The 72,089-nt window shown below is 38.4% G+C and overlaps 1 long non-coding RNA gene and 1 pseudogene across 2 annotated transcripts; both read left to right on the plus strand.

Annotated features, from left to right (window-relative positions):
* Nucleotides 1–2,438: 2,438 nt before the first annotated feature.
* Nucleotides 2,439–20,312, plus strand: LOC309662752 (pyridoxal phosphate phosphatase PHOSPHO2 pseudogene; annotated as a pseudogene). Its single transcript has one exon. The product of its transcript is annotated as a pyridoxal phosphate phosphatase PHOSPHO2 pseudogene (transcript).
* A 27,317-nt stretch (nucleotides 20,313–47,629) lies between these two features.
* On the plus strand, nucleotides 47,630–58,529 carry LOC309662782. Its single transcript, XR_014264957.1, has 2 exons — nucleotides 47,630–47,892; nucleotides 48,206–58,529. It is a non-coding gene; the product is annotated as an uncharacterized lncRNA (long non-coding RNA).
* Nucleotides 58,530–72,089: the final 13,560 nt, after the last annotated feature.

Consider the following 72,089-nt stretch of genomic DNA (forward strand, 5'->3'; position numbering starts at 1 on the left):
CTCTGTCTCTGCACGGGCACACAGCAAGATGGATGTGGCCTGCAAGACAAGAGACGAGGCCTCAGAGTGAAACCTTGCCAGTATCCTGATCCTAGACTTTCCAGCCTCCAGGACTATGAGAAAATTAATTTCTGTTGTTTAAACCATGCAGTCTATGATATTTTGTTATGGTAGCCCAAGTAGATTAATACGAGGGAATATGAACGTTCATTCAGATGAACAGATAAACTTGAGCAGAACTATCTTTGGGTAAAGAAACTGAAAGCTGCTGTTCTGGGCATAAAGCTTTGTTTCACCTGATAACCAGTTATGAGAATAATAGTGTAAACTTCGACATAAGTAACATGGCAGGTTTCACTCATTTGCACATTACTTAGTCAGAATATACAATTTATGATAATATCCCAAAGACTAGTTAAATTTCTTAATCTTAAAGTAACGTGTTTCATTGACTGTGTACTTGGCCTTCCTTTCTATAATATAAGAGCTTTTACAGAAAAGGAAGAACAGACACTTAGCCCATGGGCAAACATTTTCCCTCATGGCAAATATCAAGGCCTACTTTCCTGCCAGGGCTCAGGGCAACCTCAGAATCCATTTTTACATGGCAGTCTTGGCAGCCCGTCCAACTGACTGGAGTTGGCATGCACAATAGAATTTAATTGCTATAGGAAAAACTGGGCTGAATCTAAGATAAATTAGGCTAAAAGCAAGTAAGATCTAAAACCACCAGCTCTCATATTACTATATTTGGGAGATGAGAAATATTAATAATTTAGAACATATTGTGTTATCTAATAATTGCTTATGTAATAGTTATCCTTAGAATGGCTATGAGTCAACATTAAAGATTGGCTAATGCAACTTGCACTTTCAATACCCTTCTCCTTTGCCTGACAATTATAAAGGCCTGTTCTTCTGTCTGGACCGCAGTCATGAAGCCTGGAGACGTGGCAGCTTCCAATGCCCATGAAGCAACATGCATAGGCATAAATGCCAACAAACTAAGTGTGGTGGAGTAGAGACATGAGAGAAGCCTAGGTCCCCAAGGTCATTATTAAACCCTCCTACCCTGCACTCTTAATGCCAAACTACTCATTATGCTTGGCAAATATGCCTTTAGGTTTTTCATCTAGAGCTAACTAGCTCTACTGTATTTTGCAGTTGAATACATTCCAGATCAATACAATGGCTTTAAGTGTAAGAAAATCACAAAACCTTAAACAAAACAGAGATTCCATGCCATAAATGTTTCTTCATGAAAAACTTAAAAATTTTTTAAGTCTACAAAAACTGAGCTATTGTCCCCAGTTGAGGAACTTCTCACTTCCCTCCTTTATCCTGGAAAAAGGCACCAATCCTCTCATACTGATAAAGTGAACAATGATGTCAAGCTAGAGTCTTACAATTCTATTTGCTTTTATAATTCTATCTTCTTTGTCACTTGCTTGCTCACTAATTCTATATGCTTGCTGCTTGCTACAGTTCTTTTTTATGTTTAATATTTCCTCTCTTTTCTCAATCCTTGTTGTCTGCCAGCACGGAGGAATTTCATCACATAAGCCACCTGGGTCCAGACTCTGTCCCAATCCCAAGCTATATTTGGCAATATATAACAAGGCCTGGACCAATCAGTGTGCAGAGTGTAGAGCTGGTCTGGTTTTGTAAAGTTTCTCTTGGTACCTACCAACAAGGAGTACCCTTATTGGCCAATCTTATTTCCACCAACCTATTAACCACCCAGATTTCTCCCTTAATGTCCTGAAAATAGGTATACTTTAAGGGACTCTTGCATAGGATCATGACAGGCTCTGATGAATGCCTGCAGCTCCTGTTCCCCACTTTCAAATTTAACATAAGAATGCAAAGTACTCTATTGCATTTGAAACTATCCATATTTATTCACGTAGCTGTGGTTTCCATAAACTATACAATATACAGGTGTACATATTTAGTCTGTTCTAGAGGAAGTGATTTTTTAGGGCAGAATCAGTTGAAGTGGCTATTATCAGATTTTTTAAAATAAAAATGTTTATGTGTTATTAAAATATAAAGCAAAATTATTTTATGCACAGTGGTCACCTCAGCTTACAGACCTAGGATTTTCATCACTGATAGGATATACAAAACAATTGAATCACACTCTACTTCTAGCCAATCAGAACCCAGCAATGTTTGTCTATTTGCAGGCTGTACCCACAGAGATGCTGACATATTCCAGCAATCATATTTTTTATCACTAAACTGACATATTCCAGCAATCACATTTTTTATCACTAAAAATAGCTGAGATAGCTCTTGATAAGCAACATAAATCTACTATAAAGGAACAACTAGCAAAATCATTGCTAGCCCAATCCCCCTGAAAAATCTACAATTAGAAAAGAATATTCTGAGAGCAGAACATTGGAATCAGGCTGGGGAAAAAGTCTTGAAGACCAGAGCCTCATATTCACTCTTCTATTCCTGTGAAACCCAGCCTCCTTCCCTGAGGTTCACAGGATCCAAGACCTATCTCTTCTCAGTCTCTCCCTGTGTGGGCTGGCCTCTCTCCGTCAGCTGCTGGATTAAGAGTCTGCATCAAACTACAGGGCACCCGAAACTATATTACAGGTCTCCCTTTTGATTCCTGCCAAGAAGATGACCACAGAGTTGTATAGTTATTTGGGATGGGGGGGGGGATGGAAAATTCAGTCAATAAAGAGACTATCTGAAAAATATCAAGTGGTGACGTGAATCACTTTCAACCTCAGCACAAGGGCAGGATTCATGCAGTGCTCCACAGGCACTTTTCATGCAGATAATCTTTCAGTTTGGCTTCAGCCATATCTGCTTCCTAAACACTCATTCTGCATGGGCAATCATATGCATCCTTGCCTTGCTAGAGTGTGGGAGTATGGGCCTTTCCCGATGTCTGCGCTCTCCTTGCTCTGTCATCATACAGCTCACCTCTATCCTGCAGAGTTCCTCCAGGCTGCTAGCCACACATGTCAGGCTCTCCGGAGAGCTCTTTTACCACCAACCACACGGTGGATTCTCTGCGTTCAGCAAACTTCCAACCAGGGATTAAGATGCCCGTGTCCCCTCCTTGCAGACACTCTTGACCTCTACAAGTAGACTCTTTGAGCCCCCCTCACTTGGACCAGTTAAATAAGAGACAGAAGGAAATTCTAAACCCTCTTTACCCATAGGAATTTCCTCCATTCTATCTTTCCATAATTTATTTTCCTACCTTAACTGATGGAAAGGGACACTGAGGACAAGAGTCCCAGACCAGTTTTTGCTCTCTTTTTAGTAAGTCCCACATAGATGACTATAGCACATCTCTATTGCTTTCCACTTCAAGATTTCCACTGGAATTCTCAAAGAAAAAGAAATGTTCCACTCAAAAGTTGCTATATATTTAAAGAAGTTAAGAAATATATGCACACTTAAAGGATTTTTATCTAGGTTTTGAATTTTATAACATTAATAATCTGAATATTAAATTAAAATTTGCTTAATAAATAGTTCTTTCTATCTGCAAAATCACCTTCCTGTGATGTTAGAAATAACTCAGCTGGGGAATTCCCTGGTGGCGCAGTGGATAAGAATCCGCCTGCCAATGTAGGGGACACGGGTTCGATCCCTGGTCCGGGAAGATCCCACACGCCACAGAGCAACTAAGCCCGTGCGCCACAACTACTGAGCCTGCTCTCTAGAGCCCTCGAGCCACAACTACTGAAGCCCGCGCTCCACACCAAGAGAAGCCACCGCAATGAGAAGCCCGGTGCACCGCAACAAAGAGTAGCCCCCGCTCACCGCAACTAGAGAAAGGCCACGTGCAACCCACCGCAGCCATAAATAAATAAATACATTTAAAACAACAAAAAAAGAAATAACTCAGCTGATCCTTGTCACTACTAAAAATTCCTGCTGCAATGCCCCACCCACCAGATCAACCTGCCTAGATGCTATGAGTCCAGAACCACGATGAGGTTTCTCAGACTCTTAAGCGCTGATTTGGATTGCTAATTACCCTCCACCATGCCTGGGCAAGGGGCAAACACAAAGCACTGAAAATTCCTCCAGCCCATATGCTACTGCTGCTTCCTCCCCACCAGCCCATCACAAGGTCTCAGCTTGCCCTGCGGTAGAGCCACAACAGTTTACAACAATCAATTCCTCCAGTATGTGGGAAGCTGTAATACAGCAGATATAAAATATTTCTAAGAGGTCTTTCTCAAGGGAAAGAATCAACTACCCAGATATTTTGATCTTTGTTTTAGGTTCTCAAACACTTCTTCTTCCCAGAACCTACTCGGTTAAAAATATCGATGTTCAAAGGTTTGTTTTACTATCCATTCTCTCTATAGAAGTGGAATAAAGTAGTTTGGCCAGAAATAGGACATTGATCCCCAAATTGTAGGTGATGGAAAGACATAGAAATCATAAAACAATATGTCCTACTTTGTTTCTAAGTCAGAAATAATAATGAATGATTCTAGAAATAATACTTCTTACAGTGTGAGCAGTGAAGACAAGTTATGGAATGCAGAAATCTCAGGGTCTGTGACGTGTGTCAATTGTTAAAAACCGTTAAGATGGAAGGTACTTCTTATCATCTAAGATGTAGGGCTGACTAAGTGTGCAAAGCTCATCCCCACCTCAAGAGTTTCTTCCTTTTCCCTTCGTCTAGAGGCTGTCAGTTAGCTGCTACTTCAGGTCACAGAGGGCTCAGCCCTGCTTTCAACTTCTCTGACTGCCCATGTCGAAGTCATCCCTCCAACCTCACCCAGTCAATCCTCACCATAATTCCTTGTATTAGATACCTCATAGTGAATACCACAATCTTAAATAATCGTATTTATTTACTCTTCTGTTCATTGTCTGAACTCTGCCCACTGAATGGGGGTCTCTGTAGACTGGGGCTGTAGCTAATGTGCAGTGCTATACCACCAGAGTCTGGGACAAACTCTGCATGGTCGACATTCAAAGTATTTGTGGAGTAAAAGATTGAAAAGGTTTGTTTTTCTTTAATGCCTTAATTAGGTATTCACCAGGTACCAAAACTCCTGAATATTTAGAAAGCCCTTATTCCATAGAGCCAGTGGATTAACTGATAATTCCCTCTATTTATGTAACAGAATACCTCTCACTCTCCTAACACAGGATGCAAACACAGCTAAATTCATTTTCTTCCCTAATTAATCCAGCTGCCTCACAGAAGGAAAGTTCAATATCCTACTCCTTGGCTATTGAAAAGAAACAATGAAAAACCACTGCACTTTCAAAAGGATTTGCTACTCAAGTTGTTTTCTTACCTACCTCATTTTACCAAGACGTACTATTTATACTTTTTATTCTTTCATTTATAGGCACCTGTATAACCTAATATTTTTAGAAAATTTTTGGAAAATTAAATGTTAATTTCATTAAATCTTTCAAATAATATTTTTGGTACTATGTTTTACGTTTTCAAATATTATAAGTATATTTTCATGTAATTAATTTTCAATTTATTTATTATATAATTAATATTTTCAATTTATTAATTGGTGGATCTTGTTGAATATAACATGAAATTTTTGTAATTCTGGAACACATTCCAAATCGTTTAAAACTATCTCTAATTCTTTGGCTGATTGAAGGTGCTTTGCTCTCCAGCACATTACAGATCACAAGTGTTGATAAGAACTGAAAAGAAATGCCTACTTCTAAAACATGGAAAAAAGACAGTTTTCATGTTCAGTGCTTCTTAACGACATTCTCTTTTCTTTGCTCCTGCAGGACTCTGCCTTAAGAGGAATGCATTCTTTGACAATAGTTGAAGGGTAGAAAAGGGAAAATCACTAAATGAACATCGTAATTAGTCCCACCATCCCACTCTACCGTGTATCTGAAATCAGAAATCCCAAAACAGCCCCAAATTCTTTCTTTCTAACAAGTCTATCAACCTTATCACAAACGTAAACCCTGAGGGTTTATGGTGCCTCACTTATTAAAGGAGACTTCCCCTTAGATGCGAGATTTTTTTTAACACCTTGAGGCTGTGGACTTTTGTAAGATTTGAGATGGTGATGGGTGAGGAATACGCGTTTCTTTTATAAAGTGGAAGAAGCACTATTTTGAGCGTAGGTAAATTCTCAGGCAGATACAGTTTAGGGAATAAAGTCCATACACATCTGGAAACTAAGGATCTAGAAATTGATATTCTTAAAACTCTTTTTGTCCATGAGTAGCTCTAATCCGGTTTAAAGGCTGGTATATTAAAGCACCCATCACCTGACAGACCCAGAGTGACACTCCTCCATCTCTCCTTGGGGTACAACTTCCTTTTAAATTCCAAAAACTCAGGAGTCTTATGACATCCCCTTTCCCTGGGCAATGGATCTACTGAGTAGCCCTCTCAACTGGGGTTGTTATCAGGGACTGCAGGAGGCCTTATCTCTACCCTTGTGAGGGAAGTTACCCTCTTTACTCAAAGGTGATTTACCTTTCTAAAGGAGGCAGCCCAATTATTATAAGTTGTCTACACTTAATCTCTGGGGCTGAGGGCTGGTGGAGTAAGGTGAGCTATACTTAGTGATTTCAAGTTGAGTTTTCTGGCATATACCTCACAGAAAAAGAGATTAAGAACATAAATTTTCTCTGGTGCGGTATCCTACTCTACCTAACTTTGCTAACATTAGGAAGGATATACTTGAATAAAGCAGTCTTGATAGATAGGAGTAAGCAGTATTGCTTAAACTTATTGGTTTGATATGGAAATGATTCCCTTGTGAGAGCATCCTAAGTACCCAGACTTTACTGTGGGGTAGAGAGAAGAGCTCCACTTGGCTGTTTCCATTAGTTAGCTCATTAAATTATGCAAAAGTGAGTCAGCACAGTAAGAATGGTAAGGGCTTTAGAGTTGGAAAGATAAGATTTCCATTTCTGGTCTGGCCCTTGCCAGATATATAATCTAGGGCAAACAATCAAGTTTTAGTGTTGCCAACTATAAAATGAATATTAAATTACTAACGTCAAAGGATTTGGGAAGATTAACCGAATTAACATATGTAAAGCAGATAGCACAGCCACAAGCCTGGCATAATAGCCAATTAATAGAATGTTAGCTCCTTTTCTTTATTCATCATTTGCTGCATCCAAAATTATTCAAAAAAGAATCATATATCCCTACTTCTCTCAAAACAGAACCCTCCTACACTGTTGGTGGGAATGTAAATTGGAGCAGTCACTATGGAAAACAGTATGGAGGTTCCTTAAGAAACTAAAAGTAGAGCTACTGTATGATCCAGCAATCCCACTCCTGGGCATATATCCAGAAAAGATGAAAACTCTAATTCTAAAAGATACATATACCACAATGTTCATAGCAGCACTTTGCAATACCCAAGACATGGAAACAACCCAAGTGCCCACCAACAGGTGATTGGTTTAAGAAGATATGGTATATATATACCTATATATGTATATATATACACAATGGAGTATTACTCAGCCGTAAAAAAGAATGAAATGCTGACATTTGCAGCAATATGGATGGACCTTATTGTACTAAGTAAAGTAAATCAAAGACAAATATTATATGATATCACTTATATGTGAAATCTAAAAAATAATACAAATGAATCTATATACAAAACAGAAACAGGAGAGCCCACGGGAGCGGCGCTGAGGCCAGAATGCCTGTGGATCTCTGGCCTGGGTCAGTGATGAGCCCTGGGGACCCGGCCAGACCCGGCCGGGCCAGGCCTGGCGCTCCCATCAGCATCCAACATGCGCCTCCCGGGGAAGGACACCCGATTAGGTCCCTGCCCCTGGTTTCGGGCTGGACCTGGCAGGTATGTGGGAGAGCAAGGCCTGGGCTTGGCGTGTGTGACCCACAGACCTCCTCACGGGGGGAAGGTTTTCTATCAGATGATCCATCATAATAATGCTGGAGTTAAGAAGTCTCCATTCTTTTGCTTGGAACCAGAAGACTTTTCCCCCTGCACATAGAGTAAGAGTAATGTTGGTTAGAAACTGGCTAGTGTTTAAAACTGAAGATTGTTATGACTGTTTAACCTAAGCTCCATGTTGAAGTAAGATTAATTGTCTTGTAAATACTAAATTGGGGTAACCCAAATCTGTTTCTGGAACCATGAAAATTTCGTTGGTTTTTGACTCTGACAACACAATCATAGATGATAATAGTGACACCTGGATTGTACAATGTGCTCCAGAGAAAAAGCTTCCTATTGAACTACAAGATTCTTATGAAAAAGGATTTTGGACAGAATTTATGGGCAGAGTCTTTAAGTATTTGGGAGATGAAGGTGTAAGAGAAGATGAAATGAAAAGGGCACTGATATCAATGCCTTTCACTCCAGGGACGGTGGAACTTTTAAACTTTATAAGAAAGAACAAGGATAAATTTGACTGCATCATTATTTCAGATGCAAATTCAGACTTCATAGGTTGGGCTTTAGAAGCTACCAATTTTCAGGACGTGTTTGATAAAGTCTTTACAAATCCAGCAGCTTTTGATACCAATGGTCATCTCACTGTGGAAAATTATCATGCTCATTCTTGCACTAGGTGCCTCCAAAATCTTTGCAAAAGTGTAGTTTTGGTGGAATTTGTAGGTCAAGTCACAACAAGGAGTGAATTATACACGAACTGTTTATATAGGTGATGGCAGAAATGATGTCTGCCCAGTAAACTTTTTCAAGAAGAATGATATTGCCATGCCACGGAAAAGATATACTTTACAGAAAACTCTTTCTAGGATGTCTCAATATCTTGAGCCTATGGAGTCTTCTGTTGTATCTTGGTCTTCAGGTGTTGAAATAATTTCTCATTTACAATTTCTGATAAAGGAGTAATATGCCAACAATTGAAATGTGTATCAGTTAAGATTAAATACAGCAGCATAAAACTAAAACCCCAAATAACAGTGGCTTTAAAAAAAGAAAAAAAGTTTTCCCTCTCACTTAAAAGAATTTCAGAGTTAAGTATCTCGAAGTTTCTGTGTTGCTCTACCAACCTCAGCACTTGGCTTCCAACTTATGATCCAAGATTGCTGTTCAAGCTCCGTCCCTCACATCAACATTCTGGTCAGCAAGGAGGACAGTGAGAGAGAAGGTTGAACTCTCATTTAAATTTCATTAGCCAATACTTAGTCACAATGCTCCTACCTAACTGCAAGGAAGGATGAAAAATATAGCTTTTATTTCAGATGGTCATATGCCTGGGAAAAATGGAAAAAAGTAGAGTACAAAATTGAGGTAAGTGCAACTAGTGGTCTACCAAAGGTGGTTAATAGGTAGATTATATTTTTAAATTTATTCCCAGAGAAAATAGTCTTATATTTTACTTTCTTTGGCATTTATTTCCGAAGTATGTCTAGCAGTTACAGATCTTCAAAATGAGCCTAATGCTTAGTTCACATAAGAATACACTACTTTATAAAGCAGAAACTAACACACCATTGTAAAGCAATTATACTCCAATAAAGATGTTAAAAAAAAAAAAAAAAAGAATACACTACTTCCGAATCAGTTAATTTTAGAGATAGGGATGCAGTATCTATTGCCCAAGTGTTCATTAATTTCACACTTTCCTTTTGAAATGAAATACAAATTAATGTTCTTCAAGTATTTTAAAATTATATCATTATTACAGACTATAACTCCAGAATGCTGATTTAATCAGTATGTTATTTCTGTTTGTCAATGAAATATTGAGTGATACAATACATAATTTGTAGGAATACGCAACATTTAAGAAACTTTCATATAGGGATATCAGCAAACTATCAACTGACCTAGAAAGTTTTACAGTACTATGTTAATTTGTAGGCTCACATGTTTTAGGCATAAACATGCCTTATGTAATAATGTTAGGATTTTCTTTTCCATATGGAAAGCTCCAGAAATAAAAATGTTCAATGTAATTTTATGGGGAAAACAAAAACAGAAACAGATTCACAGACATAGAAAACAAATTTATGGTTACCAAAGGGGAAAGGGAGTGGGGGAGGAATAAATTAGGAGTATGGGATTGAAAGATACATACTACTATATGTAAAATAGATAAGCAACAAGGATTTACTATATAGCACAGGGAACTACATTCAATAATTTATAATAACCTGTAATGGAAAATAATCTGAAAATATGTACATATATATGTTTATAACCAAATCATTTTACTATACATCCAAGCTAACACAATACTGTAAATCAACTACACTTGAATTTTTAAAAAGACAAATAAATACTTCCCTCAGAAGATACAAAATGTTGAGAGACAGCTGGATACAGGAACAAAAAGTTAAAATGGAGTTGATTAGAGGCTATAAAAAAAGCAGGTACAAAATCCTATGGAAGCACAGAGCCAGGAGGCAGGAAGGCAGCCTTTTATATTCCATATGATTTAATTCAACTCAATATAACAAATTATCACTGAGATCCTGCTTTCTGCTCAGCATTATTGGGTCCAATGGACCATTCAGAGTATAAACTTTGAACTCTGTCCTCTGATAGTTTATATTTTAGTTCAGAAGACGAGACTTACAGGAAATACAATACTTAACAAATATTTATTGAATGCCTATTATGTGCCAAGAAGTATACAAGGGGAACTATGGTCCCTTCCAGAGCTAACATATAGTAGTAGATGTTAATAAGTAAGAAATTAATCTATTAAAGAATTAATGTCACCCATTGATAAGGTGCTAAGGGGTAATAGAGAGGGTAAGTGCCCTAGTAGATCACAGAGGGCAGAGAAAAGCATTCATCACTGTCAGGCCGCCCTCAAGTTCATCCTGAAGACCCAGGCAGCCTTTTCTAAATATATTGAGTGAGAAAGAGATCCTTTTGGTTTTTGCACATCATGTAATTTAATATCTCTACTTTTCCCTGAGGCCATCAGTGATGGAACTGGCCCCACTCTACCAGGGCTGTGTATTTCATTTGTGATATACAAACCATTCTTTCTTATCAGATTTTATACATGTAAATATGGTCACTGTTCTAGCTTTTCTGAACTCTGCTCATATATGATCACCACTTCACCATGTGACTGAAGGTGACTGAGTTTGGTCGAGTGTAGAATCATATGAATTGATTAGGTTTAAGGAATATTTTAAATTCCAATCCCAAAGGAGAGTTCGTAACGATGGATATCAAATATTACAGCTTTTACATATGACTCAAGATAATGGAGCTGACATGAGAGTATGGATCCTGATGTAATGCCTGTAATTTTCCTAAACAGAAGACATTTTTTATGGTAACTTTACAGAGCAAAGTACATTATGCCAGCCATGAGAATTCCAAGAAACTGTCAACCTTAAAAGAAATCTTCCATAGGGCATAGGGCTAAGAAATATCCTCCAATTTCACTAGTATTATTTACTTGTGATTTGAGAATTCTTGGAAATACTATTTTATTTACATGTCTGGTAACACAATTTAGAAGACAAATCATCTTTCCTTTCCATCCACCATGCTGACCATGCCTCACGTTGCCTCGTGCCTGGCTCATCTCCAGACCATCCACATCCAGGAGAAGGTGGCGGTACGGCAGGGAGTAAAGAGGGGAGACACTGGAAACAAACTGTATACACCGCTGGGCTCCACTACTTGTCTGTGACCCTGGGAATTATTAACCTCTCTTAACATCAACTTCTTGATTAACGAAGTGAGGATGACAGCATGGTCTATGCAGGATTATTACGAGAATGTCATTAAGGAGGTGATGACCACAAAGCATCTGGGCATCAATAAACAAAGTTATATAATTATTGCAACAGGAAGATTGAAGCAACTCTTCAAGTGAGGATAAAGGCACTGAATTTGGGGGGAACAATAGTCACTGATGTTCCTTAACTTTAAAGCCAATAGTTTAACATTCTCAGGTACCAAAGAGATCAGGTAAAGGTGTCCAAGAGCTCTTCTTAAAAAGAAAAGACATTTCACAAACAAATCCAGTCAATCTAAAGATGATTTAAGAAGCCTTAGTTAGCTTAATAGTCAATACAGAAGACCATGGAGCAGAGTCTACAGAGATCTGAGGGAAAAAAAGGGATTTAAGAATATCCTATCCAACTTGCTTTGTCCATAAGCATAAAGACAGCAGATGTTTCTAAGCATGCCAGAACTCAGAAAATGTAACTCCTAGAAGCAAATATAGAGGTAAGATTACATAAGCATGAGAATCATGGTTACTGAACAGACTATGATTGTTATAAACCTTGAAGTTGTAAAAATAATAATATAACAATGAAAACTGGGAAGAAAGACAGAAAAAGGTGAAAAAATGTGAGTGTTAATTTTGTCATCTTTCACAGTAGAGAGTTAATTGGTAGAGTATAAAATTTAAGCATAAAGTTTTAAAAAATATAATCACTGCAAATTCTCACTGGGTTTCACATCCTCTTATTTTTATATACAGAGAGAGATCTTATAATATTTAAAATAAATATATTTCTTATGGTTAAAAAATACTTATCTGAGTATTTATAAAATCCTATTTATTTGTGCTATCCTTTCAGTTGGATTTCTATTTCTTTTTCTTCTGTAAAAATTGAGAGAAACTAAATGTAATAATTTAATTAAAAATAATAAGCCTTATCCTGTTTAATAAACTTTATCACTTATTCAACTGTATATTTACCTATCTCCACCTCTATATTATATATATTACATCATAGCATATTATATTATATTGTATATTAGAGTGTTATCTAGAAAGCTATTCACCTAATGTTAATTATGGTAATTTCTCTGTGGCAGGATTCAAAGTAATATTTTAACTTTCTTTGTTATCATTTTCATTGCTGTTTGAATTTTAAACAATGACAATGTGCTATTTGTTTTTTAATTTGGTAAATTCTTTTTTCTTTAAAAATATTTTAAAAGAGGTTCTTTTGGGAGTAGAACTTGGCTAGAGAATGCTTTTCATATAATGCATTTGGTACCATTTGGGTTGTTTGTGTGTGTGTGTGTGAGTGTGTAAAAATACTGACATGTATTCTTTTACACAAAGGAAAAAAAAAGAAGGAAGGAGGGTTGGGAGGAAGGGGAGAGAGCAAGGAAAAATATGTTATGCATGGTATAGTAATAAATTAATTCCTAATTCGTCTCAAGTGCAAGGAGACCAATCTTTAGAAGCAGGGGAAATTCAGAGACTGTATCAGATACCTCTTGTGGACCACTTTAGATTTTCCTCACTTCACTGACATCCGTGCTCCACTACTTCACATAAGCACCACCATCAGTGCCCTGCCTCTTGCCCCTCTTGCCTCCCGTCCCAAGTTTGCCTATTAAAGTCATCATAGGGACTTCCCTGGTGGTCCAGCAGTAAAGAATCCACCTTTCAATGCAGGGGACGCGGGTTCAATCCCTGGTCGGGGAACTAAGATCTCACATGCCACGGGGCAACTAAGCCCTCGTGCCACAACTATTGAGCTCGTGGGCCTCAACTAGAGAGCCCACATGCCGCAACTACAGAGCCCACGCACTCTGGAATCTGCACCACAACTAGAGAAGAGAAAACCCACACGCCACAACTGAAGAGAAGTCCACGCACCGCAACAAAGACCTGATGCAGCCAAATAAATAAATAAATAAATATCAAAGTCATCACAGAACCCCATCTAGTCTCCGCACATGCACAATCCAAAAGTACGTGGAAATTAACTCCCTGTGAGGTAAATTTTGACAAGTGGGATACAGGAACAGCAGATACATTTTTTCTTTTTTCTCTCCAGTGGATGAGCCTAAGATCCAGTTTCTTCTATGGAATTAAGCAATTGGTTGCATTTAACCATTGTTATCTCCCTAAGGTATTCTAGAGAATGTTGACCATCCTGCCCTGTCTCACTCCTTTATCTCTCTTGCCCATCCCATGGGATTAAACTCTCTAATAAAATGATAGGTCTACTCCCTCTATAATCGTTTTCCTGAGGCTCTACTTTCTAGAAACCAGGTAGGACAGGAATTCTATTTCTCTACATAGTAATGTGAAAATCTAACTCCACTAAAAAGAGGTGGCATTGCAAACTACAGGCACTTTAAAAAGATTTATTTTCCTCTTTAGGGGTTTAGACAAAGAACTAATGTGTCTCCTTGGGAAACAAGTATTTATGTGCATTGAGAGTGTGCACACACGTCTGATAGAAAAGTTCCATTTATAAATTGGAATCATAAGAGAAATTCTAGATCTTACTCTCGTAAGAATACTTTAAGCAACCTGTATTTGTGCGACTTGTCACACCCTTCCCGTTTGACTTGGGGTGCCTCAGTTTCACCTCTACTTCTCTCCCTTCTACTCCACAGGACTTGGAGTTCCAAAAGTGATCACCAACTGTTCTAGAAGAGTCTCCTTTTACCAACTGGCACCTTTATTCAAGCTGTGTTCCAAAGGATTATGATGGGGGATCACTTAAACTTGGAAGTGTGTACTGAGGAGAGCTCCTGGGAAGAATGACCCCAAGGGTAAGGAACGGAAACTTCCAAATTTGGATGTAGGATCAGAAGACAAAGCTTATGACAGAAAATTGCTTTTGAAAAAAAAAAAATCACAACCTGAGGATAGGAGAATTAAAGTCCTTTTTGGAGAAGATCACTTTGTCCAAATCATGTATATTATCTGGGGTATTTATAAAGCACACTAACATCTTCAGTACTCTAATATGAACTAGTTTTACAATTTTCAAGCAGGGAAAAATGTGACAAGGGAATGTCATATAAAACAGAAAAGTTTTTTGGCGAAGGAAAAAAAAATGCTCAGGGTCATGAGCATTGACCCTGAGAGGAAAGCCCAGAAGTAGTTTTCCCAGTTGGGTTACCTGGAGAGATGGAGAGGTTGACTATAACTAAAAGTAAGGACCAGGGCATTTCATAAAAATTGATAGTAGAGAAATTTTGTCACATCATATTTGGAAAAATTGCCTAAAATCTGGTTTGGCTGCAAACAAATCCCAAATTGTGGATAGTTTCATTAAGAGGTATAAACCATCTTTTCAAAGAAAGTCTGTCTGTATTTTTTTTGCATAAGGATTCACAAAGAGCTACCACATACATTTGTACAGGTTGTACATTGCAGGACACATAACAATCGATATGAATGGGGCCCCCAGGAGCTGTATATGGACAATTCCCACACTGTATGCAGCTGCCCTGCAGTTACAATTGATGTGCATCTAAAATTTGGGACTTTATTTTCTTATTTATTTTAAAGGATTTTAGTTAGAAATGTCTTTTAAACAGACAATGGAGCTATTCTAACAGTAACACACGCTGTTCAGTGGAAGCACCTCTGTCCTAAGTTTCACCTTTAGAGCCTTCTGCCCTGACCCTATACCACTTGAGATTCTTGACCTCTGCATTGATTTTATGTGATTTCATCCTGACCTCTGCGTTGACTGTACGTGCTGTAGGATGTGGTTCTAGGGAGGACTTGCCACCAGACTAGCGTTATTATTACTATTATTATATTCCATGCTCCTTAGAGACAGATTCAGGAGAGGATCCATAGTTCCATATTCTACATTGTCTCGTACCTTGTAGGTACTCAGAGTTATTAACTGAAGGAGTGATGAGAGGAACTAAATCTCTAACTTCCTTTGCGTCTTCCTTCCATAGCAACTGAGACGGGATAACACCCAAAAGCAATATTATGAGCATCAACTAAACATTTTTCTAAATGATCGAGTTTCTTCTTTCACAAGTACTGCTTAAAGCAGCTGAAGAACTAAATGAGGGTTTTGAAATAAAGCTGAAGAAGTCTGGCCAATAATTCCTACTTTCCTAATCAGGAAGCCATGGTCCCATGGGCTGGGGCTGCCCTGCAGGCCAAAGTTCTGATTGCATACATTGCATACGTTGGAGAAGCTCGTTACTGCGTTTGTGAGCACAGGGAAAGCAGTGAGACAGACCCCTTGTGGGGTGTCTCAGCCTGATGGCTGGGAGATGCCTCCAGAGGCGGGACCTCATTCCAGAAAGCTGCTCTTCCTCATATACGTCTTCTCAGAGTTGTGATGGATGCCTGTTATTTAAACTCTTGAAATGTGAGGGGACAGTATCTAAAACGAGTGTAATGAAATGCAGCCTTATTCAATTAGAAAGATGAAGCGTGATTTTGAGAGGCAGAGTATAATTACATGGTTGGAGCGTTTCCAGGAGGTTGTGGATGGCACCTCAGCTGACTCTGGAAGAAATACACTCAGACTGAGCCTGGGCAGTTCATCCTCCTCCTCCTCACAAGTGCTGCAGACCCTGGTCTTACGATGACCGTAACACCCCACAGTCTCAGCTGAGGCCCAAATGCCAGTGCTCTCAACTTTGCACATGTATAAAGCCATATCCGCAAAACACTGACGAAGGCTGAACCCACACTCTTTTCTGATCTGCTGTGGCTAGGGGTCGGATTGGGTGAATAAATATGAAGACACATGGGAATCTGTAAAAAGCTATGTAAAACTTATGTATCGTTATTAATATTAAAAGTTGTTCATGTTACAATTTCTCTTACATAGGTCAGATATATTTAGAATTCTCATTGCAAACATAAAAACAGGGCTATATGTAAAACTTATCATTATTTCACAGCACTTGCTCTCCTTCAGAGATAAGTTATGTCATAATTCTATCAATATAAAACATTTTGCATTATTTTAAATGGGGCCTTTATAAACTTAATTCATTGCAAAAGTTTATGTTTAAATTCCAAATACTTCAAATTTCAATCAAAATATTATTTATTTGGAGGAGAAAAAAAAAAGACTCTGGAAGGCTTGCTGGATTGGAGAGCAATTAGATATGAAAGGAAAGTAACTCAGGTGTTGGCTAAGGAGTAAACAAGGGGAACATGGTATTCATGGGTTGACGAGTAATCCCAGGTGGGTCTCAAGAGACTGTCCTACCAAGGACACTCAACTATGTGCTTAGAATCTCACTGCTCCATTTGGGACATGTTTTACCTGTTTTTTTCTTGCTCATTAACTCTTCTCACTCCTTTCAGAGATTAGACTTTGACTTCCGACTTCTTGTGTTTACGTTAACATTTTGAATCCTGGCTCCCTTTTCCTCATTTTCGCAATTATTTTTGGAAGGTTTACACTAGGAATTCTCTAACTTCAGCTGCATCAGAATTACCTGGAGAGCTTGTTAAACCAGACTGCAGGGCCACAGAGTTTTTTTTCCAACAGGTCTGGGGAGATAAGAGGGAGAAGTAAAAATTGCTTGTCTAGCAAAAGCTCCCAGTGATACTCATGCCGCTGGTCCAGGACCCACACTTTGAGAACCACTGTCCTCCACTACACATGGTGTGGGATTCAGGCTATCACTAACTCTAACAACCTTATAAAGTTAGATATTTTTCATCCCCATTCTATTAATGAAAAAACTGAGACTCAGGAAAGTGTAACAGCTTGGTGAAGGGCACACAGCCAATGGGGATAAGCTAGGAGTCTCTTACATCAGTCTATGTTCTTATTTTCATTTTATATATCATTCATGTTATTTTCTTCACAAACTTAAGGCAGACCCTAAGATTCTTATAACTATTTATAAGGAAAGAGAGGAATCATTAGAATTTTATCTCCCAACTTCTTAGCCTAAGAACGGCCTCAGTTTGTGGGTGAGAAAACTGCCAGCTGCTACTGCTTGAAATGCATCTCCCTGGCACCGATGCCCCCCTCATTAGGTTAGCCACGTGACAAGCAATTAAGGAGAGCTATGCCAATCCCTCTCAGCACCTGCAACTCATTATGGAACCACACAGCTCAAGTCCAAGGGTTCCATTCAGAAGAAGGGTATAAACAGACGATGCCTAATTTGTCAGGGATCCCTAAGGCCCATATTCAACCTCCATTAAGAAAAACGAAGATTTATGCAAAAGCTATCTAATATTCTCCATAGGGGAGTCCACAGACAAAAAATTCAGCTGCATTCAGCAATCAAATAGCCTTTGCCTTAGCAGACTATAGCATTTTGGAGAGAACATCAACCATTCTTTGCCCGTGGAAGAAGACTTATAAAAGTTGTAATGCAATGGCTTGGGCTAAAAATCTACCTCAAAATTTTAGGAAGTGTTTTAAATTATCCATAACCAAAAACAATCTTCATAATCATAGCTATATATATACTATATCAATCTATCTGACCATTTGAGTGATGGCGTAGTTAACAGTATTGTTACTGTCTGCTATCACTAGCTGACTTCTAGCAACTGCAAGCTTCATTCTGCCCCAGCTGGAGCAAGTCAATCCCAGTGCATGTACTTAAGAAAATCTAGATCCCTGCGCTGAGGTTCAGTAAAGCAGTGTGATTGGTGGAACGTACCCAGTGAGAGAAACATCCAGTCAAGCATCTGTCAATGACAGAAGGTAGTGTTCAATGTCATGACATGTTCTTGGACGGCACAGAGAATGTTTGCACTGGATGTTGAATTTAGTATGCCTAATCTGCTTTATCTAAATTGTGTGGCAGGTGACTCCTATCAAACTTGTTATTACCCAGAGGAAGGGAGATGTGTACAGATAAAAAATTAGACATCTACTACAGATATCTTCAGTACACGCGGAGGAACTGATCTTATTCCGAGCTGAGGACAGGTGCAATCCTGCCCATGCCAGCCACCCTCGAGGAAACCTGCCCAGAGAAGCTCGAGTGATTCCCTTTATTTCATTTGAGAGAGGACTGCCCACCCTCACTTATACCAAAAAAATCCTCCATGGACAGAACCCCGACTGCACTTAAAGGAAGACTGCCCTCAATGGAAAGAACCCAGCCTGCCAGCTCAGTCAGCACCTGACTAATGGGAAAGAAAGTCCTTCTAAACTTAACATTTTCCTTCACACATGCCAATTACAAGATGATCTAGAAAGATGCTGGGGGAACTCACAACTACTGAGGGATTGCGAAGTCTAGAGACATTGGATTAATGAGTAAACAAAGGAAGATTACAAAAATTGCAGTGAAATCCATCTCAAAAGATGGAAACCAAGATAAACCATCAGAATAATGTAGCTGACCCAATGAAGATGTCCTACCCAGCTCAAACTGATGGAGCTTCTGAACGCCCCTTTGTGTGGGCATGGGATAATAGGTACTTATAGAGCTCAGATAGGTCAAGGTGAGCAGTATGTCTCATGTTTCTCTCTGTTTAAAAAGGGACAGTGTCAGAATATCACATTGAAGTCACAGGGAAATTACTCTTAGGCGAGCAATCATATTCTAATCTGTATTCTAAATAAAGCTCCATTCCAGAGGAGGGTGTAGAGAGATTTCGGATGACCACATGGCCCTTAGCAGTGTGGGAAATTACTCTTATTGTTCAAAAACTAGGATAACATCACACAGTCTGTGTTTTGAGTGTCCAAAAGTTGAAGCTACCAGACCCATAAGAGAAAATTAAAGGAAAAGATGTTTAGGGATCCAAAATCTGAGGTAGGGAAAAAAAAAGCCAGATCCAGAGATCTAATACAGAATTATGTGGCTAACTTGGAACCAGGCTTCAGTGGCTGAAATATGGCCAAAATTATCAAAGCAGAAGTTATGCTGATCCAGACATAATTACACAAGCCATCTGCTTTTCTGATGTTATTTCTCCCCTTCATGGTTGGTCCTAGAGATAATGCTCTGAAAATGCCCAGTTCACTGATAAAGTATGTTCTGGCTAAGTCAGGCCCTAGCCAAGGCTCTGGCCAAAGTGGTCTTCATCAGAGCAACGGCAGGACATAAGTATTCTATAGTACTGGGGAGCATAAGAAGAGGCACATAGCAGATGCTGAATAGATATTTGTTGGGTGAGTTTATTTAACTCGAGGAGCCCAGGCAAAGGCACAAAGCAGATGATCGATGGATATTTGTTGAATGAATGGTGGTATTCAACAGCTGGTGGAATATGCAAGTAGATGGTGGATGGTGGGAATAATAAGAGTTGAGGCTAAGGAGGTGGTTATTCATGGAAGGAACTACTAAAGAATTTATACTTTATCCTAAGGATAGAGGGGAGCCCTTGAATGGTATTAAGATGAGGTGTGAAATAATCCTATTTAAAATATTGAAAGAAGGACTTCCTTGGTGGCCCAGTGGTTAAGAATCCGCCTGCCAATGTGGGGGACACTGGTTCTATCCCTGGTCCTGGAAGATCCCACTTGCCGCGGAGCAACTAAGCCCGTGCGCCACAACTACTGAGCCTGCACTCTAGAGCCCGCAAGCCACAACTACTGAAGCCTGCGCACCTAGAGCTCGTGCTCCACAACAAGAGAAGCCACCGCAATAAGAAGCCCGCGTGCTGGAACAAAGACCCAACACAGCCATAAATAAATAAATTTATTTTAAAGAAAAAAATACTTAATTTTTTTCAGTAGTTGTGGCTCTCAGGCTCAGTAGTTGCGGCACACGGGCTTAGTTGCTCCGTGGTATCTTCCCAGACCATGGCTCGAACCCATGTCCCCTGCATTGGCAAGCAGATTCTCAACCACTGGGCCACCAGGGAAGCCCAAAAATAAAGTATTGAAAGATTGCTCTGGCTACTACGAAATGAATGAGCACAAAGGCAGGGGAAGATGCCATAAAACTATGGCAATAATCTAGTTGAGACGTGAGAAAAAGGAAGCAGAAGCAGGAATGGGCCTTCTGTGATTAGATGTCAACTGATTCCCTGGGTTCTTACTCAAAAGACTATTATCTGAAAGGCTCTGTCTCTTCCTTCAGCAAATGCAGGGGTATCTGATCAGCAGTCTCCACCTCGGTGCCACAGGCCTGCATCAGGCTTCGTGTCACGTGTGCCCCACTGATCACAGATTTGTTGGCTATGGAAATGAATGTTAATCTGGTGACTGTTCTGGAAACTTGGGGAAAGGAGAGAACTTTAACTAAAAAATGCCAATGTTTAGACTTCTTGTTGAGTCCTTGGCTAAGGATAAACCTTCCCTGAATTTGCTTTTCCCCACCCACCATACCCCAGTAAAATAAGGGACTTATAAGGCTCAGTTGTTGAGTCAGAGCTTGCGTCAGTCCCTAGCATCTTCTATAACCCCAACAGTATTGCAGCTCCATCAGCCATGAAGAAGAAATAGCAATGTAATTACAAATGTCATTTGCATCCTACAACATTGCTGCTTTACTGGGAGCCCTGGAACCTAGGAAAACAAATTTCTGTCATTAATCTGCTCATAGTTCTATAAACAGGCTGTTCACATTCCTTCTTCTGCACCTCTTCTCCCTCTGTATTCCGTCCTTAGATAGTCCACACCCCTGTTCTGTTTCTATAAAAATAATGTTCATCCTCAGGACCCAAATGAAACTTCGTTCCCTCAAAGATGCCTTCCTCCGGACAATACACATTCTGAGAGATGGCTTTCTCTGAATTCCTGCTGATGACCTCTTGGTATCTACTGAAAGAGAAAGCAAGCGAGAGATACTGAACAGGGAAGCCATAGCTCTCAGAGTCACTTTCTATTGGAGAGACAGTTAAGTAATCAGGTGCAGTAAACAGAAAAATGCCCCCCACTAAAGATGTCCGTATCTCAGTCCCCAGAACCTATGACTGTGTATGTTACATGGCAAGAGGGAAATGAGGTTGCAGATGGAGTTAGGATTGCTAATAAGCTGACCTTAAAGACATTATCTTCGATGATGCAAATGGGCCCAATGCAATCACAAATGCCCTTTAAAGTGGAAGACAGAGGCAGAAGAGGAGGTGAGAGCCAGAGAGAGATTGGAAGATGTGGCAATACTGGCTTTGAAGAAGGGGCCATGAGCTAATGAATGAAAGCAGCATCTAGAAACTGAAAAAGTCAAGGAAATGGTTTCCCTGAGAGCCTCCAAAGAATGCAGCCCTGATTTTAGTTTTAGTTGTGTGAGACCTATCTTGGGCTTCTGTCCTCTAGAACTTTAAGATAATGAATCTGTGTTATTTTAAGCCACTCTGTAAAAATTTGTTACAACAGCCACGGGAAACTAATATATGAGATAGCCAGCTTAATGCCTAACAGAATTTAGCTCAGTTATTTTTCTAAAATAAAGAGAGAGAGTGGATATTGAGTAAACTATCACAAACCATTTTTTATACGTAGTGTTATCATACACAAGTATAACTGAATATTCTCAGCCAATGAGAACTAGGGAAACAGAACAAACTGCACTATTAGAGACCAATGAGCATTAGCAAACCACACTGTCTCTGCTCTCGGCCAACGAGAACTCTACTTTGTTCTCCCCAGTGAGTTTATTTTGCAGTGTGTTGTTCACTCCACGGAGACTTCTCTTTTTACCATTTGCTTTATGCAATATAGCACAATTTTGACCCATAATGGTTGACAATGTTGTACAAGTGATAGCACCAAGTCAACCACACATGTACACACACACACACACATAAACACACACACAGAAAAATGTCCCAGTGGAGGCGCTTCAAGGAAGTACTTTCTAGGAAATAGTCCAGAGAACTGAGGCTAAAGAGTAGCAGGGAGAGGGGGTTTGGTGATACATTGACATTGTGAAATCTATCAGAAATGCAACCATGACCTAGAAGAACTGACCATACGTTTAATAGGTGGAAGAAAACATGTCTAGAACACATTATTTTTTTAGGGAATTTGAAAATAACAAAAACCAAAAAACAACTGCCCTCATACAATACTGACAATGTGGTCCTTAGGGATTATGTTATAAGAACCCATATAGCAGAGGTACTTAAGTGACCCTTCCAGGAAGACATCTCAGGCCTGAACAGGGCATGCATGAGAATATTACTGGCATCAGAGCATAAGGAGTGCTATGGTAAGTAGAGAGGAACAGGGCAGTATTGGAGTAAATAAATGGATTATTTAGCCTATCTAAATAGACCAGGCAGGGAAATACCAGCAGTCAAACAGAGAGAACAGAGTATGCAAAGTGTGAAGATAAGACCCTTTGATACTTTGAATATGCTAATTTGCACTGTTATTTATATTTTTTAGCTTCATCTCCGGTCTCCCCAACTAAACTGTTGAGGCAAATCCATGCCTTTTACCTCATTACAACCGTGTACTTGCTGAACACTTTTTGAGAAGAAACTGGGAAATTATTAGCTGATGTTGTGACTTGCTTTTTCCTGATCTGACCCTGCTTTTGCTTTGGTGGCATTTGTTGCCATTTTCCATTTTCCACTTCCCAATTTATGTTCAGCAATACCACAAAGCAATGGTAATTCTGTAGAAACATCTTGTTCTTTTTTGTTTCTTTGCCCTTGCTTGTTTCCTTTCGTGGGAATTTCCTTTCCCCTTTCCTCCCCCTTGCCTGCTGAGTGAGCCCCTAGCCCTCCTTTAAAATGAAGTTCACACCTGATCTGAGCTGCCCTCCCTCCACTGTACTTTCTTTGTTCCTTTAACATGCAACTCTGTTTTTCTTGTTTACTGCATTGCAGTATATTTCCTTTCATGCGTGCCTCCCAATTCCGGCTAGATTGGGGCTCTTTTAGTTCAAGAACTGTGTTTCATTCATCACTGTACCCTCAATACATGTCACAGTCTCTAGCATTTAACTCATTTGTTATTAATTATTATTTATTTATATTGGTATTATCTCATAATTATTCAATAAATATTTTTGAATGCTTTACTATGTCCTAGGCACCAATCTAGGATCATGCGAACAAGATAGACAAGGCCACAGCTTACATATAAGTAAAGAAAAAAATGGCTAGTAAAGAGCCATTATAAATAACAACTTCAGATAGTGATGTACACTGCAAAGAACAAAACAGGGTAATATGATATGTGTTTGTTGAACTGTATTATTGAATTCATGAGAAATTTCAACACGTGATTTGGCACTGAATTTCAAAAGTCAAACTCTCAATCTGTATCAGCAACCCTTATTCACGCCTCTATTCACTTCAAATTATTTAATTTCCAAAGAGAAACAAAAAAAAGGACAACAATTTCAAGGCAGAAAGATTCTCAAATCATTCTTCCTTGTCTATCAGCTTGCCTCTGGTGAGAAGAAAACAAAAGTGAAAAGTTAAGATAAATATGACACCAAAATGTTAAATTACACAAACTAAATAGGCAATCAAGCAAAGAAAAGCTCAGGAATTAGTGGGTGAATAGAATAGTCATCAGCAGGTATTTATCTAGTGGGACAACTTAAATAGCTTTTAAGAAATTACCTTGAAAAAGATCTTGATTTAACAATGTCAAGGGAAATCTAGTCTTACTTCAGATGCTCCTCTGAGGCATTCTAATAGGCTGGTAGGAAAAAAAAAAAAAAAAACCTAAACTAAAGCATTAAAAGGAAACAGAGGAATTCACTGGGAGTTTTCATTTTCAATCCAGCCATTATTTATGTCAACAGGAGCCATCTACATGGCTACATGAATGGGAGACACCTCTCTAACACCTTCCACAGTGGCCTCATAAAGAATGGACTCTGTTTCTCTTTCAGTGAACAAGGGTGTAGACCAGAGGTCAAGAGATCTCAGTTCTTATTAACACTCTGTCGCTAACGACCTATGTGGTCTTGAATGAGTCACTTCACTTGAAACCTGTGTGAGCCTCAGCTTCATCATCTGTAAACTGCCACCAAATAATCTTCCCCAATCTAAGTGTCTGTGATTCTAAGCCATTAAGAACTTAGTTTCAGGTAGAATGTTATTTCTGTTGGTTCAGGGTACAGTCAAATTCCAAGACTTTAATTTGCATATGTCCTGTGGGCAAGGGTTCCACATTACTCAGTATTACCAATCAAACTGTCTTGGACCAATATGACCATGTCATTTCTGCATAGTAAAAGATCTGACTCAATGTCTCTTTTTCCTAATGAGAATGCAGGCAGTCCTCTCTTTGCATGGTAGTCCAGGACCATAAAAGTGATTGTGAAGCTGATACTGTGCAGAGTGATCTTTAATATTTAATAGTGAAAATTGTAATTGTTCTTCAATCTTTAAAAATTTTTGTCAAAATATTATATATAAAACTCCGGGAGGAAAACATAGAAAGAACACTCTTTGACATAAATCACAGCAAGATCTTTTTTGATCCACCTCCTAGAGTAATGGAAGTAAAAACAAAAATAAACAAATGGGACCTAATGAAACTTCAAAGCTTTTGCACAGCAAAGGAAACCATAAACAAGACGAAAAGACAACCCTCAGAATGGGAGAAAATATTTGCAAACGAATCAACAGACAAAGGATTAATCTCCAAATATATAAACAGCTCATTCAGCTCAATATTAAAGAAACAAACAACCCAATCCAAAAATGGGCAGAAGACCTAAATAGACATTTCTCCAAAGAAGACATACAGATGGCCACGAAGCACATGAAAAGATGCTCAACATCACTAATTATTAGAGAAATGCAAATCAAAACTACAATGAGGTATCACCTCACACCAGTTAGAATGGGCATCATCAGAAAATCTACAAACAACAAATGCTGGAGAGGGTGTGGAGAAAAGGGAACCCTCTTGCACTGTTGGTGGGAATGTAAATTGATACAGCCACTATGGAGAACAGTATGGAGGTTCCTTAAAAAACTAAAAATAGAATTACCATATGACCCAGCAATCCCACTACTGGGCATATACCCAGAGAAAACCATAATTCAAAAAGACACATGCACCCCAATGTTCACTGCAGCACTATTTACAATAGCCAGGTCATGGAAGCAACCTAAATGCCCATCAACAGACGAATGGATAAAGAAGTTGTGGTACATATATACAATGGAATATTACTCAGCCATAAAAAGGAACGAAATTGAGTCATTTGTTGAGACGTGGATGGATCTAGAGACTGTCACACAGAGTGAAGTAAGTCAGAAAGAGAAAAACAAATATCGTATATTAACGCATGTATGTGGAACCTAGAAAAATGGTACAGATGAACCGGTTTGCACGGCAGAAGATGAGACACAGATGTAGAGAACAAACGTAGGGACACCAAGGGGGGAAAACTGTGGTGGGGTGGGGATGGTGGTGTGCTGAATTGGGTGATTGGGATTGACATGTATACAGTGATGTGTATAAAACTGATGACTGATTAAAAAAAAATATTAAAAGCCTTATTACTCTCAATTATAAATATATCAAGTGATGAAAAGTAGTAAAAATAATATATATTTAGTACAGTGTAATTTAGAAAACTTAGAGACATTGAGAATTAAAGCACTGTATTTTTTTAATTAATTTTTATTGGAGTATATTTATTGATTTACAATGTCGTGTTAGTTTCTGCTGTACAGCAAATTCAATCAATTATACATATACATATATCCACTCTTTTTAGATTCTATTCCCATATAGGTCATTGCATAGTATGAGTAGAGTTCCCTGTGCTATACAGCAGCTTATTAGTAAGCTAGACAAAGTAAGTAAGTACTTTGTCAGTAAGTCAGACAAAGATATATGATATCGCTTATATGTGGAATCTAAAAACAATGGTACAAATGAATCTATTTACAAAACAGAAATAGAATCACAGATGTAGAAAACAAACTTACAGTTTCCAAGGAGGAAAGGGGGGAGGATAAACTGGGAGATTGGGATTGACAAAGCCTTGTATTTTTTTGCAAGAAAATTATCAAGAGTTCCTAAAACAGTGCTTCCCTTCTTCTCATGATGTAACCTACAAAATAGAGTGGGCTTCTTTTTTATATCTTGGTAAATTGTCATATATCTTTCAAAGTTTGGATCAGTTTCCAATATTTTACCCTTTGCACTTTCGATGTTATGAAATATCTATGAGAGTTTCTTTAATTTGAGAGTTTTTACTGGTATCACTTCCTCTAGGATATCTTCATCCTTTTTATCACAACCACTTTAAGTCAATAAGTTGGCCTTCACTCAGTTTCTCTGGCTTCGTAAGTGGCCTCTCAAATGGTGGCAGTGCCAACACTCCCAAGGTCAGCTCTTTGATCTATAACTCCATTTATGTTCAATTTGAACCTCTCTTCCAGCACTATCACTTTCTTTTTCTTTCCTGCACTTTCATCTTTATTGTCCAAGTCTCTCTTTGGATTATCCATTTTTGTAAAAAGGCATGTGGATTCATCACTGGGAGACAAAGATGAAGGATGCAACACACCTACATGCTTTGCTGTCTGTGCACAAACTAAAGAATAGATGTGCAGGGACCAATCACCATAGACTCTGGAAGAGGTGAATAATTGGCCACTGACCATGATGTGCATCTCTTATTTGCTTAGTGATTTGTGCTACCAGCAAAGTTTGTTCCACATGCAATTATTCACAGTTAATATGGTAGTTAATGTGATAACTGGAATTTGAACCATATTTTCAGGACTGGTCTTACTTAACACCAGCTATGGTAACTGTAATTCATGCATATCAGAACCATGCAAAGCAAAACCAATACAGCCAAGATAGTTTTTTGCATTCCTCTCGTCAATCTAGATAAGGCCATCTCAAAAATTCCTTTTCTTATATATCTGTCTTATTCTTTAAACCATCTTTTTTTTTCCCAACACCTTAAAGTTACCACAGAAAATCTCTCTTCCAATTCTTTATCTCCTCTCTTCCCTCACATTCTTCCAAAACAAAACAAAAATAAGAAATGGTCTTAACCATATCTTATAAAAGTAAAAGTAGAAGTGGAGAAATACCTGAATCAAAGAAAAGGGAAGTCATGTGATAACTATAAAAATAAGAAAAGTTCTTTGACCTCTAAGTTTCCTGAATACACTTCTAAGTTTTTTTGAGAATTTCTAAAAAGTCTACACCTATTTCCCAATTTGGTTTTAATTAAATTTACTCTTCTCAAAATGCATGAAGATTTTTATATGTTACAAATATGCAATATTTCAGCTACTCTGTGAATTCAGTGAACTCATGTGGATAGGCCAGGGGACCTCATTGTTATTTATAATACTGTTATATTCACCAAACATCAAAATTCAAGTTATAAGTGAACTTTCAGAGCACAATCCATCAGAAAGTGGAGGGCTTCTCTAAAATCAGAATAGCAAGAGGGTGTTTCCCTGTAGCAACAAGATACATATTCCTCTAAGACACAAAGGAGACCACATTTATTTTTACGGGTTTAAATTTTAATTTTCCCTTTTATTCTCTTTAAAATATTTTATTCTCTCTCACTGTGATTTAGCATAGGATGACAGCCTGTTCGCTCATCCCTGCATGTATAACGTTCTGTCCCAACTTTAGAAGGATATATTCCATATAGGAAAGAGTCACTAGAAAGACTTTCAGAATGTCTATGAGTCACTTTAAATTTTCATTAATAGCAAACAATTTTGGTACATGATTACATGACAGTGGTGTTCTGGGAGAATAATTCTGTCCAAGTTGCCATGTTATGATAGCTGAAATATGAATCTGAATGATAATGATTTCTGAAGCCATCTTAAGCAAGGCATCTGAAGTCAAATTTTCACGTTGGTTAATAGAAGCTAGAATTCAAGAAGGCAGCCAGAAAGCCTCCAGGCCTTAAACTTTCTGAATCACTGAGTTCCCAGCCAACCTCATAATGATTCTAACCTGCCCTAATGATGACATGGGAAGAGGGGAAGTCCCAAACCATCTGACTCGAGAAGAACCCAGGAGAATGGAAGCTATCTGAGATTCTCACAGGGCACTGAATTTGAGGAGAAAGGTGAAAAAAAGAAATATAGGTAGAGATGGGACAATTCTGGCTGGGAGGGGCAATATATGAGTTAGAACAGAGCTACATAGCAGGAGTTTAATGAAGACTAGTAGGGTCTCTCAGGTAGGTTGGTTTTCCACTCCAGTGCTAAGACAAAAAGAACCATGCCAGTCTCACAGGCTTAGAATAGCAACCATTCTGATTAGAAACCAGAATGTCAAAGCACTACCTGAACAAAAAGAATTAAACTCTGAGATTGGGGTCATGAGGTCATTATCTTTTCAACCCTAACTTTTTCTGTCAGGTTTTAGACAGCTCTGGGAGTGGGTGATACGATCTCACCAAAGGATACCAGAGTTGTCTAGGTGAATACCACCGTAACAAAGACAGAAACAGAAATCATAGATCTCCCTATTATTGCACAAGTGAAGAGATGTGCTTTGCACTATGCTAGATCTGGTCCATGTTTCCACTCTTCAGCCATGCCCAGCCTAGACCGGAACCAGACCAATTACTCAGACAAAATAATACCAAATTCTAAGTGAACACCCAATGATCTAACTACATTCCTCTCCAAGTCTACTTATCTCTTTTTCTAAGATTGCTAGTATGCTCACAAAAGGTTCCAAATTTGTACTTTATTTTCTCCTGAATTATTCATCACCTTTTTCTAGCATATCTGGACTTCAACACATTAGAATTATATCTTCAACTGTTTCTCCTTATTTCTCATTTCCTCCAGGGAAAGGTGTTTCTCTTTAGCCTCTGAGCATACCTGTCAAAGAGCAGCCTTCAGTGATAAGAATAATCATTTAATATGCTCTTCTAGAGAGAGTCTGCAATTCCCCAGAAAATAAAATTCTACATCATAAGAAGCTACAGAGGACAGTGAAATTAGTTTGAAGCAAGGCCTAAAGCAAGAAGAAAAAAAAAATGCCTTCACTAACTTTTGTTTTCATTCTTTAATATTTATTACCAGATGTTAGTTTGAGGCACTCACCTCCCATCTGGCAGTCAGTATATGAAGTTAGGGCATCTGATGCAGTGAGAACATCCATACTCTTTTATCTGTGATATTTGTATAAACTGGTTCTGTTTCTGCACTTGACATACTCTATTGGCAAGGGCAAGGAAAATTATCACATATAAAATGCTAAGAATGCCCTTCAGTTCTTCCCCTCAATTCCTCCCTTTATATACATGTATGTATCATGTGCATAAGCACCACATGTGTAACACACAGACACACACTCCTATACATGTCTTCCAATAGCACCAGGCATCCTCCTGGATGTGTTTAACAACCATGATACGTCTAATACTGTACTGCATATAATGTGGGAAGTATAAAAGAAGTATAAGTGGTTCTTCTCTACTTGGGACTTATAACCTAAATGAGGAGACAAGTACTATTTGGGTGTATAAGATGGTAAAACATACCCTCTCGAAAAAACCTACAGTTGTCCTCCTGTGTGTATCCTTTACTACTTACACAGAACACTTCTGACACTTCTGGTCATCAAATGTGTGGGGGGTTTTCCTTCACTAAGCAATTCTCAATGACACTAGCTGTGTGTCCTACAGTTTAACTCAATTCTGACACTGTCTACCTGGAAATAGTTTCAAATCCCACAGGCTAAGGGCTCAGTCCCACAAGACTGCTGCACCCCACTTCAGATGCCAATCACAAGAAGTAGGTCCCCGGATTACCCACAACTTTTGTCCAACTTGGCTACAAATCAGAAGTTCCCACAACCCTCTCCTTGGGTTTGACTAAGTCGCTAGAGTGGCTCACAGAACTCAGGGAAACACATTTACCAGTTATTAAAGGATATGATAAAGGATCCAGATGAAGAGCTAGATGAAGAGATACACAGGACGAGGTCTGGAAGGGTTACAGGGGCAAGAGCTGCTGTCCCTGTGGAGGTGGGGGTCCATCACCCTCCCCTTACACGGAAGTTTTCACTGAACTGGAAGCTCACTGAGCCCCTACTATTGGGATTTTATAGAGACTTCCTCATGTAGTCATGGTCAATTATTAACCATGACTATTTCCGACCCTTCTCCCCTCTCTAGAGAAGGTGGGGTGGGGGAAGGAAGGGCTGAAAATCCAAGCTTCTAATCATGCCTCAGTCTTTCTGGTGACCAGCCATCATCCAAGAGCCATCCAGGAGCCCCCAGAGTCACCTCATTAGACTAAAAGATGCCCCTAGTGGCTCTTATCACTAAGGAATTTACAAGGGTTTCAGGAGCTCTGTGCCAGGAACTGGGGGCAGAGATCAATGTATTTTTTTTCTGTTACCTCACACCCTCAAATATCTATTAGTGATCAATTTGTCTGGGTCTTAAGACATTCATCTGCTAGTTTTGGAGAGGAGATGTAGAGTGAGATGTCTGCTAAGAGAAAAATGTGTTAGGAAGACCTGTTTCCCATAAGACTACTTTGACCAAAAGAGTCTGAAGAATATCATCAAATCTTGTTTTGATCCTGTTTCATAGTACCCTGACACACAAAGAATACCACTGGCTTAAGGTTTAAAATATTAAGCTGGCCAAATGAAAGACAGTGTCAGTTTGTAACTCCTAAACTAAATAATTTTTTATATAGTATACGAAGAAATAGTATACGAATGATTTGATTTTCTCTCTAAATCCAGTTCACCACGGTTTGGAAATTCCAGTGGACTTGTAGTACATAGTATCTGGGATCGTAGCTGAAAGCCAGTCTGAGCCTTTATGTGCCATGTGTTAGCCTCTGTCTAATTCACCTGTGTAGGTCATGGTTCGTCCACTTCAACTCTCTAGAGACTGAAGGTACTAAAGAAAATCTATGGAGATCAAAATATTTATATCTTAGAGTTTACTCTCAACTCTATCTGCACTATGTTTTAAGAGCCTATTTCAAGATCAGTTGGCCCCCATCCTCCAAAACATGCATTGACATGCTTAGTCAATGAACGTTTACAGGATTAGTTTGAACGCAACTAACCTTATTACTTATTTATGCAAAGTTCAACTGGATGACATTTATTAAAGATCGAATACAGCAATCAATGAGACACACAAGTGACTTCTGGATAATTTCGCTACTGCTCTGAAAAAGAAATAGAGGAAAAGCTCTTCTCTAATGAGCAGGAAGTGGGAGGGGCATCCTTTATTCCATATAGGCCCCAACATTTTTTCTTTGGGGACCAGAAAATGATGACTGGCAGATTCTAAGAGAGTAGTTCTCAACCTTGGGTGTCCATTAAAATCACATGAAGAGTTTGTGGTTTTTGGTTTTTTTGTTTTTTTAACAATAATGCCTTGGCTACACTACTGGCAGAGATCTTCATTTAATTGGTCTGGGGTAAGGTCCATATATAACCATTTCTCCAAAGCTCTCTAAGTGATGCCAATGCACAGCCAAAGTTAAAAATCACCGCTATTCTAAGACGACACTTTGACAGATCATATACTTTCTCAATATGCCGCACAAACACCTTATAAGTGGTCCTGCTAAGTCCTTTCCATTACTGTAGCTAGGTGAGAGTTAATTTGGGGTTGCTATCCTTCAAGAAAAAGAAAATGTTTTCCACTCTGGAGTACTCAAAAAGTCTCTTAGATGTGAGCCCTCCCTTGACCCAAGTTTCAGAAAAGGCCTACAGGGCTTGTGAAATCTAGTCAGCACTCTCCAAGTGAGGCAACACATTTCTTATGCAAGTGATTAGCCTAAATAACAATTATTAGCCACAAATGTGACAACTACTGTAAACAGTGGACTATCTTTTATCTTGGGTTTTTTTTTTTTTAAACATCTTTTTTGGAGTATAATTGCTTTACAATGGTATATTCTTTTCTGCTTTATAACAAGGTGAATCAGCTATATGTATACATATATCCCCATATCCCCTCCCTTGTATCTGTCCCACCCTCCCTATCCCACCCCTCTAGGTGATCACAAAGCACAGAGCTGATCTCCCTGTGCTATGCAGCTGCTTCCCGCTAGCTATCTATTTTACATTTGGTAGTGTATATATATATCCATGCCACTCTCCCACTTCGTCCCAGCTTACACTTCTCCCTCCCAGGGCGCTCAAGTCCATTCTCTACGCCTGTGTCTTTCTTCCTGTCCTGCCCCTAGGCTCTTCAGAACCTTTTTTTTTTTTTTTTTTTAGATTCCATATATATGTTAGCATACAGTATTTGTTTTTCTCTTTCTGACATACTTCACTCTGTATGACAGACTCTAGGTCCATCCACCTCACTACAAATAACTCAATTTCATTTCTTTTTATGGCTGAGTAATATTCCATTGTAAATATGTGCCACATCTTCTTTATCCATCCATCTGTTGATGGACACTTAGGTTGCTTCCATGTCCTGGCTACTGTAAATAGAGCTGCCATGAACATTGTGGTGCATGACTCTTTTTGAATTATGGTTTTCTCAGGCTATATGCCCAGTAGTGGGATTGCTGGGTCGTATGGTAGTTCTATTTGTAGTTTTTTAAGGAACCTCCATACTGTTCTCCATAGTGGCTGTATCAATTTACATTCCCGCCAACAGTGCAAAAGGGTCGCCTTTTCTCCACACCCTCTCCTGCATTTAGTGTTTGTAGATTTTTTGATAATGGGCATTCTGACTGGTGTGAGGTGATACCTCATTGTAGTTTTGAATTACATTTCTCTAATGATTAGTGATGTTGAGCATCCTTTCATGGGTTTGTTGGCAATCTGTATATCTTCTTTGGAGAAATGTCTATTTAGGTCTTCTGCCCATTTTTTGGATTGGGTTGTTTGTTTTTTTGATACTGAGCTGCATGAGCTGCTTGTAAACTTTGCAGGTTAATCCTTTGTCAGTTGCTTCATTAGCAAATATTTTCTCATATTCTGAGGGTTGTCTTTTTGACTTCATTATAGTTTCCTTTGCTGTGCAAAAGCTTTTAAATTTTATTAGGTCCCATTGTTTATTTTTCTTATTTCCATTTCTCTTGGAGGTGGGTCAAAAAGGATCTTGCTGTAATTTATGTCATAGAGTGTTCTGCCTATGTTTTCGTTTAAGAGTTTTACAGTGTCTGGCCTTACATTTAGGTTTTTAATCCATTTTGAGTTTATTTTTGTGTATGGTGTTAGGGAGTGTTTTAATTTCATTCTTTTACATGTAGCTGTCTAGTTTTCCCAGCACCACTTATTGAAGAGGCTGTCTCTTTTCCATTGTATTTTCTTGTTTCCTTTATCAAAAATAAGGTGACCATATATGCATGGGTTTATCTCTGGGCTTTCTATCCTGTTCCATTGATCTATATTTCTGTTTTTGTGCCAGTACCATACTGTCTTGATCACTGTAGCTTTGCAGTATAGTCTGAAGTGCAGGAGCCTGATTCCTCCAGCTCCGTTTTTCTTTCTCAAGATTGTTTTTGCTATTCGGGTCTTTTGTGTTTCCATACAAATTGTGAAATTTTTTGTTCTAGTTCTGTGAAAAATGCCATTGGTAGTTTGATAGGGATTGCACTGAATATGTAGATTGCTTTGGGTAGTATAATCATTTTCACAATGTTGATTCTTCCAATCCAAGAACATGGTATATCTCTCCATCTGTTTGTATCATCTTTAATTTCTTTCATCAGTGTCTTATAGTATTCTGCATACAGGTCTTTTGTCTCCTTAGGTAGGTTTATTCCTAGGTATTTTATTTTTTTGTTGCAATGGTAAATGGGAGTGTTTCCTTAATTTCTCTTTCAGATTTTTCATCATTAGTGTATAGGAATGCAAGAGATTTCTGTGCATTAATTTTGTATTCTGCTACTTTACCAAATTCGTTGATTAGCTCTAGTACTTTTCTAGTAGCATCTTTAGGATTCTCTATGTAGAGTATCATGTCATCTGCAAACAGGGACAGCTTTACTTCTTCCTTTCCGATATGGATTCCTTTTATTTCTTTTTCTTCTCTGACGGCTGTGGCTAAAACTTCCAAAACTATGTTGAATAACAGTGGTGAGCGTGGACAACCTTGTCTTGTTCTGATCTTAGAGGAAATGGTCTCAGTTTTTCACAATCGAGAACAATGTTGGGTGTGGGTTTGTCATATATGGCCATTATTATGTTGAGGTAAGTTCCCTCTATGCCTACTTTCTGGAGGATTTTTATCATAAATAGGTGTTGAATTTTGTCAAAAGCTTTTTCTGCATCTATTGAGATGATCATATGGTTTTTCTCCTTCAATTTGTTAATATGGTGTATCACATTGATTGACTTGCGTATATTGAAGAATCCTTGCATTCCCGGGATAAACCCCACTTGATCATGGTGTATCATCCTTTTAGTGTGCTGTTGGATTCTGTTTGCTAGTATTTTGTTGAGGATATCTGCATCTATGGTCATCAGTGTTACTGGCCTGTAGTTTTCTTTGTGACATCTTTGTCTGGTTTTGGTATCAGGGTGATGGTGGCCTCGTAGAATGAGTTTGGGTGTGTTCCTCCCTCTGCTATATTTTGGAAGTTTTGAGTCGGGTAGGTGTTAGCTCTTCCCTAAATGTTTGATAGAAATCACCTGTGAAGCCATCTGGTCCTGAGCTTGTGTTTGTTGGAAGATTTTTAATCACAGTCTCAATTTCAGTGCTTGTGATTGGTCTGTTTATATTTTCTATTTCTTCCTGGTTCAGTCTTGGAAGGTTGTGCTTTTCTAAGAATTGTCCATTTCTTCCAGGTTGTTCATTTTATTGGCATATAGTTGCTTGTAGTAATCTCTCATGATCCTTTGTATTTCTGCAGTGTCAGTTGTTACTTCTCCTTTTTCATTTCTAATTCTATTGATTTGTCTTCTTCCTTTTTTTCTTGATGATTCTCGCTAATGGCTTATCTCGTTAATGGTTTATCTTCTCAAACAACCAGCTTTTAGTTTTATTGATCTTTGTTATTGTTTCCTTCATTTCTTTTTCATTTACTTCTGATCTGATCGCTATTTCTTTCTTTCTGCTAACTTTGGGGTTTTTTTGTTCTTCTTTCTCTAATTGCTTTAGGTGTAAGGTTAGGCTGTGTATTTGAGATGTTTCTTGTTTCTTGAGGTAGGATTGTATTGCTATAAACTTCCCTCTTAGAACTGCTTTTGCTGCATCCCATAGGTTTTGGGTTGTCATGCTTTCATTGTCATTTGTTTCTAGGTATTTTTTGATTCCCTCTTTGATTTCTTCAGTGATCTCTTGGTTATTAAGTAGTGTATTGTTTAGCCTCCACGTGTTTGTATTTTTTACAGATATTTTCCTGTAATTGATATCTAGTCTCATAGCACTGTGGTCAGAAAAGATACTTGATATGATTTCAATTTTCTTAAATTTACCAAGGCTTGATTTGTGACCCAAGATATTATCTATCCTGGAGAATGTTCCATGAACACTTGAGAAGAAAGTGTATTCTGTTGTTTTTGGATGGAATGTCCTATAAATATCAATTAAGTCCATCTTGTTTAATGTATCATTTAAAGCTTGTGTTTCCTTATTTATTTTCATTTTGGATGCTCTGTCCATTGGTGAAAGTGGGGTGTTAAAGTCCCCTACTATGATTGTGCTACTGTCAATTTCCCCTTTTCTGGTTGTTAGCATTTGCTTTGTGTATTGAGGTGCTCCTATGTTGGGTGCATAAATATTTACAATTGTTATATCTTCTTCTTGGATTGATGCCTTGATCATTATGTAGTGCCCTTCTTTGCCTCTTGTAACATTCTTTATTTTAAAGTCTGCTGTGTCTGATATGAGAATTGCTACTCCAGCTTTCTTTTGATTTCCTTTTGCATAGAATATCTTTTTCCATCCCCTCACTTTCATTCTGTATGTGTCCCTAGGTCTGAAGTGGGTCTCTTGTAGACAGCATATATATGGGTCTTGTTTTTGTATCCATTCAGCCAGTCTATGTCTTTTGGTGGGAACATTTAATCCATTTACATTTAAGGGAATTATCAATATGTATGTTCCTATTACCATTTTCTTAATTGTTTTGGGTTTGTTATTGCAGGTCTTTTCCTTCTCTTGTGTTTCCTGCTTAGAGAAGTTGCTTTAGCATTTCTTGTAAGGCTGGTTTGGTGGTGCTGAATTTTCTTAACTTTTGCTTGTCTGTAAAGGTTTTAATTTCTCCCTCGAATCTGAATGAGATCCTTGCTGGGTAGAGTAATCTTGGTTGTAGGATTTTCCCTTTCATCACTTTAAATATGTCCTGCCACTCCCTTTTGGCTTGCAGAGTTTCTGCTGAAAGTTCAGCTGTTAACCTTATGGTGACTCCCTTGCATGTTATTTGTTATTTTTCCCTTGCTGCTTTTAATATTTTTTCTTTGTATTTAATTTTTGATAGTTTCATTAATATGTGTCTTGGAGTGTCTCTCCTTGGATTTGTCCTGTATGGGACTCTCTGCCCTTCTTGGACTTGACTATTTCCTTTCCCATATTAGGGAAGTTTTCAACTATAATCTCTTCAAATATTTTCTCAGTCCCTTTCTTTTTCTCTTCTTCTTCTGGGACCCATATAATTCAAATGTTGGTGTGTCTAATGTTGTCCAAGAAGTCTCTGAGGCTGTCCTCAATTCTTTTCATTCTTTTTCTTTATTTTGCTCTGCCATAGTTATTTCCACTATTTTATCTTCCAGGTCACTTATCCATTTTTCTGCCTTGGTTATTCTGCTATTGATTCTTTCTAGAGAATTTTTAATTTCATTTATTGTGTTGTTCATCATTGTCTGTTTGCTCTTTACTTCTTCTAGGTCCTCGTTAAACATTTTTTGTATTTTCTGCATTCTATTTCCAAGATTTTGGATCATCTTTACTATCATTACTCTGAATTCCTTTTAAGGTAGACTGCCTATGTCCTCTTCATTTGTTTGGTCTGGTGGGTTTTTACCTTGCTCCTTCATCTGCTGTGTGTTTCTCTGTCTTCTCATTTTGCTTAACTTACTGTGCTTGGGGTCTCCTTTTTACAGGCTGCAAGTTCATAGTTCCCATTGTTTTTGGTGTCTGCCCCCAGTGACTAAGTTTAATTCAGTGGGTTGTGTAGGCTTCCTGGTGGAGGGGACCGGTGCCTGTGTTCTGGTGGATGAGGCTGGATCTTGTCTTTCTGGTGGGCAGGGCCATGTCCGGTGGTGTGTTTTGGGGTGTCTCTGAACTTATTATGATTTTAGGCAGCCTCTCTGCTAATGGGTGGGGTTGTGTTCCTGTCTTGCTAGTTGTTTGGCACAGGGTGTCCAGCACTGGAACTTGTTGGTCGTTGAGTGGAGCTGGGTCTTAGCATTGAGATGGAGATCTCTGGGAGCCCTATTTGCCGTTTGATATTACGTGGAGCTGGGAGGTCTCTGGTGGTCCAATGTCCTGAACTCAGCTCTCCCACCTCAGAGGCACAGGCCTCACACCCGGCGGGAGCACCAAGACCCTGTTAGCCACACACCATGTGTTTTTTACAAGCACTCTTAAGTAACATCGTGACTGTGTGCGGTACAACTGCAAGGGTAAACAGCCACGGCAGGGCGAGCAGGGTGAACCTTTTATCTTGGTTTTTCAATGAGATTTTCAGGGAAGAAAAACTGCACTCTTGATTTTGTATTTCTTGTCAGCTGGCAATCTGTGGCTTGAAATTCCAAACAACAGTTTTCTGGGGTCTCTGTTAACTTTGTTCTAAACTTTACATAGCTAATTAGAAGTGTTCAAAGGCCTTCATTTTGAACCACTTAGTTAATGATAAATGCATGCCTAATGGGCACCCTTGAAGACAATGTAATGAATCTAGAAGGAAAGCCAAGCAAATTGATTATTATGCAATGACTTGCAAGAGCTCTTTGCAACCAGCTTGTAAATAGCAGAGCACAAAGGCAACAGGACCTGGATGTTGACAGCTCAGATTATTAATGAGGACACCAATTGTGCTATGGATCAAACAGAATTTTTGAAAAGTTAATCTTTGGGGGCTAGGTGAAAATATTCCAGTTTAATGCCATTTAAATGGTACTTTGAAAAATCTTACTTAACCCCCATGAGCTATTTAAACATCTTTGGAAAGGCTAAGGGACAAGATATAAGAGCTATTGGTTTCTTTGGCTGAAATTTTTTTTTTTAAACATCTTTATTAGAGTATATTTGCTTTACAATGGTGTGTTATTTTCTGCTGTATAATAAAGTGAATCAGCTATACATATACATATATCCCCATATCTCCTCCCTCTTGCATCTCCCTCCCACCCTCCCTATCCCACCCCTCTAGGTGGACACAAAGCACCGAGCTGATCTCTCTGTGCTATGCGGCTGCTTCCCACTAGCTATCTATTTCACATTTGGTAGTGTGTATATGTCCATGCCACTCTCTCACTTCGTCCCAGCTTACCCGTCCCCCTCCCCGTGTCCTCAAGTCCATTCTCTACGTCTACGTCTTTATTCCTGTTCTGCCCCTAGGTTCTTCAGAACCTTTTTTTTTTTTTTTTTAGATTCCATATATATGTGTTAGCATACGGTATTTGTTTTTCTCTTTCTGACTTACTTCACTCTGTGTGACAGTCTCTAGGCTAAGATTTGAAAGGTGTCCCTCCCCTAAGAATTCTGTGGCCTTCATGTGCAAGGTGATTATACTAATTAGTGGCGGTTGAGCTGAGCAGAGATTTTTTTGCTGTTTTTTAATTAATCATGGTTTTGCATTAGGAATATGGGGGGAATAACAAAGTAGGTACCATCTTGATAATTTCTTAAAGATGTACACTACTTTAATAACCCCCAGATTATTGGGCTCACATTCCAACTATATCCTCTTCCACCCTTGTGGAGTCAAGAGAAGGGAAACGGATGTCACATAGAGGAGAGAGACTTTGTTTAAAACAAAACTTGGCTCTTCCCAACCCATACCTTTCTTTGTCCCCTTCAGTACTTTCTGTGTGCACACATTCCCACACTGCCTTACGTCAGGTTCATTTGGTAGTTCCCACCCCGCCCACCTCCCCCCTTTACTGATTCAGTAGATGAGAGGAAAGATCCAATAATTTGCATTTCTAACAAGTTCCCAGGTGACGCTGCTGCTGTTGGTCCAGAGACCACACTTTGAGAATCACTGCCCCAGATGTTCATTTATTCCTGATAAATATGGCAACTTGCTACTATTGTCTGAACATGCCCTATGCCTTTAGACTATAGGTCCACCACTCTCCACAAACCCAATATTAAAACGAAAGGCTCCTGATACTTTCACCTCATTCGCAGGCTCCAGCCTCACCAATTTCCTTCAGCTCATCTTATACTCCATTTATTGACACTTTCTTAATTTGCTGTTTCATGGTGCTTGGCACTGAAACAATGCCAATGGTCTGAGCTCTGGGCTTCTCTCCTGCATGGGCATCTCTAATTACACTGTATGCAGTGCCGGTGGGCAACACCTCATTTCACCCAACCAAGGCCCCAGTATCTTTTTCCTGGCACAGGTGTTTGGGGTTCACGTGTGTAAAGTGATATGCCTTTTTAGAGTATATGCTAGAAAACAGAGAATAATAGAATATCAGCATGGGGAAAGACACAAAATTTTAAAGATACTATTACAAATTATAAAGATGCTCAGTTATTTAATGTATACACCTGCCAAAATTCTAATTCTTTCCGGATCAAATAGAAATTCTAAAAGTAGGTTTGATCTGTTTATGGACTTTAAAAGGATCCCTGTTCCAAGCACTGCCCCGCTTTCCTAAGGATGGTCTGCTGCTGAGGGATTAGGTCCAAATCTTAGTTTTGACCCATTTGTGCCTCTCCATAACGTGTGGATTCCCTTCACTCTTTTGGGGGGATATAAGAGGTAAAAGCAGTGTAATATTCCTACCACTGCTCTCTTCAAGAAGGCATTTTGTTCTTTTAACTAAAAGTCACCTCTTTCTTTTCCTGCAGGACTACCACACCATCAGTAAAGTCAGGCTTCTGTCTCCTAATGATCTCAGCATGTTTGAGACACTCACCATCTGCCCTCTACTTGCTGCCTCAGAGCTTCTAACAGCCCAATTCCAGGCCCTCTCAGGAGAGCCCAAATGGGAATTCAGCATTTGGTTGTCTGAGATTAAGGTGACTTACTTCTTTATAGTTCCTGGGCCTGAGCACTTTTACATTCACTCACTTTGTTCAAGTCACTTTTATTATTTCTGCATTAAGACTACTATTCAAAATGGCCTCTTGCCATTTTGCTAAAGTCCCCACACAGGCATGTGATACAATTTTGCCTTAAATTGTGACCATGGAAGTGGTGAATCCCAGTGTGCATTGGACTTCTGCACTGATGCAGTGGCGTCAACCTCCACTATGGCCCCAATGAGTGCCATTATGAGAGGGTGCAGAATTTAGGAGGTAAAAATGAAATATTTTCCAAATAACAGAAGGAATTTAAGGAAACAATATTCCTATTCTTTTTTGTGTGTGTGTGACTTGTTTTCAGCCTTTTATGCTAAGAACCACTGCTGTGCCACTTGATGCACAGAACTTCCTCCAGCCCCACAAGTCTGTCTCTTGATTTCTCTCACTGTCATGGTTCAGACTCCTACCATCTTACTTATGGACCATTACAATAGCTTCCTAATGAACATTCCTGACCTTGGTGTCCTCCAACATAGAGCTTCTCTCCACTTCCCTATCTTTCATGCTACCCCCAGAGTGATTATTCTAAAATAAGAGTACTCTGCTCAGGAGCTTAGTGCTTATAAAGATTTTTAGACAAAATCTAAGTCTACTGGCATTTTATATACAGCCCTTCGTAACCCAGAAGTATCCTTGCTTTCCAGTCCCATGTCCTGTCATTGTCACTTCCATGAATACCTCACCAGCCGCACCACGTCTTCAGCATCACCTTATGCCAGTCTTCCCCTGCTCTCTGTACTGGGCCCCTTGGCCTTTAAATGCAAAATGCAAAATCCAGTGCAAAATGGCATTCCCACATGGGGCTCCACATGGGTCATGTACGTGGTTCCACCTGCCTGAAATAGCCTTCCCCAACTTCTCACCTGGATAATTCCTAAATCACGTTCATCTTTTAACTCTATCTTAATAATCATTTCTCAATCAAGTTTTGCATCAGCACAAAAACAGAGGGAAGAAAACAAAATGGATATATGTTAATTATGATAAATCAGGTTTTGGCTAGAGTTCCTCAATCCAAAGGCTTCTCCTTAATTAAAACAAGCTTTTTAGTTATATGAATTTCCCTTATTCAGAGCTACTTGTAAATCCACCCTCCGTGACCTTAACTCCTGATTCAAGAAAGCTTACGGAGGTTTTCATCAAATAATACTCATTAGTGTAGTAATTTCTGATGCATCTTCCTTGGGAGGACCCCCCCTTGAGACCTGGTTAAAGATAAGAAAGTTACATCAAGTTTGGTTTTGAGGGTTGGGAGGTCACAAATGCCAGATTAAAGAGTTTGGATTGGTGGGCAAATTCTGTGAATGTTAGCTGGAATAAAAGCAACTAGTTGTTTTAAAGGATGCACGTGTGTAAGCCCACAATAATTATTTCCAGGGCACTAAAATAACATGCAAAACTGATCACAAAACACATATTTAATATCATCATTGAGAAATAATGGAATAATGAGAAGTGTCAGTAGCCCATAGGTGAGTAATTGTGGTCCTGGTTTTCATAGCTGGAAAAGGTCTCCTCAGTGGTTAGGAGGACAGTTTAATGCCATGGTTGATAATCTCTGCCAGATTTCTGCCCAAAGAAACAGTTATCACTACGCACCATCGCGGGTTCACAAAGAACAAGCCATGCTGAACTAACCTAATTTATCTTTTAGAAAAGGTCAATACATCAAGGAAAATACCATATATCTAACACAAATGGGTTGCAGGTTGACATTTCCCACTTGTTCCTAGTAACCTTAGGAGTGAGTTAATAAAGCTTTTTTTTCCCAAACTCTAATGCAGCTTTTAGTAATTAACATTGGTACTGCAAAAAGCTCAACAACAATAATTCTCCCCTTATAAATATATGTTAATATATTGACTCATTATCATTTAATAATTTACACAATTACTTTATAATTACTTATCATTCATCATTAGCATCTATTCACAAAATGAATTTACTGGCATGAGAACATGCTTTCTTGCATTTGGGTTTTAAATGCTTTGGAATTCTTCCATCTAAAAACCACATTTTTATGTGTACAAAATATTCCAACAAGTTATATGGGGGGGTATGGAAATAACCATATCTCTTAAGGTGTTGAAAAATTAAAACTAAATATGAAAAAAAAACCACAACTAAATATGCTCTTAGTAAGAAAAGTCTTCATCAAAGCTGGATATTCATGATGCTTGTCTTCTGTTATGGCTCTCTTCATTTCCTACATAATTTTTCCCCTTCCTTTCACTCCCATCAGCCACTAACCACATACTCCCAAATGTCTTCATGATTTCTTCACCTTTCCCCAAACCCAGCTAGCTAAGTCAACCCAGAGAAAAAAAAAAATCTGAAATTGGTTTTTGGAATCTTGCCAGGTTCTTTGACTATAGTTTCTACCTTCAAAAATTTTGCAGCCTATTTTAGAATTTATCATATTTCACCAATTTCACATTTTTTCACATAACATCTTTAATATCTACATGTATCTTACAATAAATAATGTTTTCGTTTCTATAAATTATGGTAAATGCAAACAATGTAGACACACTACATAGAGAGAGTAGTGATTAATTTTGTCTGGAGGGTGTATAGGGGAGATGCTAGAGTGACAAATGTGGAAGAGGAGAGAGCAAAGAAAGATTTCCAAGAAGAGTGTGTTATCTAAGCCTTATCTTTAATGCGGAGGGAGGGAAGTGGGGGGAGGGAGGTCATTGCTCTTGTGAATGTACTTCACACTCCAGGATAGGATTTGGCAATTGATGAGATTTTTCCATGACCCCTGAAATCCATTCACACAAAACCATGTAGGCTGCAATATATTTACCTAAATACAGACAAGGCAAAGCTGCTACCATGGCCTACCTGAGCCACTGATTGTTAAGAAAACCAAAGCTGTCAGCATGTGAGGCAGAAATTATCAACAATAATTTTTAAAAAAAGCAAAGAAAGAGTTATGAACAAATTGGCATATTAATCTGCATGCTTGTTATCCTATTTTTTGCCACCAATTAATATTAGTTAATATTAATTAATTCGTATTAATAAAATGGCTGTGAAGGCCTACTATGCACCAAGTCTTTTATGTACATGGCTTCAATTCTCATAGCAATGTTGTAGATAGTTTTCTCCACACCTTAAGATAGCTCAGAGAGGTTAAGTCTCTTACCTAACGTCACACAGCTATAAAATAGAGAAGCAAGAATTTAATACTTTTATTCAAAATTTGAGCTCATTTCTTAACATCCTGCTGCTTATCTTCTTCCTCTTACTTAAAATATTTTTCAAGGTCCTTCTACTGGAAGTTCAGTAGGGCGCTCTGCCCTTAAAGGAAAACTCTCAAGGATGTTGTTCTGTCTCTGTAGGGCCATGCTTAGCTGAAAGTGCCTTCATCATAACCTGCAGTAATGGCCACCTATGATCATTATTCTGTGGAGTGCAATGTGGCCACTCTCAACACACCAGCTCTTTTTGTTCCAGGCTATTTTTTCCAACTCATTAGTTTCTGTAGAATATGCTTGTTGATTCACAAATTCACTTTCTCTGCATTATAGAAATTTAGTGAGATCTAGGACTGCTAAATAACCAAGTTTTTACTTCTCCCGTTGACCTACTTAAGATCACTTCCAGAAGCCAAAATATTGGGTCAATCTTACGATGTAGTAATAAACATGGTTGTCTAGAGGACCCCTATTCAAAAGCCTCTCTCTCTTCCATATCTACCAGTCTGCAGGAATTATTAGTGATTTCTTCTAATAAAGCACTTCCCATATTGTACTTCAATTACATCTTTTCTTAACTGTCTTCCCGTGAGAGAGTTAGCTCCATCAGTACCGAGATAGGGACTCTTCTCTTTGTAGTCCCAAAACCTAGTCAGGCGATGTCTGACCCACAGTGGACACTCATTTAACATGTGCAGAATGAAGAATGAGTGAGTAGATGAATAAATTCATTCAAGCATTCAATCTTGAATGAGTGCTTCCAGTGAGCTACACAACTGATCTGACAACAGAGGACAATGAGGAAAATGACAATTTGAGCTCCTGTCCTCTTGGGGCCTACATTTTAGTGGAGTAAATAGATAGTAAGTAAACAAATCAGACACTTTCAAATAATAATCGTGGCTTATAGCAATAGAGCACTTACTATGTTCCAACTGAAAATACATTCAGCCCAACTACGACTTGAGGCAAAGCCTTGCTAAAGGGTATTCTGAAGAAGCATGGCCTTCAGACAGCAGAAAAAATGATGAAAAGCTTGAAATACAAAAAGACATGAGGAGTAAAAAAGTGATACAAATGTAGATAAATCTAAATGAATGTTGACATAAATCAATAATGATAAAATTTTGCAGTGTCCAAAGTCATATAAAACATAAAGTACACAACAATGATGACAAAAAAGAATTAAACACCTTTGGAAATTAGCACATTAAGTTCTATTCACTAGATCCATTTCTCCCAACGTGAGAGGACAAGATACCAGGAAAGTTCTAGAGGTCAAAAGAACTGAAAGGATATGAGCATTCAAAATAAACCTGAGAAAGACCTGCTGTATATAGCACAGGGAACTCTACTCTGTAATGGCCCATATGGGAAAAGAATCTAAAAAAGAGTAGATATATGTGTATGTATAACTGATTCACTTTGCTGTACACCTGAAACTAACACAACACTGTAAATCAACTCTACTCCAATAAAAAATGTTTAAAAATAAGTAAATAATAAACAAACCTGAGAAGTCTCACAAAAAGACACCCTAAAAATCATCTGGCCCAACACTTTCATTTTGCAGGGTTGAAAAGTGAGGGCCAGAGAGGAAAAACCAAAGCAGCTGAGTTTCCCTTGAGTGGCTTAGCCTGAGGGGACCGAGTGGAATCTGTGCTCATAGCTCCCATCTTGCCAGACCCTGACAACTGGACTCAAGAGTCAGTGCCCCCAAAGTCACTTTGACAACAACAGTTCAATCAAACTCATCATTTACCTTCAAAATTTCAGAGAGCAAAAAATCCAATAGCAGGGCTTTCACTTAATCTTCTTTGTTCTTCTAACTTTCAGCTCTCATTTGTGTGAGCAAAAGGTGCAAATTCCTGATAAAGCGCTGTGGCTTAGAGGATGCTTATTTTACACCTCCTTATTTTATAGCTCCTGAGTGTCAAACAAGACACTCAGCCCCACGGGGAGAGAGTCATAAGAGAGGTGACTCAGCTTTTCAAACCCTTCCTACCCTCCCTTCACTCCCTCCCCCAAGGCTGCCTCAATTTCCCCAAACAATACTGAATGTGCATCAGCAGCAACTCGGTACATTATACTTCAGGCAAACAACTGAACCGTGCTCCTTCAATTCTAGCTTTGTAATTATCTTCCAAGAATATTAGGGCTTCCCTGGTGGCGCAGTGGTTGAGAATCTGCCTGCCGATGCAGGGGACACGGGTTCGAGCCCTGGTCCGGGAAGATCCCACATGCCGCGGAGCAACTAAGCCCGTGAGCCACAACTACTGAGCCTGCGCGTCTGGAGCCTGTGCTCTGCAACAAGAGAGGCCGCGACAGTGAGAGGCCCGCGCACCGCGATGAAGAGTGGCCCCCGCTCGCCGCCACTAGAGAAAGCCCTCGCACAGAAACGAAGACCCAATACAGTCAAAAATAAATAATAAATAAATAACAAATTAATTTTTTTAAAAAAAGAATATTAAACATTAAGTAGCCATGTCTGAGGAAGTGACTTCTTTAACTTTAAAAGAAGAAACACATACATGGAACATTTTCTTAACCTTTAGAACATGTCAAGGACATAAATCACAATGTACCAAATTGCCTCCAGGGGAAAGGAAAACTTGCTTAACACAAATGCACTGGCAGTTCTGTAGCCGAGAGGTCATTTTCTTCAGAAAGGTTCAGAATGGCTGTATTTTCTTTAAAGTGTTTTACCAAAAAAAAAAAAAAAAAAATTCCTACTTTTCATGCTGAGTGGCTGACAATTCAAGGTCTGAGAAAAACAAAATAAAAACAGAAGCAGGAAAAGGTTATTTTAGAGATTCCCAACATTGCTGAACTCTCAAAAAATAAAACTAGCAATGCTCTCCCAGCAGCATTTGAAAGACAGAACATCACCTTGCTCTTAGAAAGTAGCTAAATTTTATTTTTTATCATTTGATTTTTAGGCACTTTTGACAGCAGCACCTCTGATACTCGTGCAAGACTATCTTATCTGTCTTTGTACACACACTGGTTCAACCCCCTGTTTAGAGCAAACAGTTCCTCTTCCTATGACTTCTTTAGAATCACAGAAGGTCACAGATGAAAACAGAGCTAATTTAATGACTTCAATTTGTAGATAAGGAAATTAACAGATGAAAAGATTTGTCGCAGGTCATGCTCTCAGCTAGTCAAGGACCCCAAGCTAGAACTTGGGTTTCTAGAGACTCAGTGTGATGGTCTTTGTCACCATCATCATTTGGGTCCCAAATTTTTTTTAATTATACTCAAAACCAGGGCAAACTCCTTCTGTTTTTAAGACACAGTACTCATTTCTTTCTTTCTTTTATCCACACCCCCCCCCCTTTTCTTTCTCATTTAGAAAGTGGTTTGTAAAAACTTTTCTCTGATCTCTTGACATCCAGGGATTCTTGAATAGATTTTACTACAATTTTATTTTAAAACATGAAGGAGCAAAGAAAAAATAATTACCTTTGGGGAAAAAATTTAAACTAAGAGAATAGGATAGGAATGATGAAAAATAACATGAATATATGCAACTACATTTTTGCTGCAATAAAACACTCTCAGAGCCAAATGGCAGCTTCTCTACAGCAAGTTTATTATAAAGATTCAACCTCATCCCAAATAGCTTTCAGATTCAGCTGTGGGGCAGAGACCTTCTACCTTAATAAAGGACAGTTGAGGTTGAATATATTTAAGTTGCAGTTACCTCAGAACACAGAACACAGCTTGTAGGAAAAAAAAAGTGGTTAAAGCAGTTCCATAAAACAAGACAATCCAAATGTGAGATAAAAGTGATTAAATGATATCTCTAAGTCAGACGCTAAAATATGGTACTGCGGTGGGTATTAATTTTAGCAGTTGACAATATGTGTGATAACTCAAGACCATACCATACAATGAGTTTTTTGTGGCTTTGGACCCTTGTGCAAGGATTTCCAGTTAATTTAGTCAGGATTTTATTGGAACCAGTTCTCAGGTGGGAAAAGAAAGGGGCCATTTTTTTTTTTTTTAATTAATTTATTTATTTATTTATTTATTTTTGGCTGTGTTGGGTCTTCGTTTCTGTGCGAGGGCTTTCTCTAATTGCGGCAAGTGGGGGCCACTCTTCATTGCGGTGCGCGGGCCTCTCACTATCGCGGCCTCTCTTGTTGCAGAGCACAGGCTCCACACACGCAGGCTCAGTAGTTGTGGCTCACGGGCCTAGTTGCTCCGCGGCATGTGGGATCTTCCCAGACCAGGGCTCGAACCCGTGTCCCCTGCATTAGCAGGCAGATTCTCAACCACTGCGCCACCAGGGAAGCCCAGGCCATTTTTTTTTTAACATCTTTATTGGAGTATAATTGCTATACTTTGTTGTGTTAGTTGCTGCTGTATAACAAAGCGAATCAGCTATACGTATACATATATCCCCATATCCCCTCCCTCTTGCGTCTTCCTCCCTCCCACCTTCCCTATCCCACCCCTCTAGGTGGTCATAAAGCACCGAGCTGATCTCCCTGTGCTATGTGGCTGCTTCCCGCTAGCTATCTATTTTAGTTCCACTCCAAGAATTATCATACTTCAGACTGTCTTTAGTGGAAATTTTAAGATTGCATCTATACCTAAGTAAGCCTGAAACCAAGAGAGTAAAAAAATGAATAATTTTGAAAAATCTTCCCCTTTAAATATCTAGATAACTGAAGCAAGGAATATCAGAAGTTAAATTAGTTAAGACAGTTGCTTCCATTTTCTATTTAACTTGGCTGTGTGAACATGTCCTAAGTGTAGTTTATGCACTGTGCAAATACCTTAATAGTCCAATACTCATGCGTGTCCTAATAACAGTTATTTTAAAAACTGCGACCACCCTTAAAACATTCAAATATACTCAACTCCCGAAAGAAGCTGAGATGCCATGAAAAGAACCCTGTAAGTGGGAATCAATATCCCTTGTTCTGGTTTTACCCTTGCTACCATTAGCTCTGTGACGATATTAACCTCTTTTCATCATGCTACATACAATAACATATAACCCCCAAATCTCAGTGGCTTACAGCAAAGGTTCATTTCTTGCTGGCATTTTATGTCACATGAGGGTTGAGCACGGCTCTGCTCCGTGTCATCTTCATTCTTAGATCCAGGCTCAAGGAGAATTCCCTATCTGGGTTTGCAATTCTTGTGGCAGTAGGAAAAAAAAAAGAGCAAGCCAAATGACTAAGCCAGACTTGAAAGAAGCAGAATGTATACTTCTCTCACAGGAGAGCAGCAGATAATTGAGGAAAATATACAATCCACTTCAGACCACTCTCTTGGTCACAAATATACAATTCCTTCCCTTATGTATGCTAAATACATTCATTCTCCCTTGGAAAAAAGTCATAGTTTTCATATAATTATAGTATAAGACTCAAATTCTGGGACTTCTTGAAAGCACCTACAGTTCAATCTAGATGTGGCTCCCCTTGATCTGAAAACCTACAAGTTATTTGCCTCTCATACATCCAACAGACAATGGTTTAAAAAGAGACAGAATGCCACAATGAACAATACCATTCAGAAAGGAGAATTGGAAGCACACAGAATCACCAGTCTACAGCAGTTCTGAAATCCCACTGGGCAGAGGTTACTAGGGCCCAGTACCCAAGAGCTGGGGAATGATCTTTGATTAGACTGAAGTTGTAATTCTTGGCTTTGCCCTCTGGGAGTGCCTTAATTCCCCATGATCCTTCTTGAACCCATATGAAGAAAACATGAAGCTTCCTTAAGAGGCTGAAAAGCATTTTTAGTCTGTTCTCTATTTGTAGAAATTTGAAGCCCTAACTATCATATTAAGTCTTGAATATTCACAGACTATTTTAATCCAAGTTGGGGATTCTTCTGGGGATTCTAACCTTCTCAAAACCCAAGTTGGCATTTTATTAACTTGATCCCATTCAGCTCCATGTGCAAAGAGCCACATTCATGATTATTTTCCAAACTGGCTTCTTTATCTTTCTCAAGACTTAATTTCAGACAGGAACTTAGCAAGTTTCTATGAGAAAGCATATCCTTAGCCTTTATTCCAAAAGTCATTTTGCCTAAATGAAAATATTTATCAGGCATCACATCGATAAATAAAGAGACCAATGGCCTCACTCTTGATTTGTTCTTTGCCTCTAGTCTGAGTATTAATTGGCTCTTCTTGCGCAAAGCATTTCTCAATATTAGTCTTTACTAGTTGATAATGGAAAACATCTTTCAACACTGATATTTTTTTAAAAAGTATATTCTTCAAATGCAATAATTTTCTTTTAATATACTAATTATAAAATATATAATATTATAAAATTCTACTATGAATTCAATGTATTGATTTACACTTCATTTATCATGGAAGCACTCAGACATTGTGCAAGATACGTTACTCTTTATGCAAAATATGCTTGATGAGAACGTGAACTCGAGAACATATTTCATTAACTCCACAGACCCACAGAGGTCAGCAATGCACATTTTAGGACCCACGAATTTAGTTAATGTTTCCTCCACATGCAAGAGTAAACACTACCCAAGGAGAAGTAATTTACCCAATATTACACTGTTTAATGGTGGAGCCTGTTCCTAGATCCTGACTCATAGTCTGATTTTCTTTTCCACCCTAAAGAACCACACGGCACTATGATTATGTACAAAGAAATTCAAAATGATTACCAAGTATTATTTTGAAACATATTAAATTGCTAACAGTTGGCTATTTTTGACCTTCAAAAACCTCAATTGTATATAGTTCAACCTAATACTGCAATCATTTCTCTTCTCTGTGTTTTAGAATTTAGAGCATTATTCCTCAAGTCATAGTTTCAACATGTAAGGAATATTACACATGAGTTTGGTGATTTTATGTGATTATTTGTATGGCACCCATAAATAGGATTAAATAGTATTGAATCATGTTAGTATTTTGGGATGCATCTCTGAAATTGGGAGCACTAAGAGAATCAGTGTTATCTATGGACATTCATATCAATTTATCTATAGGGGGGTTGCTGACTATAAATTCTTACCTAAAATCAACACAGAATTAGAGATTTCTTCTTATTTGTATCAATTTTCCTAGCATTCGTTTTGCTGTGTTGGTGGACATAGCTGGACCTAGATCACTCACCCACTAAACACTCACTCACTGCCGACCAGATAAAATGTCATACCGTAAATATCCCTTACTTTAACTCCTAAATCCCATGTTTGTTCATTCTTTAGAAAATAATCAAACTATTTGCTACAAAGTTGAGGGGAGTATAAGTCTATCTACCTAAGAAGAGACAGCAATGTGGATTATTTTTTAATTGCCATGAGGGACTCAGGAAAAAACAGAATGGCTGAAGATGTATGAAGGTGTACTAATGCACCATCCATGTAACAAATGGTAATGAAGTAAATAGTCCTGGGGTGGGAATTATCGCAATTACTATTTTTTTTAATAAATTATTTTATTTTTGGCTGTGTTGGGTCTTTGTTGCTGTGCACAGGGTTTTCTCTAGTTGTGGCGAGTGCAGGCTTCTCATTGCAGTGGCTTCTCTTGTTGGGGGGCAACGGCTCTAGGCGTGTGGGCTTCAGTAGTTGTAGCACACGGGCTCAGTTGCTCCGTGGCATGTGATATCTTCCTGGACCAAGGCTCAAACCCATGTCCCCTGCATTGGCAGGCCAATTCTTAACCACTGCACCACCAGGGAAGCCCTGCAATTATTTTTTAAACTTTCTGATTATGTTGATGAGAAAGTCTCAGTTTAATGCTCTTCTGATTTTCACAGCATTCTAATACTGACTAACACTAACCAAAAGAAAGCAAGCTTTATCTCAAGAGGTTACATGGGCAACAGTTCTTGGTTAGAATATAATAGCGCCATTGCATTTGTTTTTATAATTACCTGTTATCTGTGCCAAATAATACTGATTTCCTACTTATATAACATTTCTTTTAAAGTACATTTATTTAAATTAAAAAGGTAAGTCTAATTTTAAAATATATTTAGTAAGTAATAATTCAGGAGGTACAGAAATCATTGAATTTTGAGAAACCTTCGAGTTTACAGGAGTTTAGTGGGCAGGAACCAAGAGGACTAGAAGCCCTAAAATCTATGCAATATTTCTAGCCCAAAAGAATGTTCCACTAGATATTCATATAAGTGAATCCTATGTTTTGTCTTTGCAAACTTTTTAAAAGTAAAATGCATATACTTTATTTATATCACCTAATACATTTTTACAAATGAATATACCTGTGTAACCATTACTTACAACAATATATAGAACATGGCCACTATCACAGAAATTTTCTTTGTGTTCCCCAGTTCTTCCCTCTCAGAGTTAACCATTATTCTGATTTCTCTCACCACAGATTAGTTTTGCCTCTTGTGAAATTCATATAAATGAAATAACTCATTACACACTCTTTTATGATTGGTTTCTTTTGTTTTACATTATGTCTGTGAGATTCATCCATGTTATTGTATGTAGTTTTAGTTTCATTTTCATTGCTATAACATATTTTATGTATAAATATACCATAAATTAGCAGTCTAATAGTAATGGACATGTGGCTTGTTTTCATATGGGGCTGCTAAGAACATTCTTGCACATGTCTTTTTTGAATATATGTGCTGCTTTCTGTTGAGTATATATACCTAGGAGTAGAACTTTTGGGTTATAGAGTAGGCATATATTTAGCTTTAGTAAAACCTTGCCACAAAAGTTTTTCAAAATGATTTTACCAATTTACAATCCCATCAGCAATGTATGAGAATTTGTTGCACTATATCTTTACTTGATATTTCTAGGTTTGGGATTTTTTGGAATAATTTTTATGAGTGGATACATTTAATTTTAACTATCCGAGCCAAGATGCTATTTGATTATAAACATTAGTATATTTGCAAGATTTTAATATGAACTGATTTTTTTCTGGAATTCAACTATTGCATAAATGTGGGGAAGACTGTATTGTATTGTATTTTAAACTTTGCCAAGAGATGTTCATTCTATCAGAAAATCATATCATTGATGGCAACATCATTCATGGTCCTTGAGTCTGTAATAAAACCAACATACTCATATCAGTTTGCATTTGTAGTTGCCATATTCACAATAATTCCATGTAAAAAAATGACTATAGAAGGAAAAACTGACCCTAAATGACACATTAGGCCAGATGGACTTAGTAGATATATAGAGAACTTTCCATCAAAACCAGAAGAATACACATTTTTTTTCAAGAGTATATAAAACATTCTCCGCAATAAATTACATGCTAGGCCACAAAAAAGTTTCAATAAATTTTAAAAGATTGATACCATATCAAGCATCTTTTCCAACCACAGTGGGATGAGACTAGAACTGAACTACAAGAAAAACAAACAAAAAATCACCCAAAAGGGCAAGCTAAACACTATGTTACTAAACAAGTAATGTGAAGAAATCAAAGAGGGAATCAAAAATACATTGGCAAATGAAAATGGAAACACAACAATCCAAAATCTATGAAATGCAGCAAAAGCAGTTCTAAGAGGGAAGTCTATAGTGATACAAGCCTACCTCAGGAAACAAGAAAAAAATCTCAAAAAACCTAACCTTGCAGCTAAAGGAACTAGAAAAAGAAGAACAAAACAAACAAACAAACAAAACCCAAGTTAACAGAAGGAAAGAAATAATAAAGATCAGAGCAGAAATAAATGAAATACAGACTAAAAAAAAAATAACAGTAGAAAAGATCATTGAAACTAAGAACTGGTTCTTTGAAAAGATAAACAAAATTGATAAAACTTTAGACAGATTCATCAAGAAAAAAAGAGAGGGCCCAAATCAATAAATTCAGAAATGAAAGAGGAAAGTTACATCTGACACCACAGAAATACAAATGATCATAAGAAATTACTACAAACAATTATAATAAAATGAACAACCTAGAAGGAATGGACAAACTCCTAGAAATGTACAATCTCCCAATACTAAATCAGAAAGAAATAGAAAATATGAACAGACCAATTACCAGTAATGAAACTGAATCAGTAATAATAATAACAGTAATAATAATAAAAACTTCCATCAAACAAAAGTCCAGGACGAAGACAGGTTCACAGCTGTCTATGAATAAATGATAAATTCTACAGAACAATTAAAGAAGAGTTAACACTTAATCTTCTCAAATTATTCCAAAAAATTGAAGAGGAAAGAATGCTTCTGAACTCATTCTACTAGACCATCATATCCCTGATACCAAAATCAGACAACAAGACCACAAAAAAAGAAAATTGCAGGCCAGTAACACTGATGAATGTAGGTATAAAAATCCTCAACAAAATATTAGCAAATCGAATCCAACAGTACATTGAAAGGATCATATACCATGATCAAGTGGAATTTATCCCACAGATGCAAGGATAGTTCAATATCCACAAATCAATCAATGTGACACCACATTAACAAACTGAAGAATAAAAATCATATGATCAACTCAACAAATGTAGAAAATACTTCTGACAAAATTCAACATTCATTTATAATAAAAACTCTCAACGAAGTAGGTATACAAAGAATATACCTCAAGATAACAAAGGGTGTATATGACAAGCTCACAGCTGACACCATGCTCAACAGTGAAAAGACGAAAGCATTTCCTCTAAGATCAGGACCAAGACAAGGATGCCCACTCTCACCACTTTTATTCAACATAGTATTGGAAGTCCGAGCCACAGCAATCGGACATGGAAAAGAAATAAAAGGAATCCAAATCCAAAGGAAGAAGTAAAACTGTCACTGTTTGCAGATGACATGGTATTATACATAGAAAATCCTAAGGACACCACCAAAAAACTGTTAGAACTAATAAATGAATTCAGTGAAGTTGCAGGATGCAAAATTAATATACAGAAATCTGTTATATTTCTTCACACTAACAATGAACTATTAGAAAGAGAAATTAAGAAGACAATCCCACTTATAATTGCATCAAAAAGAATAAAATACCTGGGAAAAATCTAACCAAGAAGGTAAAACACTTGTACTCAGAAAACTATAAGACATTAGTGAAATAAATTAAATATGACACAAACAAATGGAAAAAGATATACAGAATGTGTCCTACATACGAACCTTCAAGCTGCGAACTTTCAAAGATGCAAACATGCATTCGCGTGTCCAATCATGTAAGTTAGTTCATGTGTCAGGCATACATTGTCACATGTATGCATCCTCTACAAGTGGTTGTGCTTTTGTGTACTTTACTGTACAGTACTGTATAGAGTACAGTAGTACAGTATCTTTATTTCAAGCCCAGGATGTCCAGAAGCAAGAGTAAAAGCAGCGGAGATGTAGCTGCTCCTTCTAAGAATTGCCAAGTGATAACGATGGAAACAAAAGTGAAAATAATTGACAGAGTGGAGCAAGGCAAAAAAGATGGTAGAACCTTTGCACACAGTTTGTTCACTATTTTCGTGGATTTGAGAAGGTGGATGAGGAGTCCAAAGAGGTCTACAGCAACTTAGTGACCCTCAGCAAGAAGCTCCTCAAGAGAATGACTTCATCTAACTCCTTACTATGCAACACAAGGAGCTTACTAATGATGACCTGATGGAATTGGAGGCAGAGAGAAAGGACAAAGAGAGACAAGAGTAAGAAGTAACTGAAGAACCGAAGAGATTCACAATGCAGGAAATGGCAAGGGGATTTTCTTTATTTGAGGAGGCACTGTTTTTGAGGTACAGGACCTGAAAGTAGAATGGTACACGAAGATTGCAGCAATCCAGTGCTACTGTGTCATCTATGATGAGAAAAAAAGAGCTACTACCCAGACATCACTGGATTGTTTTTTCAAAAGGGTAGATAGAATTGAATCCAGCAAGGAACCAGAACCTGTGCCATCAAGGTCAGACATGAGTGAAATTGAAGTTGCCCTCCATTTCATATTGCTGATGATCCTTCAGCTCTACCATCTCCCACCTCCTCTCCCTCCTCCGGCCAGTAACTCTTCTTGCCTGTTCACTCAATGCCAGCCCCTGTATGCCAGCTGTTGTACTGTACTACTGTACTTTTCAAGGTACTGTACTGTAAGATAAAAAATGTTTTATTTTTTGTGTTTTTTTTTTTTATGTATTATTTGTGTGAAAAGCATTATAAACCTATTACAGTACAGTACCATATAGTTGATTGTGTTAGCTGGGTACCTAGGCTGACTTTGTTGGACTTACAAACAAGTTGGGCTTACAAACGCATTGGTCTTACAAACGCACTCTTGGAATGGAACACGTTCATATGTAGGGGACTTACTGTACTGTGCTCATGGATTGGAAGAATTAATATTTCTATAATGACCACACTCCCCAAGGCAATCTACAGATTCAATGCAATTTGTATCAAAATACCAAAGGCATTTTTCACAAAACTAGAAAAAATAATTCCAAAATTTATATGGAAACACAAAACACCCCAAACTGCCAAAACAATCTTGAGAAAGAACAACACTGGAAGTATTATGCTCTCTGATTTCAAACTACACTACAAAGCTGAAGTTATCAAAACAATATGGTACTGGCACAAAAACAGACATATAGGTTAATAGAACTGAACAGAGCCTGATATGTATATGGTCATTAATCTATAACAAATGAGGTAAGAATATACAATGGGGAAAAGACAGCCTCTTCAGTAAATGGTGTCAGAAAAACTGGACAGCTATATGCAAAAGAATAAAACTGGACTGCTATCTCACACCATACACAAAAATAAACTCAAAGTGGATTAAAGATATATGTGTAAGACCTGAAACCATAAAACTCCGAGAAGAAAACACAGGCAGTACGCTCTCTGACATCATTCTTAGCAATATTTTTCTGGATATGTCTCCTCAGGCAAGGACAATAAAAGCAAAAATAAGCAAATGGGACTACATCAAGCTAAGAAGGTTTTGCACAGAGAAGGAAACACATATAGATGGCCAACAGACACATGAAAAGATGCTCAAAACACTAATCGTCAGAGAAATGCAAATCAAAACCACAATGAGATATCAGCTCACACCTGTCAGAATGACTATCATCAGAAATACAACAGATAACAAGTGTTGAATAGGGTGTGGAGAAACTGGTGGGAATGTAAATTTGCATAGTCACTATGGAAAACATTATGGAGGTTCCTTAAAAAATTAAAAATAGAACTACCATAAGATCTAGCAATTCCACTTCTGGGCATTTTTCTGAAGAAAATAAAAATACTAATTTGAAAAGATATACACACCCCTATGTTTATTTCAGCACTATTTACAAAGGCCAACATACGTAAGCAAAAGTGTCCATGGATAGATGAATGGATAAGAATTGGAAAAGAATATATAATTTTCTGTATGTATCTATGGAATATTACTCAGACATGAAGAATAATGAAATCTTGACATTTGTGACAACATGGATGGACCTAGAGGGTATTATGCTAAGTGAAATAAGTTAGGCAGAGAAAGACAAATACCATATGATTTCACTTACACGTGAAATCTAAAAAACAACTGAACAAACATAAGAAAACAGAAATAGAGTCAGAAATACAGAGAATGAACAGGTGGTTGCTAGAGAGGAAGGAGGTTGGGAGATGAGTGAAATATGTGAGGGAGTTTGAGAAGTACAAACCTCCAGTTTCAAAACAACTGAGTCACAGGGATGAAATGTACAACATAGGGAATATAGTCAATAATATTGTAATAATTTTGTATGATGACAGATGGCAACTAGACTTATGGTGATCATTTTGTAATGTACAAAATATTGAATCACTGTGATGTGCACATGAAACTAACATAATGATGTAGATCAATTATACTTAATTTTTTTAAAAAAGAAAGAAAAGAAAAAATGACTATAGAAATGACTATTCATTATGTGTCCTAGTATTTATTCCTGTGCATATCTGAGCATTTATAGATTGGAATATATATTATGTCATCGTAAATCCTTTTTCTTTCATTATTTTTTATATTACAGTTAGGACATTATAATGATACTTTTAATTAGTGTGTGGTTAGGTTATTATATACACACATTTATATCTATATTTCAGGATAGTAAAGAGGACTTCACAAAATATTTCTTATAAAAATGGTATGATGGTTAGATAGGGTCAAGTTTCTCCAACAAAAGAAACTGCCCCTTTGAATTGCAAATCATTTGAGGATAATGAAATAGGGGAAAAAACTGGGATGTCCAAGGAAATCCTGTGAATCAGTGTTTTTTGGAAAAAAATAATAATCCAGGCTATTGGTAGCTCACAGCACCCAGCCACTTAATCCATTTTCAGGTCTCGGTTACCCTCTGCCACACTTATCATCCTTTCCAATTTATCCAAAACACATGGCACTGTGTGGAGAGGAGTTTGAAGAGCTCCTCCAAAATTAAGAATAATTGTCACCCTTACCCACTCACCAATCAGACTTCAAGTACCTTTTTTAAACATTCACTTTTATACTGCCAAAATGGTACCTCTTTAGAAACCGCATTTTATAAAAGTAGGACCTTGCTCTATTATAATCTCGGGACTTGTTCCATGAGATCAGAGACAGAGGTGATATGATGCCTTTAAACCTTCTACATGGCTCTTCACCAGTAGTTGCTTTGCCAAAACACTTTCTCTTTCTTAAAAAAAAAAAATGTACTAAATATTCTTAACACGCTTTAAATAGCTATGCCCATGGAAAATCTGCCTGATGTAACATAGACAATATGGGCTGCAGGTAAATCCATTAGTCCTAGAAAATGATCAATGAGCTGAAGCCCTAGTGAAGATTTTATTAATTTGGTTATCATGGCTGGGTGATCCCCATGCAGGTATATATAGCCTCGAAATTTCCAACAAGAGAGATCAAGAGGAATCAATGTAAGCAAAACAGATGTTACAGCCACAGAAGCTCATTAATCATTTGGGGTCATGTGATTTTCTTAATATATAAAACCTCAGTTGTACAGAATGAAATAAACCCCCAAACCTTCAACTGACCAGGAACTTTTCCATATTTGATTTTAGAGAGAGAAAAAGCTTAATTTCCTACAAAATAAGCAAACAAAAAAAGGAAAAATTAGCAGTGAGATTTTCTGCCAGTGACAAGAATGAAGAAATCAGGAGGCATGTTTTTCAAATTAATACATAATACAAAACTAGGAACAAGAGCTAAAACACTGTCTAACAGAATTGGGATCCAAACTGGTCCTGACAAGCTGAAACTCTGGACCAGTGTTCTCAACTCTGCACGCTGTCATCAGCTGAGGAGCTTTAAAAGTCCAGCCATGCTTGGGATGTACCCTCAGAGATTCTAATTTAATTAGTCTGGGTCAAGGCTCAGGCATCAATAGTTTTTAAATGCTCCCCAGAGGATTCTAAAGTACAGTCAAGGTTGAGACCTCTGCCTTAGATCATGTCAAGGTTCACTCTAATAAAGGGTCAGATGCTGTGATTGTCAGCAGTGGTGGGCAGGTGACTGAGAGAAAAGTGACACGGTGCAGACCTAACTGCTGTCTTAGGATAGAAAAAAGGAATATTCAAAGAGAGACATAGCTAAAATCCACGAGTAATAGTAATGGATAAAATCGTTGACTGGTTCCTACATGCCAGGCACTGAGGTGAGGTGCAGAAACATGAGAACAGTAAGTTTACCACATATAAACAGAAAGATGAATAGATAAAGAGATAGGTAGGTAGGTAGGTAGGTAGATAGATAGATAGGTAGATAGATACATGAGCATGCGTGGCAAATTTGGTGACGATGTCCAAGAAATTAGATGATAGTTACCTCTGGAATGTGGGGTTAAAGGAAGATTTATTTTTATTATATAATTGTATACTCATTTGAACTTTTTTCATTTTTACTAAGTGTGTGTGTCATTGTCATGAAGATTTTTAAAGTATTCAAGTAATACCAATTTCTGATCTTGATGAGGACTGGTTTTTTTTCTACTATGTCCCCCAACTCAAGCCATCTGTTTCCCCTCTCTGATAAAAATAATCAGGATTTTTTGGATAATCCCCTTTGTTCACTGCTCATTTGCTACACACACTTAAACTGAGCTCTACTAATTAGCAATAGACCCCAATATTTTTAACTGACTCTGGGATTGGTACTTGCTGAAGGTTAGACAAGTCCAGATCAATTGGCAACATTTTGCCATAGAAAATAGCAGCTTGGGCGTAACTGGGGTATAGTTATAGATACACTTGGGGCTTTGCAGTTATGCTGTATATATGTGGGATTAGTGGATGTGCTAGAAAAAGTCTGTGACTGCTGTGAGGAAAGACGATAGGGATAAAGTAAAATTTGCGTTAGCTTGCAAGCCCTCCTCTTTTTGTAGCTCCCTTGGGTTGCCAAAGCACTACAGAACTTTTAGCTCTCCATTCTATTGATCAGGTCCGCCTTTGGTGCTCTCTTTAAACATACATCCCTAGAGCAGAAAAGGGGGGGGGGTTTGGGAGTGGGAGAAGAGGAGGCCTAGAGTCTCTCCTCCCAACCCTACACACGTACTCCTTCGCTCAGAAGCAACCGTTGTTCTAACCACCTGCCAGCAAGGCAGCACTTTCCTTTCATATAGAGGACAAAGCACCAGCCTGAGGAAGAAGAACGCCTGGGATCTAGTGCTAATTTTAGTGTGTAGTTGTCTAAGTGTAGGCTACTGTACTGTCAGGCCACTCAAGATGGCTGCTCCCTTGTTCTCTGTACACACCCTGCTCGACCATTCCCTGCCTCACCCACACCCTACTCATCTGACTGAACTTCCCTCTTAATCATAGAGCCTAAACAGTAAATACCTACCTCTTGCCCCCAGCCCCAATTAGTGACTGCTCTCATCTTTAGAACAGAACTATCTCTACTATGACAGTTCATCAAAGGGTGTGCCCCTCTGCTGGTTTCTCTGGTAACCCATGAGCCAACTTAATGTCAACTCCCTTTATAACCGGTAACCTCCCTCTCCCCCTGGGAGTGAAGACTGCTATCAATACTATGTCCTGCCTGTCATCTGTCACACATGGTGGGGTGTTGCTCCAGGACCCTGCTTCAGACAGGTAAGCTCCCCCATCCATTAAACCATTGATGTCTCTGTTGCTGACTCTGGGCTCTTTCTTAGGTCTTGAGGCTGGGCCGGCACAGGGCCGGCAGGTCTGCAGGGTACAACCCAATAGCTACTCACTCCACCTATGAAAGGAGGAAGCTTGGAAGGATAGATTCAACTTTTAGCTATGTTGTACATCTCTGGATGGTGCTTATATTTAGTAAAACATAAGCCTTCATGATGCTAGCTAATGTATTCCCAGCTTCAGTCTACTTGAAAGCAGTAGCCTATAAAATCTAGACCCAGAAGATAGAAATAATGTAGATTGTCATGCAATCCAGGCACCAAATATCATCACACAAAATGGCTTTCTGTATGCATCAACCAGACGATCATTTCTCTTCTCAATTGTCCACTTGGCCTGGACAGTTAGAGATAGAGATTCAAATCATTGCAGTGTCCTTGTTGCCACAATAAAACTTGGTGTTGTATTCCAAATACTGAATGTTCTAGTTACACAAAACTAGAGGGTTTTACAGGTGCATGCTCAGATTTATCTGAGAGCATGTGTAATAAATAACACTGCAGAAATATGGAAGCTGCCTTAGGACCCTAACTTTATATTCTACAAGGAAAGTGTAAAAGAGAAATCAAGTTCCTGTTTTCAAACAAGAAATCTTAGTTTTTTTCCAGTTTTCCTTCTAAAATGACAGTTTATAATTTAGATTAAAAGGCATCTGAGATGGAATTATTTTAATGACTTGACTAGAAGAGTGATGGTTTACTGAAAAGACAATTAATATGGAAAAATCAATTTTATTCTTGAGAAAACAAGTATCAATGAATCCCTGTTCATGTATTTCAACAAAATTGTATTTAAGTTTTTCTACAAGAGAAATCATTACCAATCAAATGGATTTTAGTTTCCAAAATTTTATTAGATGTTATCATCATTTTTTATCCATCCTCTGACCCAAAGGAGAGAGAAAGCTAAAATGGGATCAAAGGAAAAGTCAGATTTTGATTTACAACTCATAATTTCTGACCAGATGTATAAATCCAGCTAAAGTGTTTAATCAATATAGAGTAATTAAAAATGATGTCAGTTATAGAGTGCTTTCACCTAAAAGTAGTGCTTAAGCTAACTTCTTGTTAAAAAAATAAAGTAAAAATTAAAAAAAAAAAAGCTGTCTCTCTTTAGCATGTATTTTTCTAAATCTAATGCCCAAGACATTGCATCAAATTTAACCTGCTTCTCTAAATTTTATTGAAGAGGCTGCATAAAATAAAAGAATAAATATTCAAAAATAGCAGCCTAAGTATTTACAGGCAGATTTGTGGGACTTTGGACATTTCAAGGGCCTCTGTCCTTGCACTGAAAAGCCCATATTTCACTTGGACTTATCGAAGGTAACCAACAACTGCTGGGAATATCTCAGTCAATTTCCAGGTATAAGGTACTGAATCAGAAGTGTCCAGTTTTCACTATGTTGATGTTTGGAAATTAGCCTCTTTAGTTCAGAAATAGAAAATTAAGAAAGTATTTGGCCTAAGTCAATAAGATCATGAAGGGTACAAATGAAATAAAAATGAACCAGGTCATTAAATCTGTAAGGTAGTCCCTTGAAATTTAGAGATGCCAGTTAGGATGGCTAAAAGGAAGCACAGTTTTGAACAGTCAATAGCAAGTATACCAGGCTGATGGGTCTAATAAGAAAAATTATAAATTGTTTCTATAAGCACTAGATTAATGTATAGATGATTCGGCCTCAAGTAGTTATTAGGAGAAGTTGGTGATGTTTTTTAGATCAACAGCAGTAGTTATGCCAGGTGTCTGACATGTGAGTTTTTCATTTACTCCTCACAAAAACTCTGTGAGGAGTAAATGAATAGCAGCTATTCCTATCTTTAATTTACAAATTATAAGGAGAAGATCAAAGGGTTAAGTAAATTGCACTAGGTTAACCATGAATGATGGATCTGGGATTTGAACCCAATTCAATTTGATTCTAGAGCCCATGAACTTTCTTTTAAGCTGAGATATCTTTCAAAGACAAAAGACATCTCTGACACACAAAATACTTCCTGGGGTCACAATCAGATGCATAATTATCTATTGCCACTGTAATACTACAATAACGAAAACTTTAAATCCTTGCTAGCATAAAATAAAAAACATGTATGTTGTCCATTAATCTACGGGTCAGCTGAGAAGCTCTGCTGATCTTGGCTGAGTTTGGCCAAACTAACCTAGTCTTGTTTGTATGTCTGTGGTCAGCTGGAGACTGGCCAGTCTAGTATGTTCTCAGCTAGGATGATTGTCTCTCTTCCACATAGTCATTTGTCCTCCAATAAGGTAGCCTGGGCTTGCTTTCATGACAAAGATTGTTCTAAAAAAGGGAATGGAAGCAGATTAGGTCCCTGGAGGCCAAGGTTCAGAGTTAGCACACTGATATTTGCACATATTTTATTGAACAACACAAGTCAAAAAGTCAATCCAGATTCAACGAATGAGGAAATAGATGTTACTTCTTGATAAGGAAGACCTGCAAAACCACATTGCAAAGGGCATATACAAGAAGGGGTAAAGAATTCAAACCATTTTTTCAGTCAATCTACCACAACAATGCAGAGATGAAAAGAACAGCTGTGCAGATCAAGATTGGTTTCTCACAATTTATTTATTCATTCAACAAATATTGGGCTTCCCTGGTGGCTCAGTGGTTAGGAATCTGCCTGCCAATGCGGGGGACACGGGTTTGAGCCCTGGTCTGGGAAGAAGCCACATGCCGCAGAGCAACTAAGCCCGTGCGCCACAACTGCTGAGCCTGTCCTCTGGAGCCCTCAAGCCACAACTGCAAGCGTGTGTGCCGCAGCCGCTGAGGCCCGCGCGCCTAGAACCTGTGCTCCACAACAAGAGAGGCCACCACAACGAGAGGCCCGCGCACCATAATAAAGAGTAGTCCCCACTCACCGCAACTAGAGAAACAACGCAGCAGCGGATACCCAACGCAGCCAAAAATAAATAAATAAATAAACACTATTTTTTAAAAAAAGAAAGAAAAAAAAAACCCAAATATTAATTGACCCCTCTCCTGGTTCAGGCTCCTTATAGGTACTGAGAATTCCAGGGGTGAATAAAACAGATAAAAATTCCTTCCCAAATGAAACTTACATTCTAATGAGGGATACAAGCAGTATTCAAAATAAATAACTAAAATAATGAGCAAATATATATTAGTGTGCTAAAGCTGCGTCAAAAAAAATCACAGAACTGTATTTTCTCACAATTCTGGAGGCTGGAAGTCCAAGATCAAGATGTCTGCATATTTGGTTTCTCCTGAGGTCTCTCTTCCTGGCTTTCAGACGGCTGTCTTCCTGCTATTTGCTCACATGCCTGTTCTCTATGTGTGTGCCTCTCTGGTGTCTCTTCCTTGATTCTCATAAGGATACCAGCCATGATGCACTGGATTAGGGCCCCACTCTTATGACCTCATTTAACCTTAATGACCTCTTTAAAGGCCTTTCTCCAAATACATTCATTTTGGGAATTAGGTCTTCAGCATATGAGTTTTGGAGAGACACAATTCAGTCCGAAATAATACATTAGAAATTAAAAATAGCCAAGTAAATAAAAAGCAGGAAGCAAAATATAAACTGTTGGGTGAGGGTAAAATTTTAGCTAGAACAGGCAGAGTAGTCTTCACGGAGAATATGACATTTGAATAGTGGAGCTGATCGTGTGAATATTAGGGGAAGAACATTTCAGACAGAGGGAACAATAATTAGAGAGCCTCAGGGCAGCACCTGCTGGTTGTGGAGGGACAAGGCTTTAGAGGTCTGACAGTGGAGACAGCATCTGAGTGCATGCAGAGGTGGAGAGGTAAAGTGACTTAGATCAGACAGAACATAGTGAGGACTTCGGCTTTTACTCAGAGGTGTAATGAGAAACTATTGGAGGCTCAGGAGAAGATTTCTATAACTTAATTCACACTTTTAACAGGGTTTTCTGACTGCTTTAACTATACTGTTGAGAATAACTTATGTGATCAGTTCAAAGGAGGGGTTAGGTGGTCGCACGGACCATATGGTACCAGTAAGGTTGGGGACAACTGGTTGAATTCTAGTTACATTTAGAACTTAGGGGCTACAGGACAGGCTAATGGATGAAGTGTAGACTGTGATAGAAAGAGAGATGGCAAAGAGGATGCTAAGAATTTTGGCCTGGGTAATTTGGAAGAATGGAATTACCATTAACGAAGACAGGGAAGACTATAAAAGTAGGCGCAGGAGGAATCATTTTTATTTGCTTGTTTAATTATTTGTTTGTTTCTATTTGATTGATAAGAATATCAAAAGCTCAATTTTGGACATCTAACTTTGGGTGGCTGTGTAAGGAATCCCCAAGACCATCCCTAGCTTCAAATATTCAAGGGAAGAGCTAACTGAATGTAGAATATAGTTGTACACAAAGTTAGGATTTATTACAGCAGAAGGGTACAAAGCAAATTCAGCAAAAGGAAAGGACACACAGAACGAAGTCTGGAGAAACCAGGCACACATTTGCAAGAGTCCCCTCCCAGTGGAAACAGAGGACAGGCTCAATTCCTACAGCAACAAGCTGTGGGAACACATGCAAAATATGTGTATGAGGAAAGCTCATCAGAGACTTGGTGCCCAACATTTTTATTGGAGACTGGTCACATAGGCATCCTCTGCCTAGCATTCACCAAAACCCCAGACTTCCAGAAGGAAAGCACGTGTTCAGCATAAGCCACACTGTTTGCACAGTTTAGACACAGTGAGCCACTCTTACTGGTTAACTGTTGACTGGGAACACTCATTCTGAGGGTCAAGTTCCCAGATGCCAGCCAACAGCTAACCTTACGAACAAACTTTTCTAAGGACAGCAGTCTCAGCCTTGCTGTGTTAACTCCACTGTCAGACCTCTTTTCTGCACAACGACCTTTGGACATCTTAGTGTAGATGTCAAGTAGGCAGACGTCTACATAGACCTCAAATTCAGAGGAAAACTCTGAGCTGAAGATACAAATTTGTGAATCATCAGCATGAAGATGATATTTAAATTAATGAGACTAGATAATGTCCCCTAGGAAGTAAAACAATAGAAGTCCATGAACTGAGCTCAGGGCTCTCTAACACTTAGAGGTCAGAGAGATAAGAAGAAACAAGCCAGGGAGGGGATGGGGGAGGGCAGAGAAAGAAAAGAAAACAAACCAAAACAAAAACCAACTGAGAAGGAATAGGTAGAAGTCGAAAGATAAGAGGAGAAGCAGGACCCTAAGCCATCCTGGACGCAACATGAAGAAAGTGTTTGATAAGCCACAACTCAAGTAAGATGAGAGGTAGGAAATGATGGCTGGATTACATTTTAATATTTATAGATGATAATCCACACTACTTATTCAGAAATATTTTTGACATCTTTTTACTTCCCTACAAGGTCCTATACAAAGCCTGGAGGATGATGATGGGCCATGAAAATAAATAGAGCAAGCACAATCCCAGCACCACTCACTCTGACCCCATCAACCAGCCCTCACTGAGCACTTAGCAGAGAGATACAGAGAAGGAAGTCTTGGGAGAATCTAGGACCAGTGGGAGGAAAGCGATCTGCTTGTGAGGGAAGAATAATCCAACCAGATGGAGAAGGAAGAGCCAAGATACAAGCTACTGAATGACCTAATGCAGGTAAATTGCTTAGTCTAGTGCCTGGCACTGTAAATACTTCTGTGTTTGTCATCATCGCCAACAACAAAAACATCAGTTATTATCCAAGACTGATCTAGTTACAGCAAATCTCACAAAAAGGGAAGTGAAGCATAGTATAATTTATACTTTCAAGATTTTCAAGAACCAGAGAGGGTCTTCTTATTCCAGACCAAATCTCCTAAATACCCTACACTTAATCTAATGCCCTGAAATGACTTACACCATATCCTTTTAAAGAAATGTATTTCCCTTTTTTATCCTGATTCCTGCCCATTTTTAAAGTCCCAGGTCTACTTGTACATTGACCTGATTAAGATTTATCCTTTGGACAATTTAAAATAATGAGTGCTTCCTTAAACATTGCACCTTAGGTGCCTCACCCACTTATTCACTTCATTCTAATCCCAATCTCAACTGGGACTTAACTAATGCTTAATTAGTGCTCAATTAATGGTAGGTATTAGAATGATAAATGAAAGAACTAACTAAACAATTGGGACCATCCACTGGAATTGTTTTTTCCTTCCGTCTCTCTCTGTCTCCCTCTCTTTCCATCTTACTCTTTCTCTTCCTCTTTTTTTTTTTTTAAGGATTTATGCAGCATTGACCTTGAGCAATCAAGTCAACTAAGAATCACTATAAAACATAACATATTTTAGAACAATTATTTTGAAACTGTGGGTTGCAACTCAGTGGATTGTAATATCTTTTTAATGACTTATTAATGCAACAGAATGGAATAGCTTACACTTTGCTAGTCTAGAAGAAAAATGAAAAGATAAAAAAATATATGACAGTGCATTTTATGTAGTAAAAGTAAAAATTGCTTCTTGAAGTTCTGTATGTGAGTGTGTGTGTGTCTGTGAGTGTGTGTGTTTCTGTCTGGGTGTGTGTTTGTGTGTGTGTATACTAGGCAGCAAGGAAAAAAGTATTTCATGTTTGATCATGGTCCAAAACATTCCAGAAACACACTCTAGAGAAACTGCCACAGATGATATTTCATAATGCAGAAGATCATTGTCTTTATTAGTCTAAACTGAACTCACGAAGAAATAATAAACATACAGGTTTTATTCTTCTGTGATTTTCACACAGGTTCTGGAAGCTGCAGAAAGCGCCACTGTATGAGGTCTCATCCAGCTGATGCTACAATGCAGGACTGTGCAGGCACTTTCCAAATGCATAATTTGTTCCTTTTCTTGTCTGGATGGGAGACGGTGAATACTTTCAATCCATAACAATAAACTTAACATTTGTATTCAAACCTCAGTGGATCCTCATGATTTTTAGCAGCATTTGGGGACATCTTGGGTATGATTATTACATTGTCTGGCTGGAAACACAATTTGAGGTTTGGAAGGAGACATATGCCAAATCGAATTCCCTAACAGGAGGCTCACTGGACATTAATTTTGCAAATGAGACTTCGTACAGTATCAAGCAGACACAAGAGCTCTTAGGAAGCCAGAGGCTGGGAAAGATCACAGAGTTCCAGACCAAATGTCCAAGAACTATTCCTCCAAAGATTGCTTCCTGGAAGTCTGAGATACATCTAACTTCAAGTTTACAAACTGAAGTCCAGGTTAAACTGAGGGCTGCTATTGTGTTTTGTGAAGCTGATACAATTAGTTATAAGTTGGAGCCAATATTTTAAAACTGAGTGACTTTAAATAGAATCTATATGCCTAGCTTCTCTTGAAAAATTCAGAATATATGGCAGCCGGGCTGACATTTCATTATGGGTCTCTGTAGCAGCTGCCTTTTTTTGTACAGGCAAACCTTCTCCAGCTTTTCAGTGTCAGCATATGCACCTACATCTGCTTCAGTCACTTGTTTTACCTGCCTGGTCCCATGAACATTTTAATTTGCCATTCATAATCTAGCAACACGTATCTAATTAGAGCAGATCATTTGGAAACAGATATGGGTACTGTCAGAGGGGTGAAGCGTGGAAGCTAATTTAGTCAACAGTTTTTACATTTGCCCTGTTTCTTGTCCTAAGCACATCCTTTCCTGTTCATTACAGTTGCTCAGTAAATGACTGCTGATAACTGTTGTACAGATAAACACAGTGCATAGCAATGAAAATCAGAAAGCCAAGTGTCTGGCAAAGAGGAGCCTTGGCAAATATCTTAGTAGTCCCCTTCCCACTCAAAAACTTCCACCACCTATTAGCTTAAATTTTCATTACACTTCTCTGTTAATTTCAAAAAAAAATCCAGATGTGTAATTATTTTTAGGTGCTGTAGTTCAAAGATATTCAAGGAGCCCAAGTTACAATGTTAGACTGATGTCTCGCAAATGCTCCATTGGTACTTCCGAACTGGAAGCTTGTATCCATGCTCTGCAGTCTAGAAGTCACTTCCTTTATTCCCTTACTCAGTTCAAACCCACCTCAGCCACACTGCTTTCTAGTCCTGAGGCCTCTACTGACTCTCTCTTCTCTGGGTTACAAGTGCTCATCCTGCCTTTCCATTCTTAGCTGGGGAGGGGGTGCTTACTATAAACTCTCCTTCTTGATTGTTCTTTCTGCAATAATCCATCAAACAAATATTAATTTAACATTTGTAAGACAGTGCATAATCACTGTCAGGTTTATAATGTGTGTACAATCCAGTCCTTACCTTTATGGAAATAACATCCAACTGTATATACCACCCAGTATTCCCCAGTTACCATTCAGAATTGAGCACATATAGGTTCTAAGAAAATGCCTATTAAATAAATTGTTGAGCAGAGAAAATGAATGAGTGAAGGAGCATATGAGTAAATAAACAGACCGGTGAACTCTGTGTCCCTTGGATTGCCCACACATTTACTTTTTGGAATTTTACATTTGAACCGTGATGTGCCAGGCCACATTCACAACCATGAACTGCTCCAAATCTGAGAGTGTGCACCATGCTGCTCTATTTCTGTAGCTTCCATGGTAACAAGAATAGTTCCAGAACAAGAAGAGAAAGACAGCCTGATATGGACAAAAAAACATGAAGACTCAGGAATCCACAGACTGTTTTAGGGTCCAGAATCTGCTGTAATGTATGCATTTGACCATAAATCCCACGTGGGTGGCTAACTGATCCACATTAAAACTCAGTTTCCTCATCTGCAGAGTAATAAGGATGTGTTAGATCCAATCTCAGAATTCTTCCAGTAGTAACCTATGATCTTAATTAGACTTAGTCTTGGGAGAGGCTTTCTCTGACATTTAAAGCAACAAAAAGAAATGATAAATCCTAATTTACAAAAAAGAAGAAGGAAAGAAAAAGAAAAATTTCACCACCATGTTTGTTCTTGTTGATGTTGCTTTTGTTTTTCCCTATAGTTCCTTTTGCTCTATGGGGCTAATAACAATCAGAAAAAGGCTACTTTCATTAAGCTGCAAAAAAATAAATTATTCTCTTTTTCATGTTCCTTGATCTGATTAATCAGAATATGATCTCGCTGTCTCCCGAACTGAATTTGGCGGACTTCATTTAGAATGTTTATAAAATAGGATAGATTTTGTTTTTATTTATTTAATCCAAACCTTGTTTGGGGGAGTCAACAGCAGTTCTAGAAACCATCCTAGGATGACACTCGGTATTTCATAAGAGATACGAAAGAGATAAAGTAGGGATTCTTACACAGTAGCAAGTTTCAGAATCACCTGGAGGACTTCTTAATACATGGACGACTAGGTCCCACCCCACAGAATATCTGATTCAGCATTTCTGGGGCGGGACCTGATAAATGCATTTCTAACGAGTTCCCTGATGAGGCTGATGCTAGTGGCCGAGGGACCATCGTTGACAACAGCTTTTCTATAATATAATGCTTCCCATTAAGGGAAGTTATTATCTGTAGCCCTAAAAGGCAAAGTCAGGATCTATAAACAAAAATGACTGAAATAGATATATAGTCCCATATAGTCCAATATAACCAAAAAATTCAACAGCATTTAATTTCTGCAATAATAGAAAGGTCAGAAACTCTGCCACCAATGACCCTGTCTGCACGGTGAGCCACACTCGTGACCTGCCTCTGTAGGAGACCCACCAACACTAGCAGCCGTGTGGCTGGCAGGGTCTTGGTGCTCCAGCCAGGTGTCAGGCCTGAGCCTCTGAGGTGGGAGACCCGACTTCAGGACACTGGTCCACCAGAGACCTCCCGGCTCCAAGTAATAACAAATGGCGAAAGCTCTCCCAGAGATCTCCATCTCAACGCTAAGACCCAGCTCCACTCAAGAACCAGCAAGCTCCAGTGCTGGACACTCTATGCCAAACAACTAGCAGGACAGGAACACAACGCCACCCATTAGCACAGAGGCTGCCTAAAACCTTAATAAGGTAACACACACCCCAAAACACACCACCGGACGCAGTCCTGCCCAACAGAAAGACAAGATCCAGCCTCATCCACCAGAACACAGGCACCAGGCACCAGTCCCCTCCACCAGGAAGCCTACACAACCCACTGAACCAACCTCAGCCACTTTGGGGGCAGACATCAAAAACAACAGGAACTACGAACCTGCAGGCTGTGAAGAGGAGACCCCAAACACAGTAAGTTCAACAAAATGAGAAGAAAGAGAACTACACAGCAGATAAAGGAGCAAAGTAAAAACCCACCAGACCAAACAAATGAAGAGGAAATAGGCAGCCTACCTGAACAGGAATTCAGAGTAATGATAGTAAAGATGATCCAAAATCTTGGAAATAGAATGCAGAAAAGGCAAGAAACCTTTAACAAGGGCCTAGAAGAACTAAAGAGCAAACAAACAATGATGAACAACACAATAAATGAAATTTAAAATTCTCTAGAAAGAATCCATAGCAGAATAACTAAGGCAGAAAAATGAATAAGTGACCTGGAAGATAAAATAGTGGAAATAACTACTGCAGAGCAGAATAAAGAAAAAAGAATGAAAAGAATTGAGGACAGTATCAGAGACCTCTGGGACAACATTAAATGCACCAACATACAAATTATAGGAGTCCCAGAGGAAGAAGAAAAAAAAAAGGGACTGAGAAAATAGTTGAAGAGATTATAGTTGAAAACTTCCCTAATATGGGAAAGAAAAGTCAATCAGGTCAAGGAAGCACAGAGAGTCGCATACAGGATAAATCCAAGGAGAAACATGCCAACACACATATTAATCAAACTATCAAAAATTAAATACAAAGAAAAAATATTAAAAGCAGCAAGGGAAAACAACAAATAACATACAAGGGAATCCCCATAAGGTTAACAGCTGATCTTTCAGCAGAAACTCTGTAAGCCAGAAGGGAATGGCAGGACATATTTAAAGTGATGAAAGGGAAAAGCGTACAACCAAGATTACTTACTCTACCCAGCAAGGATCTCATTCAAATTTGACAGAGAAATTAAAACCTTTACAGACAAGCAACAGCTAAAAGAATTCAGCACAACAAAACTAGCTT

Source organism: Balaenoptera physalus, assembly GCF_965194825.1.
Source record: "Balaenoptera physalus genome assembly, chromosome: 6".
Classification (NCBI taxonomy): domain Eukaryota; kingdom Metazoa; phylum Chordata; class Mammalia; order Artiodactyla; family Balaenopteridae; genus Balaenoptera; species Balaenoptera physalus.